The sequence below is a fragment of the Xiphophorus couchianus genome, chromosome 22, assembly GCF_001444195.1.
Source record: "Xiphophorus couchianus chromosome 22, X_couchianus-1.0, whole genome shotgun sequence".
NCBI classification, from domain to species: domain Eukaryota; kingdom Metazoa; phylum Chordata; class Actinopteri; order Cyprinodontiformes; family Poeciliidae; genus Xiphophorus; species Xiphophorus couchianus.
The window spans coordinates 9356819-9411766 of NC_040249.1; the positions used below are offsets into that span (position 1 = coordinate 9356819).

At 37.7% G+C, this 54948-nt stretch overlaps 4 protein-coding genes across 5 annotated transcripts; 1 reads left to right on the forward strand and 3 right to left on the reverse strand.

Annotated features, from left to right (window-relative positions):
• Window positions 1-499: 499 nt before the first annotated feature.
• LOC114138513 (bifunctional 3'-phosphoadenosine 5'-phosphosulfate synthase 2-like) lies at window positions 500-13908 on the reverse strand. The gene is made up of 12 exons (XM_028007825.1): window positions 13683-13908; window positions 11757-11871; window positions 11434-11669; window positions 10677-10815; window positions 10443-10561; window positions 5598-5711; window positions 5288-5399; window positions 4513-4718; window positions 3794-3929; window positions 2247-2515; window positions 1927-2156; window positions 500-1408 (listed from the first exon to the last, which is right to left on the reverse strand). The coding sequence occupies exons 1-12, from the start codon at window positions 13707-13709 to the stop codon at window positions 1267-1269; spliced, it is 1845 nt and encodes a 614-aa protein (XP_027863626.1). The 5' UTR covers window positions 13710-13908; the 3' UTR covers window positions 500-1266.
• A 2948-nt stretch (window positions 13909-16856) lies between these two features.
• Window positions 16857-23392, reverse strand: minpp1a (multiple inositol-polyphosphate phosphatase 1a). Its single transcript, XM_028007750.1, has 5 exons — window positions 22673-23392; window positions 22395-22589; window positions 20451-20548; window positions 18668-18798; window positions 16857-17765 (listed from the first exon to the last, which is right to left on the reverse strand). Exons 1-5 carry the CDS (start codon window positions 23253-23255, stop codon window positions 17384-17386), a joined length of 1389 nt encoding a protein of 462 aa, XP_027863551.1. The 5' UTR covers window positions 23256-23392; the 3' UTR covers window positions 16857-17383.
• A 57-nt stretch (window positions 23393-23449) lies between these two features.
• LOC114138465 (multiple inositol polyphosphate phosphatase 1-like) lies at window positions 23450-27318 on the reverse strand. The gene is made up of 5 exons (XM_028007751.1): window positions 26691-27318; window positions 26410-26604; window positions 25471-25568; window positions 24717-24847; window positions 23450-24582 (listed from the first exon to the last, which is right to left on the reverse strand). Exons 1-5 carry the CDS (start codon window positions 27253-27255, stop codon window positions 24198-24200), a joined length of 1374 nt encoding a protein of 457 aa, XP_027863552.1. The 5' UTR covers window positions 27256-27318; the 3' UTR covers window positions 23450-24197.
• A 2860-nt stretch (window positions 27319-30178) lies between these two features.
• On the forward strand, window positions 30179-50900 carry sgms1a (sphingomyelin synthase 1a). 2 transcript variants are annotated; one of them, XM_028007456.1, is made up of 6 exons: window positions 30179-30304; window positions 44745-45594; window positions 46661-46778; window positions 48240-48393; window positions 49335-49501; window positions 49954-50900. In XM_028007456.1, exons 2-6 carry the CDS (start codon window positions 44981-44983, stop codon window positions 50128-50130), a joined length of 1230 nt encoding a protein of 409 aa, XP_027863257.1. In that variant the 5' UTR covers window positions 30179-30304; window positions 44745-44980; the 3' UTR covers window positions 50131-50900. The 2 variants fall into 2 exon arrangements, with proteins under 2 accessions (XP_027863257.1, XP_027863256.1); XM_028007455.1 differs by having other exon boundaries at window positions 30191-30304; window positions 44748-45594; window positions 49954-50130.
• The last annotated feature ends 4048 nt before the right edge of the window (window positions 50901-54948 follow it).

Sequence of the window (54948 nt, forward strand, 5' to 3'; positions counted from 1 at the left end):
CCAACGTAAAGCCATTTAGGAGTTTGCTAAAGTGGACAGCAGCTCTCTCTTTAGAGGAAAACCCGTCTCGTAGAAATGAGCTTACCTGGCAAGTTAATTGACTGGTGAAATAATCATTCCTTCGAGCTTGCCTAGCAGCAAGTGTTTATTTTTAAGGCGTCTGTGGCTCTCCTTAATCTGCTATAAAGGATTTAGTTAAGTCGTTTACAGTCAATGCTGTGTTTCTCACCGCAATTATAAATTAGATGCAGCAAAAAAATCTATGCATTTGCATCTCGAAGCTAATGCGAGAAGAGTACGTACTGGGTGAGTTTTGAGTGTTACTGATTGTGCTCTTTCCACAGTTCTGTTCATGCACCATTCTTCATCAGCAGATGGCAGCATTGCAACGCATGCAGGTCTTGAACGTGATTCACTTAGTGAGCTTTGTGCACTTTGTGCAGATAAACGTCATTGCGAAGCATGTTGCATAACCCGCAGCACACAGACAATTCAATACTGAGGTACGTGCTTTACCTTTATTGTACAGTACAAAAAGTTCCATTATCAGAGATCTGTCGGTGATTCACAGAAACATTTTCGTTTTATTTGATGTCAAACACCCGCAGAGTTCAGTTATGAATACATAAGTCCACTTTATAATGCCTCACAAACCTGAAATAAACTAGTTAAACACCAGCAAGAATGAAAAGTTACAGTTTCTGAATGACATGACAGGAAAAAGGCACTTTTCACATTATAAAAACAGCCATACATGTTAGACAGTTAGGCTTTGTATGCAGTGACAAAACTACATTCGGATCATAACAAATAACTTGATAAGACTCTGGTATAATAGTTAATGTTGCAAATCTAAAATCTACTTTAAAGAAAAATCAAAAAAAAAAAAATCCTTTTTCCTTCAGATATGTAAATATGAAAACATAATTTCCTGTTCTTGGTACATACTTCTAAGCTTATAAAAAGAGGAATAAAAATAATCTCATGTTACCTTTAATTTATTAAAATATATAGCTTAAGTTAATATGCATTTAAATACATAATGGATTTATAAATGTGACAAATAAACTGGTTTACAATAAACTGTTGCGCTTTTATAGGGATGTAAATATCATTTAACTTTAAAACATCAAAATAAAACCAATAATACCCAACTGTCTATAGAAATTCATCCCAGATATAATACCCCCAGAAGGAAGGAGTGTACAATTTTCTATGCCCCAGATACGAATAAACTTTGTAATTTGAGCGTGGACTGAGAAGTGATCAGTTGTTCTTCTGAACAGAAGAGTAGTACTCCACCAACACCTTCCAGGCTTTGGGGGCCATGAAGCCGTCGGGCGGGTTCTCTCCGCTCCGAGCCAAGTTCCTCATCTTGGTTCCAGAGATGAACTCGAAATCTGCATGGCTGAGAAATTAAAGAACAACAGAGGGGGGAAAAAACACGTCATTAGAAGTAAGTATTATTAGATTAGAAATAAAAACAGAAGGATGGTTTGGCTCGGCTTAAGACAAGGATTTGTGGTTTCCTGCAAAGCAATTCATATCTGCTCAAGAGTTCCATTTTCTGTAGTCTGACAACGATGAGCTTTTGTACGTTTGTTGAGATTTTATGTACAGGATTTAAAATACCTGAAAATGAGCCACATGTTTGATTTAGGAGTATTAGGACAGACATGAATTAACAGTATGCAGGAAAATGACCCTTAAAAGATTGCATGTGATGTCACCTTTTCTATAAAGTATTGACTTAGGAAGCTGAATTCAACTGCAGGTTACATTTCTCAATATATTCTTAAAACAAAATCCCAATAAAATGCATTCAATTTCAGCTCTCTTCGTGACAAAATGCGGAAAAGTTCAAGGCGGTGTGAATTGTTTTGAGAGGCACTGTTCAATAAAGTTAAATAATCTGTCTTTGCTCACCATTCCGGGCTGTAGAAGTCCATGGCCTTCTTGGTCTTGTTGTAAGCAGCGACTCTGAAGGGGATGATCTCCACAGAGGTGAGGCCAGGGGCCATGGTGAGAACCTTTCCTCCGTGCGTGGGCTCATAAATATCCTGCTTCGTCACAGGGTGAGGCATGCCGGCTGGGTCGCGGCCAACGATGTAAAAGTTAGCGCCAGCAATCATCCTGGCTCTGCAGTGCCATTGCACCTGGAAGATATCCAGACTGACAAACTCAGCCCCGACATGGCTTCACCAGCGACTAGTAATATAACCTCTGGCTGAACCTTTTCTCTTCACCTCTGTGGGTCCAGCGTACATCATGGGTGAGGGGAAGATGGCCACGATGGTGCTGGATGGGTCCAGGACGCCCTCCTCCAGGACGGCGGCGTGCTGCCTCATCCTCCAGCTCAGAGGCACGTCGTCGTCTTTGGTCCAGCCCCCAAGAGGGTGGAGCAGGAGGACCGGGTTTTTGTATCCCCGATCGAGGAGACGCCGCTTGGTGTCCTGCATGAGGAGAGCGTGACCGTTGTGCACAGGGTTGCGCAGCTGGAACGCAAAAATTGCATCTAAGGAAAAAACAAACAAACAAATATATATATATATATTTTAAGCATCACTAAAGCATTGCTGCACAACCTGGGAGTCAATATATTTGAAAATTATTGAGCTTATTAATAAAAGTCACAGCAATCATGCTTATCATGCTTTTTAAATGAGTTATATAGACTGTGGTCATAATTCAGCTTCAGCTTCGCACTGCATGGCGGTTAGGGTTTTTATGACTATAAACAAATCCAGCTAAATAAAGTAAACTCCAGAAATGTTGCTGTCACTGTGGCTTATTGCTCACTCTTATAAAGCTGTAAAAGGATGCAGCTCAACACGGTGTAGAGGTCAGAAACCAAATCTTTTGTTGGATGTTTATAAAAAGCGAGAAATATAGAGAAATACAGAAATATAAGCCAAGACCAATAAAAACATACTTTCAATTGTATCATTGGATTAATTATTACATTGAACAGTTTTCAGCCAGCAGTACAGGACATGCCACAGTAAATTCAAATTCAATCCAAAAATACTTTAGTGATTCCAACGGGAAATTAAATGTTGTTGAAACTCATATTAATTCAAATTCTTCAAAGAGTTATTGTAGAGAAATGAGACGTTCGTCTCATCGTTTCTCTATGATGATGCAGAACCTCACGCATCAGAGGTGCTCATGCAGGTTTACATTTACCATTTCCCTTTTTGATCCATCCCATTGTTTGTCTGAAAGGAGAGGGAAGAAACTTGGATTTCTAGTAATGAAAGAAGTTGGATGCAAAACCTCCTACTTTTATTGGCCTGTCTGGTACCGACGTGTCCAAAAACCTGAATATAAACTGTTCACTTAATGACCCCGAGATGCCCGTTTATGATACCTTTCTTTAACAAGGAACTCTGGAGAGTTTTCTAGCCACCCTTATCATCTTGCATGCATTCTACTTATCAAGTATGGGGAATTTTGATAACTTCCTTGTGTCCATTTCCTGACTGACTCCCTTTACGTGAAAGGCATGTTCTTTGGTTTTTCCCATTCTGAGGAGTGGATTAGAAAAAGAGGACTCAGTCATATCACACTTGCACTAGAAAGAAATAAGAAAATCCTTGACAGTGTCAATATTATTCTGTGTCAAACGCAGCAAAGTATTTTGTTTAGGTGTTGAAATTTTTCAAATCTACACTAAGTACATCTTCCCGTCATCTACACTCAGTTGTGAGCCTAGACTTTGCCGGTACTGTATTGATTACATGTCATCAGCTCGCTGACTTATCCTCCAGAACAATAATTCAGACTTTCCAACCTGCTTGCATGTCTTTGAACTTCTGCTTGAGCTCCTTGGGTGTCAGACGGTACTGATCCAGTCCATCGTTCCATTTGATCCGCTCCAACACCTCCAGGTCGCCGCCCACTAGCCAGTCACCTCCTTCCATAACCATCTGCACAATGAAAACAGATTCAAAGTAAAGCACAGCAGAACATTGACTAACCACTAACCCCTCACTAGGAGAAGGTCTCCCAGTTTGACACTGGAACTTTGAATAGTTTGGATGTTTTCTCAGTGAAAACCTTCCCAATGTCCAAACATGTGTATGATCTCTGAAGAGGTCATTTTAAATGACTGCTGGAGTATGTGTTCGTGAGTTTGTTTCTCTGTAGTAATAGACAGGCTGCAAATCCGGGATATTTGCTTTTCATTACATGGCTGGGAAAAGGCCTTTGCCTCCTCTAAAATGTTTCAGATTGTCATATTTTAATAATACATCCTGCTCCCAAAAACAGATAAAAGCTTTGGAGTGATCCGATCAAACTCCAGAGTTAAATATAATTGGAATGTGTGGCATGAACTTAAACAGGTTCTTCATTTTTAAAAATGTTTTTTGTAAAAGGCCGAGACAAACACTCGATGGCAAGGCAAGATTTGCAGAACCAGTTTAGGTTTAGGAGGCAATCCTCTTTCCAATAGGGCCAGGTTGTTTTGGATAGTTTATTTCCCTTATAAGATTACTGCTTTCTGATCACCTTAATGTAAGGGTGCTGCGGACACGTGGTTCCCCACTGTCTGGCACAGCGTTCCTCCTTGCGATGTGTGTAGAACTCAGGATTCCTGAGGATGGCCACACGGGAGCCCTGGTACTCCAGAGCTACGGCTAGACAGCCGTCCAGCTCCTGCTTGGTCTCAGTGCTCACTGGCAGCACGATGGGAACCGACATGTTGATGGCGCCACCTGAAACAAAGAAGAAAAATAATCAAAATAACAGAAGAGGTCAGCTACATAATAACCTACTCTCTGCCTCTTTACTCTGAAACCCCTAAACTAAATAAAGTGTAATGGCCTTGGAGGTGTGTTAGAAACAACACACCTCCAAGTGTTAGAAACAATGGGGATAAATACAGAAACCTATCAAAATAAAATAAACCCACAGAAAACAAATACTCAAGACAAATAGTCACTTGTACCCAATTTTGGATAAATGTGGAACTATTCTGGACATTACAGAGTTAAGTTGAGAACACCTTAATGGAAATGTGGATGTATTTTAAGGAAACCATTGATAGTTATGAGGAAGAGGAAGAATTAGACTCTGTTTCTAATAGTGCTACACATTATGAGGAGACATAAAACCCCCCACATTTCTATTTATGTAATGATTCATATTGTACTTATAGTTTTGGCTACTTAGTGTTTCAGAACTGACTACCATTGTATTCGTATGCACATGTGAACATGCATGACTGAGGGCTGCGTTAGAGACAGTGAACATTAGGAAGATGGTCAGCGTGGTTATCTCTCACCATCCAGCAGGTTGCCAAAGTGCAGGACCTGGAGGAACTCTCTTTCCCTCATGAAGCCCTTTAGAGGACTTGCCCAGCCTTCAGCTAAGACCTGCACCCACTGTAGATCCAGCTGAGGATGGAGAACATCAGCATTACTCAAAGACTCAAACCCCAAACAGTCTGCTGAGAAAATTTTTTTTCACTCATTCTCCAAAATATCTTGAGGGCATCAGGAGGAAAGCAGCTGCTGATAAAATTCAGGTGACACAAGATGCAGGTGAACTTTGTCAACAACAACAAAAAATGCCTGAGCATTGTAGGTAACCACCTTGGTGATGCTGATGGTGGGCAGAGTGCTTGCGTCGGCGATGGCAAGATGCAACCTGTTCTCCGGGACAAAGAGCTCATTCACCTCCTCTATGATCTCGCTTGGTACGATGTTCTGCAGACAGTGCAGGGAGAAAGAAGAATTGTGAATCAGCAAAAGTTTGTTTCATCACTTGAAACAGTTGTAAGAACATCTGGGGATTTTTTGCTTTCAAGAGGATCTCACGAAATGCACATTCAGCGTACGTTGCGGCATTCTTATCTCTTGATCATAAAGACGAGTTCTCAAATAAGAAGAGCTGACTTGACTTTGATCCTTCTATCTACCTCCCTTCTCTCCATTAAATATTTGCTTTAAAATTATTTCAGTTCATCAGACCAACAGGAACACCAAGCTAAAGAAAATGTGTAATGAAATGCCCAGTGTCATTTTTTTTAATCTTATCTCTTTCCTACTAATAAACCATCTTGTACATGCTATCTGAATTCTTATCACACTTCCAAAGCCTGCTACATTAATAATGTAATATTAATTACAATTGTAGACTTGTGGTTTCATAGTTACTTAACATCCTGTCCAGTTTTAAAACATTAGCAAACATCACTCCTTCCTCAAGCATTCCGCTGGTATTGAGTTAATGACTGGTTCCAACATCTGATTACCTCTGACAGAGAGGTAGCAGTGAGCTACCTCTTGCTCACTGCTGGAAACACCCAGCTAATAGCTTCCATAAACACAACCTGACTTTTCGCTGACATGATTTTCAGCTTTCATAAAGGGCTACAGTTCAGTTCAAAGGGCTTGCTCCAGAAATGTTTAGCAGGCTTTGCAATTTATAGAGAATATGTTATTTTATCTGGTTAGTTCAATATGGCAGATAAGTCTTCCACTTTAAAATGTTAGAAAACATGCGTAAATGAGCCATTAATTGTTTTTTTTTTTCTTCGTATAGCTGGTTTCCATCGATTTTTTGTGTTCACTTGCAGTGATACAGATCCTCCAACACTTATTGGGACTCCAGCTAATTTGTAAAAAGGTCATAGGGTCTATTTGCCATCACTCTCCTTATTCCTGGTTGGGTCTCTCTAACCTATTATTCCCCTTCACAAAACACAGGCAGGAATACTGATATCTTCATGTCTTTTGTGAAAGGGGGTCAGGGAAGAAATAGAGAGAACATTCCAGGCGAAAGCAACAGTAGTGTCCAAGGTCATTGTAGCACTGAGAAGATACCAGGAAAAACACTGGAGATCTCAGTCCATAAGAGCTGAGATCCATTTCTCCTGGATCCTAGCAACAGCAAAGACCAAGCGAAGGACCGTCAGTCTCCCTGGCAGCCATCCAGGTGAACAGGGGTAGGTAGGTAGGTAGCTACAGTGCAGTTGTTACCTAATTAAATATCTCTCAGTATAAGTAGGGAAACGGAATAGTAACATGGCTGTTTAGAAGTGATATTATTGAGATAATTGCTCTCTACCAGGAGAACCAAAATGTAATGTTTTCTTCTGGGGACTGGCACATATCAAGTCTGACTCTTCTTGCTTGAGGTATTGCCAAATATTTGATGTAAAGTACGTATTTCCTTGATGAATTGAGCAAATATGAATAAAGATTCATATTAGTATATGAATCTCTAAGGGTCTGTTATGGCTGCAGTTACAGCCACACCAATGTGGTAACGTTCAATCACACTACTACAATACTTCATAGTAAAATTATTTGTTTCTTTAAACAGGAAGAAACAAATAAGTGTTTACAGAGTAACAATTGGTTTTTGTTTAGAATTCTACACATCATATAACACTGTATTCTAGAATAAGTGTGCACGTTTTAGCTTGCACTGTTATATATTTTACTTGATTTAATCTTGGTTTGTTTGAGTTACCTCAGTTCCGGATGCTCCAGTCCTTCAGAGGAACAAAGAGGTGGAGAACGGGTGGAGCAAGCGTATGGAGACTGCAGCTTGGTTCATAGCACAACTCAGCATCAAGGAGGGGAGAATGGGATTTTTCTTATGTTAGTTTCAGTTAGGTTTTTGTGTCTTTTGTGTGGGTTAATTAGCCAGTATTTAACTTTGTTTTATTTAAATAGGTAGGTTTGTTTTAGGTTTTTTTTGTCAGTTTCAGTAAAGTTTGGTTACTTTGACCTCTTTTATGAACCCATTCTCTATTATTTACCCAAGTTTGTAATTTGGGTTAAGTTAAAAAAAAAGTTTTTTTTTTAACTTCAACATGGGTCTGACTGTCCTTTTTACTGCTCGGTCCATCACAGGGTTCGTTCAGACCTGGCACTATCATCAGTTTGGATTGTGTGGATCAGTGCATTACCAGAAAGCTCTCTGCAGTGTAATCATCACTTTGCAACCTTGGTTGTAAAGTTTAAGATTGACAAATAATTATACATATTTGCCAACCAAATTTACTATTATTTTTTAACATCAACTGCCCATTTGGGACATGAATAAATTTGAAGGCTGGATTTTAATAGTTTGTGTGAATGCTCGTGCTCAAAGCTGTTAACTTGTCCTGGGATCAGCCACGTTAATGCCAGATCTGAGCAAGAGTTTAGTTTCACTCGTTTAACCATTTGCTATGGTAATTTGACCCTGTTCAGAGGCCATGCATGGTCCTCATATTTTATACGTATAAATATGAGGTTTCTGTCAGGTTTTAGAGTTAAGGCAGACATTTTCCCCATAAATCTACATAGCAAATTTATATGCTATGTATAATTTTCTGTGTATACTTAACACAGCAAATTGGAAAAATCACAGTGACTCAGCAGAAAATTAAATTCCTATCTCGGAGATTTGGCTCTAAGAGTCTCTCGTGTTTACATATTTCCTTTATCAGTAACCTGTCAACCAGCAAAGCTGGGGGCTGGGAAGGAGACTGAGGGTTGACAGTAATAATTCAAGCACATCTACTTGTAGTGCGTTCATGTATGCAGGTTTGCCCACTTCTAAGAAATAAAAACCAGCACTTGACAAATTAAAGGAACATCCACATTGTCTTTTACATATTTGGCTTCTCAGAGTTTCATTGTAACAAACATAAACCAATGTGCTACAACACCAACACTCTTGCAGGATCTTATTGTTATGTCCAGATCTATTTTCTTGACTTACAGAAGTATTTAAATTAGAAACAATTCCTGCAAGACCATCTGTGCAAAAATGTACTACACAGACATTCAAAGTTGTGCAAAAGATTAAAATCAAACATTTGTTTATGTTTTGTTTTAGAGGAGCAAGGGTTTCCTGTAATCTTTCAGACTGGTCTTGAATAGCAATTATTGTCCTAAAGTCTTGCAGCATTGTTTTCTTTTAACTTTGGTTGTTCTTCTACTCCTTTTTGTTCTGCCAATGAACTTGATGACATGCAGTGAGCTTAAAAATGAAGGAAGTGAAAAAAAGCAAACCATCTAAGGCCAAAATATCTACAGCAAATAGGGGGGAAAATTGTCCAAACCTGAGACATGCCTAATGCTTCAATGGACCTCACATAAAAATATTTTAAGCTAATGAATCAATAAAACAGACAAGAGCTCAAAACAACTTGCATTAAAGCTCTATGCAGTTGGTGTATGACTTATATAAAGGTAACACTTTTATATCTGGCTTGGAACAATATATCCATGTTTGAGACTCTTATTTTGAAATGCCAAAAGAAGTAGTTCTTGAGTTGACCTGTTGTGTTGAGAATTAACTAATGAAGACTTGACTTTGACCTGTCTAACAATGCTCTGTTACATAACCATATAAAAAAAACTCAGCACTTCTAAGTTTTTTTGTTAGACAGCATAAATATGCTGTGACTGGCTAACCATTAGCCGCTAACAGAGCTAAAGTAGACATCTGCTTCAGAGTTTTGTACTGATGCTAAACTAAAAATACCATTTTATATACGTCAAAATATTTTATGTTTGTAATTTTTTAGAGTGAACCAAGAAATTGTGTTTTGAAATGGCGACAAGCTGCTGTTGACCTAATATCAGATCTAAAATCCATTTGATGCGTCATCACAGCAGGGCTTCAGTGTTCGAGCACTTTGCCTGTTTTATATCTGAATGATTCTTAATTTATGTGGCTTAAAAACAAAGTAAACGACTTGACTACAAATGGCTAAGCGGTGAACTGAAAATGAGTACAAAACCAACTTCAGAAAACCTAATGAAATACTGCCTAATTAGCTCATTCTCAAATATAGGCCAGGCAAGTTGCTTGAAAGCAAACACTACATAGGCAAGACTTTCACAAGATAAACATACAATGTACTTTGCATTTGAGGAATGTCTAAGTCAACACAGCAAAACCAATAAGTAATAAAATCTGGTTTGTTTGTTGAGCTAAATAATGAGTCTTTGGCTCTCTGCCACACCTTGTATTCATTCCACATATCCACTGTTTGTAACTCAAATACCCAACCACTCGTTTTCCTGTTTCAATGTTTTGTCAAACAGGCATTATAAAAAGGCTACTGATCTAATATCAGATCTAAAGTTCTCGTCGTTGGTTTAAAACATACAAACGTCGATCTTCCAGGATCGTCATGAGTGTCTTCATGCCTTAATTTTTTTAATTCTTTATTTTTCAAACGCGCCTTACATGCAGTAGCCCCTCCTTGGTTATATTTAATTTGCTTTGTGTCATCCTCAAGCACATGTTTAAACTGGGATATACATTGTTCTTCAATGTACTTATGGTGGTTCCTTGGCCACGTCCTATCTGGGAACAATGTGTGCTTACAGTAGCTTTTTTGGAGGATGAAAATGTAAGCTGTTCCTGCAGGAGTACCGTACGCTATCCAAAGGTGAGTGCTCAAGATTCTTGCTCCTCCCGCCTACCTGATCCTGGAGCAGCTCCAGCAGCTGATGAATGCATTCGTTCACAGTCAGCTCTCCAGTTTTCAGAACAAGCTCTGGTGACTCTGGTCGTTCGTACTCTGAATCAATCCCAGTGAAACCTTGGAAAATATGTCAAACCACAGAAATGGTAGTTTAAGTAAACAGGGTTGTGGGTATTAGCTGTAACCGACAGATTGTAAGGCTAACATCAACAGAAAGTATTGCTAAACAGACCTTTAATCTCTCCAGCACGGGCCTTCTTGTAAAGCCCTTTCACATCCCGACTCTCACACACTTCAAGAGAAGCATGGACAAAGACTTCCAAAAACTTTAGCCCAGCACTCTCATGCACCTTCCTCGCCTCGTTACGGTCCTGTTGATGCACAGAGCAAGTAGCCTCTAATTACACTCAGTTATAAAAGTTTATTCAGTACCTATTAGTCAGAACATGGATGTGCAGAGCAATTGTTGAAATGGTTTTTAACGTTGTTGAGCTGTATCCTCCTTTCCAGAATGTACATTTTACTCTATTGTCATTTTCACAAAACTTAAAGAAATAATTTCTGGAATTTTCCAATAAATGTTGTCGAAATTTTATGAAACTTTCTACGTGGAATACCTCCCCAAAGCCTACAGTTTTCCACTTCTGGACCTTCCTGAGTATTTTCAGGAAGTGGGATTTATACGGTGGGACATAAAGCGAGGTACTTTGCCAGAACCTAGTGTTCCACCTTAGTACTGGAAGGGTGAGTTCTGGAATTTACCAGCACTTCGGTAAGCTCTTGTTGCTTTTAAATGTGCTTTATTAATAAATTGACTTGACTTCACTTAAAAACGTGACCTCTCAGGAAAGTATGGACTGTATTATGTATTGAGCTCAGAATGTGTTCCGGGTTCACTCTTTCTCTTTCATGAAACTTTAAGTTTAGAATAAATCTACAGGTGAGATAATGTTTCCAGCAAGTGACATTGTTGCAAAATGTTCTCTGACCTTGGTGAAAGGTGAGATGAAACTGGTAATGCAAACAAGTCCAGCGTCAGCAAAAAGTTTTGCCACTTCAGCCACACGTCGTATGTTTTCCTCCCGGTCCTCATCAGAAAAGCCTAGGTTCTTGTTCAGGCCGTGCCGAATGTTGTCACCGTCCAGTGAGTAGCATGGAATGGCGTGGGATACAAGGTACTCTTCCAAGGCAAAACTAAGAGTCGTCTTGCCAGCGCCAGACAAACCTGATAGGGATTGTTAACAGAATACATGTTAATTTAAGGAAAAAGAGAAAAATATAGAGCAAAAGGGAAGTCTACACATCAATGAACCTGTGAGCCAGATGGTACAGCCTCTGAAGCCCCCCCGAGTGCCCACAACCTGCCCTCTCTTGTTCCGACTGACGTGGTGAGCCTGGTAGACCACATTGGTTGACCTTGTGAGGTCCTAAAATTGAAAACCAGACACAAAGAGGAAGTTCAATTCGGTTTGGTGGATAGAAACTTTTCAACATTACATTAGGACATATAAGTGCTGCAAGAAACATGAAAAGGACTCAGTCGGACAGCATTTTTTCCCAAATCTAAGGCCAATCAATCCCAGTGCAGTATTTATCCACAAGGAAGTACCAGTTTAATAGCCTTTACCAGTGATCATCCATGCCCAATGACAAAGCTGAATGATTGTAGTAAGATTGGTTTTGTACGCTCAACTGACAGATAATAATTGGCCGTCTTAAAGTTTGAATACATAAAGTCGTTCCTTCTTCTCAGTGGGTGGCATAAGGAGGAACAGCTAAAAGCAGACAGGATGGAGGAAGAAAACTGAGACTGATGACACAATGTGACCAGTGTGCTGCTTTCTGCCCAGAGATGATGTGGCATGGCTTGTGCCCACACAGTCAGGCCTGAGCACCAAGTCTCCCTTCTTTCCTACATACATGGGCCAACAGCCCTTATACCCAGGGCTCAAATAACCTACCATACTCCACCCTGCTCTTCCCTAACAGGACCTCACTGCTCTTCTGAGGAGATTTCCTAACAGAGTCTCCTTTCACATACAAACACAGAACTGACTCTGAAAGTCCATTCCTCTGACACGTCACACAACCCAGAGTGTTCTCTCTATTAAAGGAAAAGGGAAGATTTTTCATAATGCTGACATCAGCATTATGAAAAATACTTTGAATTACTCTTAATCCCTGCAGTGACTAGTCATTATTTGTCTCACTTACATCGTACATAATGAAAAAAATATATTTTATTGGGTGAAACTAAAAAGATGGGTATTTAAACTCCCCCCCAATTGTCTTTCTAGGCTTCCGTAGCAAGTTTTTTTTTTTTTTAAAAAGCCATAGTCAGAGTTCAAGGTATGAGGCCCAGTCGAGGATATGAAGATAAATACAAACATGTCTGCACAATTATCCTATCAGTTTGGTCTTTCTTTATTCATTTTACAACTTTAGATTTTGTTGAGCAAACTGTGAAAATGACCCCGTTCAAGTTACTGTCCGTTAATGATTCAGAAACCAAATGTGTCACAATTTCCCACGAACAGTGACTCAGTCAGTTACAGAAGCCACAGCACAAATACAAGCTCTAATAGATTAAATAGCTGTGTCAGATAAGTTTTAGAAGAAAAGTTATCCCATCCCATCTGTGGATGCATATGGATGCATCTGCATGCCTTTCCGACTAAAATCTCAACATAAAGGCATGTTCTAGAAGCCGGCAGCATTCCTGTGCACAGTTCCACAGTGGCTTCTTTCTCTCTCTTCACAAAACACCCAATGTTAGCGGTGGGCCAGACTGACATGGATAAGTTCCTACTACAACTGGCCTATTCAGAGTCAAAGGCAATGCTGTGGCCATCACACCTGGGTATACAGTGAAGGCGTATAGAGAGCGAAATCTGCTTTACAGGAGAAAAAAAACTTTAAATGAACAACAAAGTGTTACTGTGAAGCAAAAAAACCCCCACAAAGAACATTTGCAAACAGGCTATCTTTGCGATGATCAGACAGACTGCAGACAGAGCACCGGGGAAAAGGAGGGCATTTCCGATGGTCAGTCTGCGAAGACTGACCATCAAGTAACTTCTTCTTCGCAGAAGTTACTTGACGCATATTTTTTTTATGAGTGCCGGGCGTCTTCACAAGACATATCCAACCCTGGGACGCAACATTTATCTTGATTTCCATGGAAATAAATCGCATTTACACAGATTTTTCTCTCGCCGCTGTCTGCATGTCTACTCACAGTACGGAGCTTTTTCACACTGGACATTTCGCACCACCGACGTACAGCTGGACACCGGCCTCGAACCGCTTCACGCGCAGAAAGACAGCCGCAGGGCCTGGATGGTAGGGGGACTTTGCAAAGTTCTTACCACGAAACTTTTTACGGCCGCCTTTAAACCGGAGGAGGTTTTTTAAAAACCGCTTTCAAGACACGTAGCAGTCGACTGGCCCGGCCCTTGGTACCTCCCTCATGCTGCGACGTCTAATATATTTGCATAATTGGCAGCTTTGCAAGAAAGAGCTCATGTAAAGGCGGAGAAAAGTGCCGTGATTTGACACGGCGTTGCTTGTCCAGCTGGATTGTGAAATTTATGACCTGTTTGCTGGTCAAACAGTAGGCTCACGAGCGCCTTATTAAGTTGTAGTTAACAGGTCGTTCACACGAAGTGAAGTTAATAACTGATGAGGTATTTATGAATTAAAGAATAAACTAACCCTTGTAAAAGGAAGGGAATGTTCTGGTCCATCACACTTTAACCAAAATGTTCTAAAAACTTTCACTTTTTAAAAAAAAATAATTAATTAATTTTTTTTTTTTTTACGTCTGACAGAATAACAAATCTAAAATAGACAACCATTTTCATCTTTAAAAGGTATGAAATTACAGCAGTAAAATAAAGCCCTATAGGGTTTGCTTGAAAATGGATCTATGTCAAAACGTTCAAATGCAAATTCAAATCAATATTTAGTTTTTAATTAGATTTCAAATCCATCTTCAATCTCACACTTTACTCACTCATCAGTGTTCAGCAAACAGGTCAGTAGTCTCTTTTTTTTTAACAGAAAGCTGCTCAATATGTTTCCAGTCCTAATTTGAAGCAACAGATTCTGCACATCCCAGGTTTTTGGGGAGTCTGTTAAAGAGCTGAGGGGGATAGAAATTTAATTCTGCCTCACCTGGTTCAGTTCTGGAGTAGAGAACACTAGTTCTCTGATGACCTGATGGTTCTAAATGGTTTATATTTACAAAGCAAATTAAAAATATATTTCAGCCTAAGACCAGTATAGAGCTATAGCAGAGAAGCAGAATTTCTGAAGCTGTGATATAACAACTCGGGCAATAAGATACATTTTCTTGGTGTTGTTCAGGACTCTAGCAGCAGCTTGCACTCTCTTACCCACTTTATTAGGCACACTTGTTTAATTGTTTGTTACCACAAATAGTCCATAACCTCTGCATTTAGGCATGTGGTAAAGGTGACTTGTTGGAGTTCAGCTTAAGAATGGATTCTTGTGTTTTGGGTTTTGCTTTGAGGGGATTTTTGTATCTCATGTTCTTGTTGTTTCTCTGTTCTCTGTATTTCCCTTTTTGTGTTTATTTACTCATCCTCTCCCTGTCAGCTTCTGACAGCAGCATGCCTGTGAGCTGCTCCTCCTCAATATACAGCATATGCCCCCAAGATTACACGATCCTCTTGTGATGTTTCTGCCATGCACACTGGTTGCTTCCTATTCTTCCCCCTTAAGGCTCCTGGTGGTTCCTGCTCCACGTCTGATCGCGTTTGCTTTCTTGTTTTTCTTTTTTTCCCCTGTTTGTCTTGGATTTACTCAGATTCTGTATTCTACCCCACCCATCCACCTTCCTCCTATTCATTCTGTTTGAGTCCCCATCAATAAAACATGAAAGGACTTCCACCGTGATGTAATGTTCCCTACATCTTAGAGTGATTGTCTCTTAACAAATGCAGTACATGTAAATAAATACAGCGTTCATAAATGCAGTTTGTTAGCAAAAAACTTTGAGCATGACTGACTTAGTGTTTTACAGTGATCATACAATAACGAAAAAAAAAGCCTGTGGAATCAATCCAGGAAAATTTCCAAAGCAAATGCTGGTTTTTAGACTAAAATACAAATGAAAGCATAATATACAGTTGTGTACAAAATGATCACAGTGTATTTCAAAAGGTAAATCTCAAAATCTTGCAATGTGTGTTGCTCTTATTCACAAAAGTGCATCAAGACCACACTTGTATCCCAAAGAAAAATACAATGAAAAAAAATAAACCTAATTTGTAATAAAGTTGCAAGAAGGGAAGAAAATGGAAAATGCTTTCTGCAATAAAATAGCAATGTCTGCATCTTTCTTTCCAACCTTAATATGAATATTTATAATCATATCTAACAACTGCTTCAAAAAAATAATTGTCCCAAATGTTTTTGCATGGAATCTAGCAGCTTTTGGCTCCTTCCAACCATCCTTTTTCTATACCTGCATATCTTTGCAGGGTGGTGCCCATAATTGGATCACTAGGGGAAAGGCAGGGTAGATGATTCTGGACAAGTCGCCAGTTCATCACAGACTACTGTCAACTTTAAACAACTATTCCAACACAGCATATTCAAAATTCATTCCACATTTAACCTCAGAATCACCTTATTCTGATATCAACCCACAAATTTTCGAGTGGATTAAAGTTTGGGGATTAGGCTTAATCTCGCTCCATAATGTTTATTTTCATTTTCTGTGTGCTTGGAGTCAAACTTATGTTAAAATATTTATTTTAAAGGCATTTTTGCATTAGGAAGGATGAGTTTTTGATTCATCCAAACTGACCAGTGAGCCCTGTTTTAAAATATGCTCCACTACGCACACAACAAGGCATTTCAGGAAAAGAAAATTATTATACAGACAGTCAAACCACGTGGTGGTAGAGTGGTGGTGCTTCACCTTTAGCTGAAATGAATGAATTCTGTTCTTCACAAGAAAATCTTTAAAAAGAATGTCTGGCGACTTTAAGCTCAAACACAATTGTGTCAAACAGTGAGACAATGATTCAGTCACACCAGCAACTCCACCTTTGAAGGGCTGAAAAACAATTAACCTTTTGGAGCATCCTGGTCTAAATCTGGACAAATACAGGATGCTGTGTGTGACACACAGCCTGTTTAAGGCCTTAAATGGGCCGTTGACTCCTCAAATCTCGTCACTGTGACTGGACATAAAACAGTGTTGCAAAGAATAACTAGCCAAAATACTAACATAGCAATGTGAAAGACTCATTAGAAGTTACCACTTGATAGTAGTCGTTGCTGCTCGCTACTCAGGCAATTCTTTTTTTTCCACATATGAGGTGGGTAGTTTGAAAACCAATTTTTTTTTCATTTTACTGTATGAAATCACGACTTGACAGCTGCTTTATGTACCTTTATTGCACTTTAACATTTGTTTGATGGTCTGAAACATTTAAGTGTAAGCGAAAACAGAACTGCACACATTTTATTTTACAACTCTAAATGCAATAAATGGATTACACCCTGAATCATCGAGAAACATATTTTAATGACATAAATCATCTATAGTTAATCATAAATCACATGAATCCTAAAAAATTCAACCGGTTTAAGTGACACAACATCCAAGTCACAGCAAAGCCAACTTTGGAAAAGTTTCAGTGAGATGATCAGCTGTAATACTGTATAGTAAAAGGATCTAAATGTAATCTCCTAGGCAGGGAACACTTTGTGGCACAAAGACAACAATTAAGTCATTATCCAACAAGCACAGCACATCTTTGCTCAGAGTGCAATTATCAGCTAACGGTGAGGTATAAATGGCTGTCATTTTAAAAGCAATAAAAATAATATGTTGTCATCTGAAACACTGATTTGACTCCATTATTCAAAGAAAAACATTTAAGCCAATAAAACCTTTGTTCCTTAAGGTCCAGCTGGCTTGAAAAGCTCACACACAGTCTCATAGTCACACCCGTTAAGCAGCTCTGCATACTGTCTTTTGACGTCCTCATAGAGCGGCATGGACTCCTGCCGGTCAGCCAGACCTGGGAAGACGACCGGCTGCTCGTTGACCAGAGGCTGCAGTCTGATGTCCTGTCCTCCGCAGTCGAACAGAACCAGGACCAAATTAGCAGCATACGGTAGCATACGGCTGGTGCGGAAGGACCGCTCTCTCTGTGAGGCGTAGTTGGTGGACATCAGAGTTTCGTTGTCCTTGAAGAAGCCCAGGAGAGTGAGGAGGGGCAGGAGGGTCTCTGCGTGTCCGACCTGCACCGTCACGGCTTCCGCCACCGGCTGACCAGAACTGGAACAAACAGAATCATCTGTGATTGAAGATGCCGAGGCTGCGCTTTAGAACCATGTGTTTTCAAATTGTGCTAGAAGTGCCACTGCTGGTACCTTAACTGATCCAAGAGGTACTCAGGAGAAAGTTTGGTGTTGGTTTGATCAAACCCAATTTACCCTGGTTCAGAGTGCAAGTTGTGAACCAGGAAGACTTACTTGACTGCTCAGTGACCATGACTATTATCCGGAATACAAACTAATAATTTCATAATCTTGTATCTGGGTTACACCCAGAGTTACAGTGGAAAGGGTTTTAAAAAAAAACACAGTCTCAGAAATGCATTTAATTAAAAGGGAAAACGCCCTCATGTTGGCCCCAAAGTCTTTAAGGCATCCCAGCTGGACTAGAGGGAGGTTTCTCAAGCCCTCAGCTTAGAGTTAAGGTCCTGACAGCATTTTTCCCCTTTTGCGCCCAATGAGTCTTGGGTGTAGCAAGTCATCTTGCTATATTTTATTTTCCTGTTGGAGGACTTTAACTCTTATGTTACTGTAAAAAGGGGTGACTGATTGGAACCAGAGATGCACTGTAGCTAGAGTTCAGTAAAAGTTGCAGTTTGTCCATAACCAGGCTGATGTTTAAACATAAAGCTGTTTTAAAGGCACAGAATCCAAAGTCCATTACCTCTGGACTGTGATAATAATCACACTGCAAGAGAAGGAAGACCAAATTAACTTCCTCTTAAGACCCTAGGGATTGTTTGTTCTTTGGGCAAATTCAAGCCTTTAAGGAGATTTTATCTCAAAGTGGAAACAAATGGATTGAAGGAGTCTAAGCCAGAGGAGTTAGAAATTAAATCATTTTATTTTACTCATAAATTTAAAAGCAGTTAAGCATGGCAGCCACCATTGTTTTACACTCACTTGTGGTCATTAACTGCTTTCTCCAGTCGACTGAACACGTCGTGGAACAGAATGCAGCTCGATTTGCTGTTGATGTCGTATCCATAGCCTCTTTTCCAGAACTGCTTCAGATCGAGCGCATACTCCATTACCTGTTAGACCAGATTAGAAGGAAGAGATTATAAAGAATTAATGTAACAGCTGCGAAACAGGCTCAAAGGTGAGCCTATAGTAAAAGCTTGCTAGTTTTTACAATTCTTATAACAAAAGTTTGAGGGATAATTTCTCTACTCTGTTCCTAAACAAATCTATCCTTTTCCCACAGACCCTCCTCATGATAAACATACACTTCAATTTTGAAGAAATTATTCAATGACATGTTTCTCAACCTGAGATACAAATAGTGCAGTGATACTTGTCGCAATTTGTTCATCTTACGTGAACAAGTTGGTACATTTACCAACCTGTTTTGCGGTGTTTCGTTTACCTCTATAGATCAAAATTATGATACGACAACGACTCGAATGTGTTTTTTCAATTTCAAAAACCCGCTTGCACTATAATAACAAATGACTACTCTGCTGTTTGGACCTTCAGTCGCTATGGAAACATGCTTACTAGGCGAGTTACCATTGGGTTGTTTCTGAGAAAGATTAAATGCTGTGCAAATTGTTAGAAGTACAAATAAACATGTTTTTTTGTAAGGTAACTGTATTGAATTTTGAGGTTTGCGTTGGTGGGAAATCTCTCGCTGTTACAGACTAAAGTCCAACTTCTAGAGAATTTCTGTTAATTTTTGAAATGAATGAATGAATATGTCCATTTATTAATAAACATGGAAAGGATAACTACTCCTGTCACACTAAACATACCTAATTTGACAGCATATTTCTAAGTCGTCTAACAGAAGAAAGCTGGCACTTTTCTCAAATAAGTGCTGTATCCTGTACTTGTCTACTAACCACTAGTTGAAGATCGAAGTGTAAGAGAACTACACTGATCTTATAAGAAGATGAGTTTTCAAGTGGTACAAAATGCTTGTTTTTGAAAAAAATATTTATGGAAAAAAAACAATTTAATAGAGGTATGCAACAAAAAAAATGTGGAATTTCAATAAATGATTAACAGAAAAAAAAGTTTTACTAAAAATTGTGTGCATTATAATACTTCAGTTACTCAGGCATATTGTACACATCAGTCCATAAGTTTTATTCTTACGGACAAATTTTTGCCATTTGTTTAACGTTTACAACCAACATCTATTTGGCTGGAGAGTTATAACATATCCATGACTATAAATGTTTACCTTTAATGTAAAATATAGTAATCTGGATGAAATAAAAAATAAAACATTAAGATTTTGGAAAAGTTTTTTTTTTCTATGAAAATCATAATTTTCAAACTATGATTTGTTGTCAGGTTAAACCCAGCGGTGTCAATGGATAACTATGCGTTTATTTGTTTTTATGTTTTATAAATGTTTTTATGGCATGACGTCAAAAACTGAAAAACTCCAAAAATGTAAAGTAATAATGAAAATGTTTTTTTAAGTTGGCAAATTTCAGTGATCCTTCTCTGTTGTGACAAAAAAAAAAAATACAGAGACGAGTGTGAACCAAATCAGACGATGGTGGAAACTGGAAGGCTGCGCTCCTGGGCACACCTCGCACCGGGCGATGAACTGACCTGAGTACTCTGAATACAGCAAGTCAGAGAGAGCGTGCAACCTGAATCTTATTTGACGGTATATAAATCTCTCCAACTGTATTTCCAGCAGTTTGAAGGCATGCAGGTGAGGCCATACCTGTCCATCGACTTCGTCGAAGAGGCGGCACCACGGGGAGTTCGCTGTCTTGATGGCAAACTCATAAGCACACAGGTAGAAGGCAGCCTCAACCATATCTGAGAGATAGAACATATTAATAATAATAATAATATATGTGGTTCACTGAATGCTTTATGTTGTAGCTCAATGTTAAAAATATCAAGTCAGAATCATTTTCTGTCAAATTTCATGTTCCATATTTTACTCTGCAACCATCAGGCTCGACACAATGTGCTATTTTTTTTTTAACTTAGTTTCCTTTTTCCTCCTTCTCTTCCTCCTTCTGTTATGTTTTTAAATACTGCAATCGTCTTTGGGGTTTAGTTATCAATTTGCTGTAAATACGAATTCATAGACGTTACCCTAACCGATTGCTTTTGATTTGACCAGAACAGCAAAACAGTAAAAAAAACAAGCAAAAAAAAAAAAAGAATAACTAGTGAACTCTTTTTAGTTTGGAAACAAAGATCCTGTTCTTGAGTAAAACTGCAACATACTCATGTAAAAATACTATTACAAACAATTTATATGTAATACCATATATAATATTATAATATACAATATTATACATACATTAATGCAATATAATAGGCATAACATACAGAGGAAAAAATTCTGTGAGGTTCTCAATATATATGCATAACTTTTATCTTTGGACTTTTCCATGTAACTAGACTGACAGCTCATCGTCGGGGAGACCTGGATGATTGGTTGCTCAGAGGGGTTGATGCTGCTGGTTTGGACTCTATACACGCACCTCTATTTTGTTACATTTTTATACAAAAATCTTAATTTAAAGGAACTCCTGAAGAAAATGCAATAGAGATGATAAAGGTTTAGAATATTTAGATTAGGAAACAGCACCACCTACTGTTATTAACTCTGTACATCACTATCTAACGACCTACTCAATGTAAAATGTGAAATTAAAGTGGTATATAATAGAGGATTGCTGCTATTTTATATGTAATTCAGTTCAATTTTCATAGTGCCAATTCACAAGCAATGGCCACTTTAGAAGACAAGTAGGTCCAATTTTCACTACAAACATTCAACAGTGTGGCACTTTATAATATATTAAATATAGGGATCTATAAATGTTAAAGTCATTTAGACATTCACAGTTATAGTTATAGTTCTTTTCACTAAATAACAAAAGACATTAAGTTATGAATGAATATTAAGTCATATTATATTCCTGCCTATAATATTGTGTGTCGATCTAAAAAGCTAAGGTGCAGTCCATATTACTTCTGTTGCACATTACTCAATTTAGTAACAAAACAAATATTAAATTGATAAATATAACTAATTATGCTAAATATGTGTCACAGATAATCCTTATTTGTGAAGCAGACGTAGTGCTTCAATAATTACATTTTACATTATATTTAATGTCAGAATGATATATGACTGCTTTCAAAATGAAAAGGTAAGCAAAAGCATTAAACGTTTTGAGAACAAAAGACAAGAAATCCTGTTTTCAGACTGAAAATATGTGCTCTTGCATTATGGCAGGAAAATTTCACCAAGCCAGGAGAGAGTTTTGCAAGTGAAGATTTGCTCCGAGCAGAGACTAAGTGCGAGCGCGAGGAGAAGTTTTGAGTGCAATCATTACAAGTTTTGAGAAGAAAGACGTGGAGTCCTGCTTTGGAAATAAAAATGTAAGCAAAAGTATTAAAAGTTTTGAGAACAATAGACATGAAATCTTGCTTTCAGAATGAACATGTGTGTTCTTGGATTATAGCAGAAAAATTCCCCCAGAAATGTGTACATTTTAGCTTTGTTTTTAAAATGTGTCCGTAATTAACATTTCCCAAACTCAAATGAAAGGCAGTGACAACAGACCAGCACAGCACAAGCTTTCTGCTGTTAGAATAACTTAAACATTCATTTATGTTTGCCTAAAACCTTACAACTCACCATATGTGATGAGATGATATGGGACATCCAGACGGTCAGCGATCTTCTCCTGGACCCTCACCATCTCTGGTCTCTGTGTGAACTTGTCCATCTCTGTCAAAGCTGACGGGTTGTTATCAACTTCCTGCACAAACTTGGTGCAAGTGTCAAAGAACCTCATTAGAGCATCGTTCACTGCATGCTGAAACTCCACATCTGCAAGGGAAAAATAAGCCACCTGATACACTGATCCTTCAGAAACATCATTCTGCAGTTAGTATGATTATCATTGATGATACCTGTGATGGCCCACATCTCCGTCAGCCCTGCTTTGAAGGACAGCGTGCTGTTCACACATCGGTGCTTGGAGCTGGTTATGAACTTGAAGAGTCCACCTCGAAGTTTCTCCTCAGAGATGATTGTCGGGAAGAGCTTTGACAGCCTGACGGCCAGATGCTTCAGATCCCCCACACCTTTCTGGACCAGTCGGCCGTCCATGTCCTCAGTGTACCACATCGTCCACTGGGTCAGGATTTCACGCAGCCAGCTCTCTTCCCCGCGAGCGCTGCTCTGGACCAGCTTGTAAAGTTTCTGCATCTTCTTCACGTTCTTGGCCGTCGGGTATCGCGTCCCGTGTCTTATGATGGCCGTCAGATGGATTTCGCGACATTGCGGGGACGGAGGCTGCAAACCAGACCTGTTTACAGCGAGTATGTCCCGTATCAGGTAAGGGTTCACTTCCTCGTACCTTCCTTTCGTGCCGAAATACTTGGCGATGACCGGTATGTTTGGGTTTTCCTCTGGACTCGCGTCGTTACGAAAACACCAGGAAAAGCCGGCTATGGCGGTAATGAAGAGGATTTTGCATCGAAAGCTCGTCATGATCTCGCTTTGGTTTGCTCAGACCCCAAATGCGTGACGTTATTCATGTGGTGTTCATCAGCCAATCAAATTGACGTGACATGCAGAGGCGGTTCTTGCCTTGACGAGACCCGGGGAGATCCCCTTCTTGTGCTAGAGGGGGGCTGGTTAAAAACCGCATGAGGACAAAGCACAAAAAAAACTTTCACCTTCAAGAGAGTTAAGCAATGTATTTAAAGCAGACAGATATAAGATAATCCATATCCAAAAGAAAGCAGATCACATGCTTTCTGGTTAGCATTGTCAGCTTGAAAGAAGATCTCTGTTAGGATCTGGCGTTGTTTAGTTGGATTTTGATCTTTTCTGTTACTTTGGTCGTCTTTTATTTATATCAATCTTGTTTCTGTATTACTTTAGTTCAGTCCTTCTTAGTGTTTGTGGTCATGTGTATTTCTGTTCCTACTTATTCTTAGTTGCTCTAGTTATAATGTTTCCTTAGTGTAGCTATTCTTTAGTGTTACATTTTTTTTCCTAGTCCTCTGTGTACTCTCCCTCCCTCGCCCCCTGTGACACTTTATTTAATACGAATTTGAAAAGCATTCACTGCTATATCAATATTCTAATCTTCACAAAGCAAACAAATAATATTGTTTCTTTGGTGAGCTCAAGGAGATTACAAACGTTCAAAAACAATGTCTTAAATCATTCCAAAAATCCTTAACATTTTTACATAAAAACACAGTTTCTGTGCTTCATCAGATGTTCAGATTTGTAATTATAAAGATGAGATGGGCTATTGTAGTTTTTAGCAAAGGCTCATAGTTAATTAAATATGCCAGTCTTTGTATTGAGAGGAACAAAAAAGAATGACCTTAATATTGGTTGTTCCATTCTTCCCAGTTTGGCTCAGACTAGTTAATTTCAACAGATGTTTATCTTTTTTTAAAGAAAATGAAAACAGTACTAAACTTCAGCAGGATTTGTGAGTAGTTGGCATTCGGCCTCAAAGTCACACCCACTGAGAAGATCTCTGTAGTGCTTTCGGACATCTTCATAGAGCGGCATGAAGGCCTGCTGATCAGTCAGACCAGGGAAGGTCAAAGGCTTCTCGTTCAGCAGAGGTTGCAGCCTGATGCCTTCCTCTCCACAGTCGTACAACACCAGGAGGAAATTGGCAGCGTAAGGCAACATGCGGCTGGTGCAGAAAGAGCGTTGAGTCTGCGAGGCGTAGTTGGTCGATGTCAGCGGGACTGCGTCCTTGAAAAAGCCGAGCAGGGTGAGCAATGGCAGCAGGGTGTCTGCGTGGCCGACCTGGACAGTCACCGCTTCACTGACCTGCTGATGTAACCTGAACCACACGAAATAGACATGCAGCAATGGAAGTGTTAGATTACATGAAAGGTAAAAAATGCCTGAGAATACTAGCAGCCACTAAAAAAAGAGCTTATACTCCTAGGCCATAGTGATGAATTATCTAATCACGTGTTCTCGCTGACTGCCTTCTCCAGTCGACTGAACAGGTCATGAAAGAGGAGGCAGCTTGACTTGCTGTTGATGTCATGACCGTAGCCTCTTTTCCAGAACTCCTTCAGGTCACTTGCATACTCCATAACCTGTTGAAGCAGAAAAAAAGACACATGGAGCAATAATGTGAAGAAAAAGTCCAGAGCTCTTCAAATTATGAATCCGTTTTTTAAGGTATGACCTCTGAACTTTTTCTCCATTCTGACACATTAAGGGTAGAAATGTTATTGTATTTTCCAAATAAGGGTCTGAAAAGTGTGCCGTCGGTTTGTTTTTGGTCACCAAAGCGAACACTTTGCAGAACCACCTTTCACTGCAATTACTGTGCAAGTCTTTTGGGTTTCAGCTATAGACTGAAACTTCAACCTGTTCTTCTTTGCAAAATAGTTCGTGGTCAGTCAGATTGGATGGAATTTTCAAATCACAGATTCTCAATTGAATGACAGACTTTGTCCAGGACACTTTAACACATTAATATGCTTTGATCTCAACCAGCACACCATTGCTCTATTTGTATGTATAGTATCGCCACCAAATGCTTCAGAAGGATGTTAATCACAGGTTCATTTAAGTCAGGAGTTTGAAACATCAAATATCCATCTATTTTTCTCCTAAGATTTCCCTTCATCAACTCAAGAAAGACTTTCTAGGACTACAGCTGTAGCAAAATCAGATTGTTGTAATTAATGTAACTAAACAGTAAGACTCCAACCTTTGCATCATCCTCATCAAACAGTAGACACCAGGGGGACTTTACTGCCTTGACAGCAAGTTCATAAGTGCACAAGAGAAATGCTGCCTCGGCCAAATCTGTAAGTGAAACGTCAAGGTGGTCAGTCACATGGGCTGTAGAAACAGTGATCTAAAACAATTGCCAAAAACAGGAAACAGTTCTTACACATGCACTTAGTATTGTTATACTACTGAGCAATATGTCTAATGGTCTTAAGATCTATACTTGTATAACACTGACTAGAATTTATTTATTTACATACTTATTAGGGGCAATACAGTAAAATATAATGGACAAAACAGCCACATCTGATGTTCTGTATATTATATAGTGGTTTTCTTTAAAAGAAAAATATCAAACATGCACAAACAACAAAGTTAAAACCATTGTAGCAATTACAAATCTCTATCACAATGGGAAAATACACACCAGTGCATTCGTGCACATCGGGAACAGCAGCCTTTTTAAATTGTTTAAACAGTTTAAATATTCAATTTGGGTACACTATTGTTTCATTTTTACACAGTTTTTTAAGATAAGAGGTAAGGAATGAAAGCTGCTTTATTTCACTGAGCACATTTTGCCAAATTACTCCTCCTTTGTCGGAGAACGCAGATAGTGAAGATGTGTTGAGTATTTTGCAGGCGTGTTTAACAGAGCTCCACGTAGATCTGCCACTGAGATAAACGTTTGCTGACACTTCTTTCTTCATTTTATAGTTAGTGATAGTAATTTAGGCGCTATTAGCTTTAGCTAATGTGAACAAGCTCATGAAAAGCCGACAGATGAAAACACACAGAGCACAATGAACCATGTAGACATTTGCTTCTTTGTGATAGGAATCTGCAATTTAAGGAAAACAAGTAAGGTAGCCAAAGTGGATTTATGATAAAAAGTAAGTGAAAAGGTGGATACAACCATATGTGATTAAACTGGATGAGATTCCCAGATGCTCTGCAATTTTCTTCTGGACCCTCATCATCTCCAGTCCCTGCTTGAACTTGTCCACCTCTATCACAGCTGACGAGTTTTGATCAACTTCCTGCACAAACCTGGTACAATGGTCAAAGAACCTCATGAGAGCATCATTTACTTCATGGCCAAACTCCACATCTGCATGGACAAAAAGCTCCAGGTTATACTGAGAAAGTTGGCCAGAGTGAGGAAGCGACACTGCTCACCGTTTATCATCTTTATACCTGTGATGGCCCACATCTCCGTCAGCCCTGCTTTGAAGGACAGCGTGCTGTTCACACATCGGTGCTTGGAGCTGGTTATGAACTTGAAGAGTCCACCTCGAAGTTTCTCCTCAGAGATGATTGCCGGGAAGAGCTTTGACAGCCTGACGGCCAGATGCTTCAGATCCTCCACACCTTTCTGGACCAGTCGGCCGTCCATGTCCTCAGTGTACCACATCGTCCACTGGGTCAGGATTTCACGCAGCCAGCTCTGCTCCTCTGGGAAATTATTCAGGACGATGTTGTGCAGCTGCTGCATGTCCCTGACAGTTTTGGCCGTTGGATATCTCGTCCCGTGTCTTATGATGGCCGTAAGATAGATTTCCCGACACTGCGAGGTTGGAGGCTGTAAAGAAGATCTGTTTACAGCGAGAATGTCCTGCCTGAGATATGGGTTCACTTCTTCATACCTCCCTTTGGTGTTGAAATAGATGGCAATAGGAGGTATGCTTTCTTCATCCTTAAGTGTCATGTGATGATGAACACAGCAAAATATCATAAAGCAGTAAAAAAGACAAAACATCATTATGCACCTGTTTAGACTTGAAGGCTGCTCTCGGATAACACAAGCATCTGTTTGATGGACTGAGCAAAGTCCAGTCCAGTTTGTTTACTTTTGTTTCCTAACAGTAACCTGGGCAAATATGCTTCGCTCTATGTGAACATTGACAGTGAAAATAAAAAGAAACTTGTATAAATGGGAACTGAAACAACATGCATTAGTGTGTTGTTTCATACTAACAACAAACTAACAATATGTTTTATGATGTTCTCTATCCATGAAGCTTTTTAATTTCATTGTGCATGGCTTATCTCTGGAAAGCCTGCAAATGACTTTTTACTCCTCACCGATTATGAGCTGCCAATTCCATTCTCAGTTATGGGCAAGCTGCAAACATCTTGTCTCTTTCAAGATGTTTTTTTATTTGTGGCATATATCATTCAGCACAATTTTTTTTAGTTTAGGTTCTTTTGCTTCCACATATTCAGTACACAGATTATTCTAAATCATAAACTCCAGCAATATAATTTGTGGTTACCGTGCATTTCAATGCTCAGATATTACTTTTATTTCAAATTGAACTTGGAAGTCTCATAAAGCGCTCCGCATCATCACTATCGCATAAATGATAATGTAGAATGCAGGAGAAAGACTATAGAAAAATCTTTTTGTCTCTTGTTTTATCTCTAGTCATTGCGTCATAATTTGTGACACATTAATGAGTTAATACTCGTATTTGCCGAAACAGATAAAGTTCGTTTGTCAGATTAAAAGTACCTTTAAAAAATAACAACATTCAAACAGGTTTGAAACATACTTTATATTAAGCTCGCATTTCTGTATGAAAAATTTCTAATCTTAAATGTTTTATTTTCATTAGATGTAAGTGGAAAATCATCAATAGAGAATTCTTCAAAACATCAGTCTGTGTGTAATTAATCTATAGAACCAGTTTCATTTTGTGAATTAATGAATGAATTTTTTAATAGTTATTCTCTTTAGCAAATGGTTTTGTATATTATATATTACTCATATTTAAAATATTGATTCAAATATGTAAAGTGTAGAAAAATGAAACTAGGCTACAACATTAAGTTTGTTGTTATTATTTCTATACATTATGTTGCTTCAGACTAGATAATTAATTACTTGTGTTCATTTCATAAAGTCATTTATTTATAAATACAACATTTTGTAATTTTTATATCATTATATTCCCTCCCTAATTATTTTTTGATAAAAAAAACAAACACAAAAACAACATTCCACTGGACCAATCTAAAAAATAAATAAATAGTAACACCTGAAATCACTCATTCATGTCTTTCTGCTTAACTATACTGTTATAATTGTTAAATCATTCTGTTATGTTAAGTGTCAGTTTTGGGATGTCACATATTACCTAGACAACACAATACAAAAAATAATTCAATATATGTTACTCACAGGAGTCGTGTATGTTTACTATAAGTCAAAACTGATAACATTAACATAAACAGTCCACCTATTCATAATAGTGTACCAGTCCAGTCATGTTTTGACAAACTTAATTATTAAGTGGAATTATGTATATACACACCACATCTGTTTGCTCCCTGCATCAACCAAACCAGACTTTTATCAACATTAGAATTTCTGAAGGATGAAAAAAGGAAGACCAGAGGTCAGTCGCATATTTGTTCTTGTACAATATGTTTATAAGGAGATCAAAGTTTCAGGTTTTCATTTTTTATTTCTTTATCTAAACATTGCTGAAACATAGATTTATATTTAAGACAGGTTCTTACTCATTACTTATTCTCTTCTGTCCCAACAAAATCCTGCACGGTCATGCTGTCATCTCATAGCAACAACGTCCTGGTTTATAATCTTGTCTTTCTGTCTGGAGTTTCCATGTTTTTCATGTGGATGTCTGGGTTTTGTCCTAGTACTCTGACTTTGTCTCCAAGTCCATTCATTGGAAATATGGTGACACTAAATTGCCCTGAGTGTGTGCTTGTTTATGTTAACTGTTTAGGACTGTTTCTAGTATGTCAATGTACTTGAGTAAAGTCTCTGGATACTCAGAATCACTGTGAGTAACTTCACTAAATGAAGAACAAACATATTTTAACCAAAAAGGATGTACTTTACCCTATTCCAACACTCCCTATTGTATTAGTTTGATAAGTTTTACATGCAAAAGAAATCTGGAAAAGAGTTTCTTCTACTTAAAATGTATTTTGTAATTATGTTATTTCGTTTTTTTTTATTTAAGCCTTTAAAATACTTGAACTTGTACATGACTTTATATTTTTTTCCATCTGATTACATCATTTTAAGATTTTAAACCAGATGTTATGATAAGTTACAGTATTAAGTACTTATGTAGCCTTTTTTATGAAATATCTTTACTCTTGTTTAAGAAATTTCTTAACTTTTGACTTTTACTTTTATCTGTGTTGAAGAAGTGCAACTCTTGAGTACAATTTTCAGCTACCACCACCTCTGCCATTAAGTTACTTGTAAGGATAATTCTATCAGATACATAAATGTTTAGCTATACCTATGAGAATTTGAGAAATGTGTAAAGAAAGAGAAGTTACTAAATGTTCTTGTTAATATGTCTATTAGCTAACATTCTGATCAACCTACCTAACCTAAAACTGGAAAAGCCCAGACTTTTTAAAACTGAAATAGTTTGTGTGTAAATATTTAAAACCTGCGCCAGCAGGTGGCTCCAGGTGAAGTGAGCCATCGTCATTATCTCCACGTGTAATACACCAATTGGATTAAAAATACACATTACCGTTCAAGTGAACAAAAGCAAAGACATATATTGCGGTGTGTAATTTATACTACCCTGTCACTCAGGTTAGAAGTAAATGACGTCGCTGGATTTGCGTGACATGACACTTTTTGCTCAATTCTGTTACGGAAGTAGCAAATCCCACATTTCGGCAGGCATTGAACGCAGCAGGAATGACGCCTTCTTCAAACCGCCTACCCATGAAAACAGACTTTGCAGAAGAGGCTCCTTATCACTGTACGTTGGGAGCCTGGACGTTTTGTTAAGCCCCTCAAAACCGCGAAGGTAAGATGAAATTAATCAAAAACCTGCCACTGTCCTTGCCGGAAAGACAAACATTACATTTCCTGTGAGGTTTCTTGGCGTTGTGTGAAGGGGGGGCTGGTTTAGAAAACAAGTCGCATCGAGGTAGCTGTTAATTATTGCGATAACTATTTTATAACACAAACTTATGGAACAACCATAGCCCGTATTGTGTTAAAGGCTAACCCTTTTATCGTTTACCCAAATCAGAGCAATAGGGTTAGAAGAAAGGAACCGCATTAGCTGACCACTGCTCCTTATTGGCCTTGGAATAGAAACATTTCAACAGCTGCCGAAAAAAAAACAACCCATCCCTTCATATCGTTACTAATCCCTGTGCAGCCGGATTTAAGAGAGGCCCCAGCCCGAGCTGAACCTCGACTAAACTGACGTTTTCACCATGAAATACGATTTTTGTGGCACGATGGTTAATAGTTTGGTTGCTAGCGCACATAACCCCGACCCCAAATCTCGCTGTGAATCTGGATGGATTGTATTACAGCTAACATGCTAGCCGTGGTCATGAAGACGCGAGCGTTGCTGCCTATTTTTAGAAGGATGAGACCATAAGCCCCACGTAAAACCCCACAGTCCAACCACGTCCGATGCGTGAGCTTGGAGTGAATCGCGTTTTCCACGCACTCACGCTTCTACCAACTGTGTTTCGGAATCTCACAGGTGTGAATTCGTGGAAGTGACTGACTGCTGTGAACAAGGCTTGCATTGTCGTTTCAGACAGAGAGAAACAATACGTTAGATCAGAGTTTTAAAAAGTACTAACATTATTAATATTATCATGCAGAGAGTAAATATGACCATTTGCGTCTTTAACAAGGCACTTCTGTGCATGAATATTTAACTGAAAGAGATTTACATGTTGAATGTATTTGTCGTCAAAATAATGAATGCTGTTAAGTTTTCTCTTTTCCTTTTTTGTTGGTAAGAGCATAGATCAGGCTTTCTTAGCAGATACCAGTTTCTTTAAGGTCTGATGTACTCCAGAGGATTTTTTTGTTTGTTTGTATTTCTTATTTTTATAACACATAGAAAAAATATGAGCATTCAAGCATTTGATAGAAATTCAAATTAAACAGAAGATAAAATAAGATTATCTCCATTTTTATGATTTTTGCCTCTAATCTTTTTTATTTTATTTTAAACTAAACTAACTACATCAAATGACATGTACAGAGTGGAGATCTTGGTGAGCGGTAATGAATGAAGTGTAATGATTTGCAACATGTCTGTTTTCAGTCTACTCAGTTGGTGTGTCTCATAAGTGATTTTTGTTTTATTATTTTTATATGTAATTTCTATGACATTTTCAATTGTACACACACAATGCTTGTTAATTAAAATGGAGAAAAGTTGCTGGATTTTCAAATGAGACTTTTTGGTGTTACTACCCAAAGAAGAATGGTTATCACAAATATTGGCATATGTTTTACATTGCTAATTGTTTTTTTGTAGGGACATGGCCTTGATGAGGTTTCTCCAAGTGTTCTTTAATAAATAATGAAATAAATGCATTTAATTGACTTCAAAAAGACTTTGTTCCATGCTGCAAGATATTTTTTCCTCGCAATAGAGAACAAGTAAGCGAAGACGAGCCTTGCTTGCATTTTTTTGTAAGCCGGACTTTTTGAGTATATTCTGAAAGAGGTCATTTTATGAAGTGTTATTTAATTGAGACTGGTTCAGAAACGATGCATGTGTTACTGGTCAATATATAGAATGCAGCATAACTAAGCATTATTTTTTGCACCTCTAACATGGATACTGGTTTTTGATCTTCTTAAAAAAAAATGTGCTCATGTTTTATATGAGCACATATAAAACAAATTGTCCCACATGTAAAAGAAAAACAAAACAGACATGCCTGCACAGCTATTTGCCAAGGTAATTTGTTTGTGGAACTGTAACACCTATGCAAAGTAGCCTTTCTTTTAAATGCATTTCTAGCCCAACTCTCTGTCTTTCTAATTTTACTTCAGTAAGAAGCCCCAAGACAAGTTTGTGGTCAACAGGGCAGTGTTGTCTTAAATAGACAACATGAATGTTTTCTAATGTAAAGCTATTTAAGCACAAAACAATTGCAGAATTGGTAGCTTTTATGAAAAATTGTAAAAGCCTCAATTATAAGTTCTGTTGTATATTTTCAAGGTGGAAACTAATATGTATTTTCCTGTAGGTTCCTTGATACATTTTTTTTTTAACTTTCTTGTAATTTGATGCTGTTAGATTTGCATTGTGTGTTTATGAAGCAGATGCACCAATCAAGTGACCCGAAACCAAAATCATCACCAAGTATTTTTATTGATTGGCTCTCACTGGTGATTGACAGGTCAAATATTAAATAATCAGAATAATTTTTCGCATTCATTAAATGGACAAAGCCTTTTTTCTTTTCTTTTTTTTTTTTGAGTTGAACAAAAAATGACTTGACGGTTATATATTTTAATGGGTAAACGAGAATGATTTTGTCAATTCTGGACTAAATACTACTTCCACCATAAAACAAGAACAAAAAAAAACGGTGTCACATTGCTTTCTTTGTCATGTATTAAAATTCAAAAGGAAATGGGGGTGTGCAAACATGAAACCTTTAAAGATTCAAGCATTTGCGTAAACTACTTTCTGTTATTTTTCTGATATAACTTGTTTCAAGGTAGTCGGTGTCTAGTTTGGTCTCTGTTCCTCTCTAACCAGTTATTAGCTGCATTGCTATAGGAGAGATCTACTACTATAACCCTTTAACAAAACCCTCCTTTAAGATTCTGAACTATCCTTCAGAGTAGTTAAGTAGTTGCATCTACTTAACTAGCAGTGGTTAAGTAGATGCAAGTTTTGTTTTGAAACCAGAAAATCTGATAAAGCAGTCTTTCACTCCACAACTCTGTACACACATATTCCTCTTCTGAGGCGAAAGAGGGCGAAAGTGATTACAGATGTGTTAAACAAAATAGTTGTTGCATGTTTATTAGAACAACCTGATATCAGTGGTTAATTCCAAGAAACAACCCCCACCCAAGAAAAACCTCACATACACACAGACTGACAAACACAGATCAGTTGAAGGAGGCTGTTATCTGAACCAACAGAGAGATGTCTGTGCAATGGGGAAAGTGGTGAGAAAGCAAATCTTCACATTCACAAACTGTGTGTGTGTGAGTGAGGCGGACGGTGTCAAAAGGGCAAAATGTTGAAAGGCGGGGTTATTGTTGTCACTGTATCCAGCCTGGAAAGCTGTATTGCCAGCCCAAATCATGTCAGGCTCGGAGTAAGCGAGGAAGAGAGAGGGTCGCGCTGGACGAGCTGCGCGGCACAGCAGCCGTTTTAGTGGAAACAATGAGTTGTCTGTATGCTGTGTGATTCAGCTCTGGAAAACTGTGTCAGTTGACAACGGCTGTTTTGACCAAACACTGACTTGGACAGAAAAGGGGGGGATGGGGGGAATAAATAAATAAAAACAGCTGTGTTTTTGTTTTTAATAGATCTTCTTTAGTCACGTAGTGTAGTCTTTGACCTCTATTGGCATTCAATCACCTTTATAACAGTGTAGTGTTTTTGTTTTAAAATTCCTTTTGCTCTGTGGTCCATGTCTTGCATGGTTTACATATTTTGTCTGCTTCTCCAGTCTACGTGTTGAAACGTCCTTGGGCAAGACATTGACTCTCGTAAATGCCTCGTGTGTGTGTGTGTATGTGTGTGTGTGGGTGTGGGCGTGCGGGCGTGTGTTTGTGAGTGTGTAAATCTGTTACAGAAGCAAGTTGAGAGCACAGATTAAATGGTATTATAGCTTTAACTCTTTCTAATGCAAGTTTGTATAAACAAAATGTGGCTTTGAAATACCTCCATAATACATGAGAACTGCTAAATTTTTGCCAATGTCTGGTCTTACGTTTGTGTATAATGTACATGTTTTCTATATATAATGTAGCTTAAATAATCCATAGGTGTTTGTTTTATATTAGCAGCAATAGTGGGAACAGTTGTTGCTTTTCTGCTTTGGATACCAGCTTTCATTTTGAAGGAACGGCATTTCTAATCCAGACCAGATCCTGCTGCTTTTTTTTTTCTTCTTTTCTTTAGGTTGTTTACAGATGGCAAAGTGCTCCATTCTTTTCCTCTAATTAGGTTAGAGTTCAAAACAAATTGACATTTTAAAGCTAATGGGCTCATCTGGCTCCAAATGCTTATTTTTTCCGGATTAAAAAATAATTTTATATTAGCAAGTATGATTGATCCTCTGAACTGAAGCGGCATTTCAGGCTGCTTCTGCAGCACTAATGGCTGTGATCTTTTTATGATTGATCACTGACGAGATGATTTGAGCCGGAGGTTTCCTCCGATGCTTCCTCCGCTATCATTAGAAACACATGTGGCTTTACTGTTGGTCACATGTTGTCCCAGTTTTATTTCTGTTGCGTACAACTACTAAGGCAAATAGGGCTTTGAGGCTTTTATATCAGTTTGCTGATTGAGTTCATGTCAGTATATGGGATTAAATTCAAATAAATGAGTAGGTGAGCCGGCCTGTTGGCTTTACATAGACTGCTTAGTTTGAAAAGTAGATAAGCTGCACATACTTGATGTGTTTAGTACAAAGAGAAAGTGATATCTGGATGCGAGATTGCTAAAGCTTCTTTAGTTCTCTCTTAATAAGGAACTAAAGAAAGGAGTCTCATTCTGAATTGATGACCGGCTTATTGTTCGTCCAGCTCTGTTGTCTAACCTGTTTGAACCCGAACTCGGTATTTTCCCCATCAAGATTTCAAGTTTTGAATAGTAGCTCTCTGCTACACTGCAGCTAGCAGAGCCTGTTGTTAATGCTCAGACCAGTTGGCATGGTCACTGATGACGGCAGATAAGTGGTTTTTCTGCGACGGTAAGTTGTTTCTTTTAGCAGTGAGTGCATGAGGATGATTGACAGCGCCAAAACCCTCTTCCTGGTTCTGATTGGTTGTTTTGGGTCAGGAACGTTGCATTTTTTCGGATGGTAAACTCTGATACAAGTTTGTGTACTTAAGGGACATTTTGTTAAAAAACAATAAACATTTTGAAGCAGATGAATCTTGTCCTTTATTCAGTTTGTGACTTTTAGGTTATTATTATTCTTAATATAGACACACAACTAGAGTTTTTCTTCTAACCAGTGCCGCTTTAAGGTCAGACCTATTTCAATTTTGGTTGATTTTGATTTTAACTTGGAGGACTAGTGTTGTACAATCTGTGTAGTTTGATCAGTGTGTTAAATAAAGAATAATAGGTGTGTGAGGAGAACTTGAAATATTAAAATCTGCTTATTTGTCATTGAAGAAGGGTCTCTCTGAGTGCACTCTAATTTCTGTTTGAGTTTAATCTTTAATATAATGAACTGTGGTTATGAAGCTTTATGCAATTAATCTGTGTTTGAGACTCTTCCTTTGGATTGCTGAGTTCCTGCACAGTCCAACAAGTTTTAAAGTTTGGATGAGTCTGGTGTGGTTAAAATGCCAAGTAACACTCTAAAAGTGCTTTTTCTCTAATTGTTTACCAGTGAGATACATTTTCAAAACTCTCGTGATTTGAATCTGCATTTATTGAACCTACACTCATTGAACATGGAAGGGATGTAAAAGCTCTTTTATCCCAACCAGATTTATCTAATTTTATCTTTCGAAGCATTTGTTCACAGCTTCTGGTGTTTGTTGATACCTTTTACAGAGCAACAAAAGTAAAGTTAACAAATCAAGAATCGGTGATATTTAACCTCAGAAGGGTGCTTAAACAGGCTTTACTTTCCCCCATTCACTTGAATCATGCAGGGCTGCTTATTTTTACACAGCACATGTGCAGATCTGGATTCAACTGGAGTGGATTGCAAAAGTGGACCTTTCACAATCGAAACTTATTGCTTTGTATTATTTTATTTAAGGACAGCACAATATTTGAGAGCACAGGAAATCAAACAGACAGTTGAAGGAGACCACACCCTGCTTCCGTCCTCTGTGTTGCCGGAGTCAGATCTGTACTGTGGCTACTTTTTAAGGGCTTGTCACAGGAAAGCACGCTTTGTCGTCTTCCCTGCTTGAGTCTGCTAAATGTTTGAGTTGCTCCCCGCACTCCTTTGAGAATTTGTGTACAAACAGTTTGTGTAAAACAATTGACTAACAGTCTGAGAATGATTCATGGCCCTAACGTCTGCTGCGTTCATAAAAACACATTTTTAAAAAAGAACACCTGTCCAAAATAATGTGCAGAAAAGGTTTCTCTGTGGTTTTAGGTTTTAGATAGTCGTACATGTGTTTAATAATTTCGATCTGGGTGGATGTTTCATGAAAAAATGGAGAGAGTTAATAAATTATAGTCAAGATAACAGTGAGTGGAAAATTCAAAAATGCATGTAAGTTGGTAAAAGTTTAGAGGTATTACAACGCATGTAAATGAATCAGCACTTGATGCCATTTCCTCTTTTGGGACGGAGAGTTCTTGTACAATTTAAGAATGTGAAAAAGTTATTTTCAATCTTTGCATATTAAGTGTGATTCATGGAACTCAGAACTTAAAAAAAAAACAAGATTTTATTTGCATATAAGAGTTAAAACTGAGGACTTCTTTACATAAACATTTAATAGACTAAGACATTGAAAATTTTAATTTAAATTAGATTCATTAAAGCAAAAAAAAAAAAATGTATCAAGTGTTGTAGATCTCATAACCTTTAATCAGTTGTGAAAGATTCACTGGGAGCTGAGCTTCATACAAAGTCAAGCTGTGAAGCTGTCAAGAAGAACCTCTATGTTCCATTGTTCTTGTGGGCACTAAATAATCCACTGCTGCCTAATTATTTCCTGCTGATAGGTCCCTTGTGTGCCATCCTAGTTATATTTTCCGACGTATGTAAGCAGCATGCAGCTGAATGTTGTTAGGGGGGTGGTAGTCTATTATACCTCTAAGGCTTTTAAGTGTCTGACATCCTTAAAAGTTTCTGAGAAAGCTGTGGGGGCGTTTTTCTCATCAGTCTGGTTGTTTGGCATCCTTGTTATGGTGCTTGTTGTTGTGTTGAAATGAACAAGTCCTTTATTCTATTAAGTAGCATATTGTTTTGCTATAGGAGTTTAGCTTGTATGTGATTTACTTTCTGGTTTCCTCATTGTATAATACTGGTTTTCTTACTTCATTATGACAAAAGATAAGAACAGAAGTATTGAAATGGTCAAATAAGATGATGATAAGACGTATATTTCCACATGACCTTCAACACAGAGGTGAGGAAAAACAACCAGCTTTAACTTTCTGAACAAAGTTTAGCTTTCGTCAAGCAACAGGTGTAAAAGGTGTAGGACAGCAAAAGTAGTTATCCCAGGTTTTGTCTCAGCTTGTAAAGTTGAGAAGAAAACCAAAACAATTAGTTTATCTCATGATGATAAATTCTTATGGGATTATTTGTTTTCCAAGAAACAAACTTTACTAAACTGTGGCAACCATTCTCAAAAATAGCTGGCAAGACATTTTGCATAAAAGAAACTAGATTTTTAGAAATATTTATGCTAATGTTATTGTAAATATTGTTTTTGGTTTTTGCTTTTTTTAGTGAGAACCTGCTACCTTGGAAAGTTGGGCAAATTACCAATCTATTATTACTAATCAATAAATTAATGGATAATCTTGGGTTATCCATTGCAAGAGCTTTCAGGCGTCCTCTAGGGCTTTTATTCTTAACCTTTACCTTATAGAAATGTGTTTCTCTTTGAGGACATTACTGAGAAGTGTGTAGGTTTTCCTCAGAACTGCTCATCGGATTGACCAGTTGCTTAGAGACACATGTAATAAGATAATGTGTGATCTGTTGCTCAAGTTAAACCACAAGCAGCATGCACTTAAATTAAAGATTTCCATGTGCTCAAGAACTGTTCTTTTTTTTATTTATTGTAATTTTTTTTAAGAAGCCGTTCTTGGCAAATACTGAGGACACTGTGACCATACAAAACAGGCCTTAACGATGAATGAGTACCAAGTTTCTGCTTTAAAGAGGCCCACGGCTAAATAGTTAAAGAATTGCGAGTCAAGGTGTCAGTTAGTTGCAAATGGTGAACTGTAGCTTCAAAGTCTTCTCAGAAAACACATTTTATCAGTAGATGTTAGATTTTATTGAACCGGAAATTTGAAGAGAAAAACAGAAAATGTGGACACACGCTTCACTAGTTGCTGGTGACGTGTAACTGAGGAGCAACAAGTCTTTATAGATTTATTTAGCTTAAAAATCCTAAATTTAAAGAAAAATGTGACCTGTCATGCAAACAGTCATAGTTTTTTAAATTTTTTTTATCTTCTAAGAACTGGCTTTACATGGTGACTTTACATTTTTCTGAATTTCCTTGGTGACTTCCTCAGCCTTTCTGCAGCGACATATTTTCATTCAATAGCTGTGACTGAGCCACTGTGTAAGTCACAGAAAAATACAGAGTTAATTTGTAACCATATTGTCTTTCACATAATCCTGGCTGGCCCAGTTATGTCAATATTGACCTCATATTCTCCACGTATGCAGTGTTTGTATGCCAAGTGTAAGTGGATATAGGTGAGAGCGTCTGATTTACCTTTTGTTGGTGTGACACAGTATAAAATAAAAACTGAAAGTGGATACTAGTAAAGAAAAGGCCCAGAGCTCAAAACATGAGGTACAAAGAGAGCAGCTGGCCTATTTGTTTTCAGAACAGGTTCCTGTTGGACAGATATCATATGTGTCTTTAATTTGACAGAAATTGATAGTTGATTGTCTATGATTATGTCTAAATGTCAGATTCAGATAACCACACAAGAATAAACAAAGGATGGTCTACTAGGTTTGTTTTTTTTCTTTTTTTTCTGGGTTCAGGACCACGATGCCACCAGAACTTTTCAAATGCTGTGCATCAAATTGGCCTAATCAGATGGCCGTTTCAAAGAATGGAGCAGGCATTGATCTCAGTTCAGCTCCGTTTTTAGTCACATCTCAAATGGGAAATGGTTTGCAGCAAATGTCAGAAATACAAAAAGCAGATCTCTGAGAAAACTGTTTCTTTGGTGATTACACAAAAACAGTGTTTAAAATAAGTTGCTTTTATTTAAATCAAAAAAGCAATAATTATTGCTTCTGAAATACTTGATGTAGTTTGAGTTTTTTTTGTGCAAGACTTAGTTTGACTGACAAAAAATATAGTGCATAAAAGCAAACTTTTATAATGGTATTCTTTTGGCTCAGTGCTAAATTCTCAACATATGTCTTTGTTGTTCTGCTTTTTATGGAGTCACAAGAGTGCTCACCTTTTTCCTGCATTCCATGTGTTTTGTATGAATTGTGTGTGTTTTGCAGACTTGCATTCAAACATGTTAACAAATGTGCTCAAGTTGTGAAAATAAAGGTAAAACGTGGGGAACATCAACTTTTACACCTTAAGTCACATGATTATGATATATATACCATAGTCATGGATTCCTCTCAGTATGCTTGATCTGATAAATTTCTGGAAGGAGATTTTGGAACACACTACTGTGACTGATGTGCCACTTTGAGCTCAAATTGAGGTCAGGTATTTTAGGAATAAAAGAAGTGGCACTTGTGACGGAGCAACTCTTGACTTCAGCCATTTTTATTGAACTGTAACGAGGCTGGCCAGTCCCAGTCCATCTACTAAACCTGGGGTATTTATGTTACTGTCAGATTGACGCATCGTCGCTCTTTAGTGGAATCCTTTCCTGATGATGTCACGAGTGCGGCTTCCTCTCAGCCCCACCAAACCTTAAGCAATGGAGAATTTATTGGATAAAGTAGCACACTTCTTCTGTTTTTTTTTTCCTAACTAGAAAGTATTCATAATACTTTCTAGTTATTTCCATCTTGCGATGTTTCAAACTATGTATTTACAATTATCAAAAGTACTTAATATGTTTATATTTATAGTGCCAATTGATTAACTGCTCCAATAGTGTTGATATCCTTACTGCAAGTTTTATAAATCATATTTTAAATCCTAAATAACCTATTAACTTTAAAGTATAAGACATAAGGCTCATGTGATGCTCTGTCCCAATTATGTCAATATCTGATTGATCTCTTTGGACACTTGCTTTTTTTTTCAGGATTTAGGAAAATCAAGGTTCAAAAAGTTTATTTTCATGAGGACATGAAACATCGTCTTGGACAAAGCAACAAAACTTCATTAAGTTTAGTTGTAGTTTTTTAGATCATCAAAACTGCATTCAAACTGAGAATATGAACTACCAACAAATTCTATTTTATTTTGACTTTTATTTATGGTATACATATTGAAATTTCATTGAGAAAATATGTTCTCAGACCCATTCAACATCATATCAAAATATACATTTTTTGCAAAGGAAAAAAAATAATTTATTATGTTCTGATCATAAGCTATGGACCTTTATTGTTTGACAACTGATTTAGGTTTTTAAAGCCCTTGTTCATCCAGTTTTTATTCTTTGTGTTTGCTTTGCTCTGAGGGTTGTACCTTTTTGCGATGAGGCTGGGTGGAGGGAAAAACCAGCTATTTCCTTAAGTAGTTTAAGCATCCGGGTCCACGTGAATGATGCCCACTGATGCAAAAAGAACTTAGTAGTCAGTGTAAACATATTACAATAGAGCTCTTTCTATAGACCTTCCTTTGTGTGCTTTAGTTAAACACCATATCGGAACATGCAAAAGATGAGCTCTTCAGTGACTCAGTAACATCTTATTTAAAATGCAACACGTTTTCTGGTTGGACTTCCTTCTGTCTGTTCCAGATAGTTTGTCTTTTAGTTTCTTTTTCATTGTAGTGAAGGAATTTTCATTGGCTATGGTGGTACATTGCTCGTAAATAAAAGCTGACGTGTCTTGTGTAACTGAATTCAACAGTATATTATATTAAAATGTTTGGCACCATCTCTCCACCTTTCATAAATTTTTCAATAATAATAATAATAATATATAAAATTGTATATTTAGCTACAAAGCACAACAATTGTAAATTTGTAGAACACTATGCCAAAGTATTTTATTTACCCTTTCAAGGTTGTTCATTGGTTCAGAATTGGTCAGAATTGGTTTTCCTATTCATTTGAAGGAGATTATTTCTGCGCAACAGGCTTTAAGCTGATTCACAGACCAAAGGTTGTTCTCACAGCTGACTTGGTGACAACTAATCTATGATGTGGTAACAGTCTGAAGTAATAGATAACCGTCACTTGTGTTCATTGAATGCTGTTCACACTTGCTCACATTCCACTGAGTTCAGAGACGCACCTGGACAATTTTTTTTCCCCTACACGATACTATGTGATACTGTATGCTTTATTTCTCCTCTTTTGGTGGTTATGTAACACATAAGCTGTGCGATGTGACATTACTCTGAATGCAGGTGAAGTTGTAGAAACTAAACCGGTGTGACTGAACAGGCCTCGAAGGGGAAACGAGGCGAGATCAGGTGCTTGTGTTCAGTTTGTTCTGCCAACCATCCAGCTTGCCAGTGTGTTTAGCTGCTTTGGGCCTGGCCAGACCCGGCCGTACAGATGCATGTCGGTTGGATCGCTGCCCTTTTGACAGGGGTGGGGCGGCTGATCTAATGCTCAGCTCCAACCTTGCTAGCTTATAGGACCCTTCCACTAGTCGGTTTCAGCCTCATGCTCCCATTGCTGCAGATCAAAGCTCATCTGCAGCTCATCATCACCTCCCCCACAACCACACCCCCCCGCACATGAGCAAAGCACCCCCTGTCTACCACTGACATCGCAGTCTGTAAACAAATGGCTGATATGCAACAGATGTCCTAGTTCATCTCTGTGTCCACAGCTGTTGCCTAGAGTTTGGAGTGGGCCAAACCACACTATAATTTCTTTTTTCTTTTTTCTTACTTTCTTTTCTTATATTTTGACTAGAGAACTGGGTGATTATGAATCAGAAATCATTGTGTTTACAGGCTGAAGAATTTGCAGAATATATTTTGTTGTTTAAAATCATTTAAAGTAAATAGTTAATGCTACAGTCTGTAATGGATGTGAACATAATTTATGTTTTCTGGTGATGTCTTGCTGGAGACTTTGTTTCCTGAAGTTTTATAAGAGCTATTTGGGAGGAACTGAAAAGTAAACAGGAAAAATAAATGACATTTCTTGTTTGAAATCATGAAGCGACTTATCGTGTAAAAGAGTGGACTTAAAGTACTGAGTTAAAGACCTATTTGATAAATACAGCCACCTACTGAAATAAAGCTTAAGATTGAATGTAATGGATTATTTTTGGTAAAAATTACTTATGATGGAATTGTTTTTAAGTCGATAGGTTTGACCACATTAAACAGACATGTACATGGTCTGAGTTTTGTGTTGAACCACAAAAGTACACATGCCTGGCATGGTGAGCTGCTAAAGAAAAAAACAACAACCAAAGTTTGGTTTTGAAGTCTCTCAGTGCACTCTCATTGTAGACATTTTGTCTGTTTACTATATTTTACTCCTTCAAGTACTTAAAATTTGCTTGATTTAACACGGGACCTGCGACTTGTAATCTGTACGCTTTGTGCTGACGACCAAATCAACCCACTGTTATCATTGCTTTACTTTATATTGTTTTTTTGTAATAATTTTGAAAGCTTTAATAAAAATAACAAAGTAAAATTATCTGTTTTGGGTGTGATTAAAATTAGCTAATAGATTAAATACTAAAAAAGGGAGCTGCAGCCATCATTCATCCAGAAATGTAACAATATGTACCAGATTGTAACAAAAAAGTACAGCAGAATTTGCCAACTTGGCAGCATTGAGAACACAATGTGACTTACTTTGCTGATAAATCTCAAAAGAATCTCAAAAGTTGCCCGTTGCTATGATTGAAGACAAATGCACATGATTCAACTGGTCATAGCTCCCAGCCAAAGCTAGTTTGAAAACAAAGTAGTTTTTAAATAGTTACTATCGAGATATAATGTGTATTGCGCCTTATTTTTAAGATATACCTTCCCTATGCCTTTTATATGTGGTGTATGGTTTTCCTAATACATTCCTTTGTTTATTCAGTTTCCTCAGATTTCGCAAGAAGATATTGCAGCTCCTGGCATAGCCGTAAATCTTGGCTGACCTCACATTTTGATTTATGTTTCTTCATATAAATGCTTCACAATTCACTTCCTCCTCCAATTCTTTCATTTATTTCTACATTCATTTATAAGCACATCTCAAAAAATGTGAATGTTGCATAAAAGTGTAATATTTCTTTTCAGTCACCTCAGAAAGGGAATCGTGTATTTTACACAGAATCCTAGTAAAATATACCCAGCCTTGTTTCTTGTAACTTTTGTGACTATGGGTAACGGATAATAATCAAAATTCAGTATATTGGAAAATTGGCATATTGTAAAAAGCTGCTAATGGAAACTCATGGTTTCACACCTTATTACTACTACTAATATATTATTTATAATGCCCTTTATATCTTAAGATATAATATATCTACAAAGGTCTCAAAAGCAAACACCAAGCAATTACAATCTATAAAAATTATTAAATATATTAATAAATAGGAGAGTAAAACATATTGAAGAAAGTGAAGCAAAATTTTGGCAAAAAGAAATGTCTTAAAAACAGTCTTTTATTTATTTATTTTTAAATCCAGTCAATGCAACCATTTACCAGAAAACTTTAGAAATTTTTAGAGCACTTCATGCTTCCCTCAGATCTAAACATCCAATTGACCTCGTAATACCAAAAGCAAGTTTTACTTCATTTACATTTATTGCATTACATGAAATAAAATTTGAGCAAACAATGAACTGAACAGAAAATTTATCTGGACAGAGTGAACTAAATTTGCACCTAAAGCACACAGGCAGTGTGTTCTTCAATCTGACATTTGGTGAAGACATTAATTGAAATTCAGTGGAAAATGTGGCAGACCACAAAACCATACAGTATAGAGAATCCTAACCCTTCATATTGAAGTACACCCATACTTTAGATCTTTTGGCCTTTGAAAACTCTGGGAACCTTTTACAATCAGGCTTCTTTGACACTGACGCTTTGTCTACCGTGTTTATTTTGGAAATCAGACGGAGCTGACCGATGAAGATGGCTGACGCATGCAGCTCACAAAAGCTCAAGAGCACCGCTGCAGATACAGCCGGGGAACATTGCTAACGCACAGTAGTTTTAGGAGATCGGAATTTCCCAATTTCTACACAAAAATATATTTCTCTATGACCTGTGTCTGACTTCTAATGAACTCAGGAAAATCGCACAAGGGGGCGTTGGTACTGTTAAATGTGTATGTCAAACTGATTTTGCCTTTCTTCTTTCCAGTATCTGGAATGAAAAAATAGCTGGATTATTTGTTGATATTTACTAGTGAATTAAAGCTATTACTTTCAATCACTAAAATCTAACATGCACACGTTTGTCCTTCTTTTAGCAGAGCTGCTTTGAAGAACCTGCTGAGGTGAAGAGAGCCGTCTGTTCCTGAGAGTCCCGGGTGCCTTCATTCTCTTTCAGATGTCAAGAGGAACCTGGACTCCCTCTGGATAAAGACGCACCATGTGTCAGAACTGCAGATGTCTTGCTACTGCCTCATAGACGGCCGGTCCTCCTATAAACTTTGCCCTCTAATCTGAGGACTTTCCTAATCCTCACCGTTGGCCACTGTTCAAGATGAAGAAGGTGGCGGCATGGTCGACAGAAGATGTTTTTGATTGGCTGAGCAAAGAGGGTATGCCAGAGTACACCCATGCCCTCCGTCAGACAGATGGCCCTGCTCTACTCAGGCTCACCAAGGCAGATTTCAAGGTGCCTCCCCTCTCGAGGGTGTCACCTGACGGCGGGGAGCGGCTGTTGGAGCGGATGGAGATCCTCCGGATAGAGACCCACATTGAGGATCATAAAAACGGTCACGCAAACGGGCACGTAGCGGGAATACCCAACGGAACTAGTAAGCCTCAGAGGAATGGCACGCTGGGGAGGAAAGACTTTGAGCAGGAGATGATCCACATTCCTATGCCAACAATAGAACCTACTCGCACCCCATTCCCTACAGAGTGGGGGAAGACAGGCATAGCATTCATCTATGCTGTGGTGTGCTTCGTCACCACCAGTGTTGTCATTTCAGTGGTCCATGAACGAGTTCCTCCGAAGGAGCATACTCCGCCGCTGCCCGATAAGTTCTTCGACCTGTTCGACAGGCGTGAGTGGGCTTTCTCCATCTGCGAGATTAACGGCATGCTGCTGGTGGGCCTGTGGCTGATACAGTGGATGCTTCTCAAGCACAGGTACAGATCATCATGTTGAATCTCAGCAGGTCCTTTATTCCTCTGAAATAGGCCTGCGTCTGTCAAAAGCCCACAGTTTCATGGTGCTTGCACAAAATAAAAATATGGTCTTGTTGCTGTTATTCAAAATATTGTATCTATAAGCCATTATCTGTTGTTTTTGACTTTAGTGCAGTTATATTAGAGTTACTGCAGTCTTTTTTCTTCTGAAAAGAGGAAAGAAATATATATTTTTGCCTTTAAATATAAAAAAGGGAAAACTGACTGTCGGACTTTATTCCTCATTACCTTATTTTTGCTGAAATTATAAAAAATGGCTAATTTATATTTAGATAATGTCCTTTATCTTTGTTTTACCACCAGTTACTGATTATTATTATTTTTTTGTAACTGACCCATTACTGACACAAAAATGTGCAATGTCAGTATTTTTTTGACCTGTTGATCCATTTAAATCAGATCTTGAAACTGGACTTAAACTGAGTTGGGTTTTTTTTAGATTCCAAACAATGCTTTGGCACTAAATACATAACAGATCATAGAGTTGGTGAGACATCTTAAATCCTGTAGATTTTTGGATTGGAGATCAGATTTTATGTGTCTTTGTATCAATGCAAAAGTCAAATAAAAATCTGTGAAATAATCCTTTATTGGAAGCCAGGCTTATATACGTTTTTTCATAACTGCAACATACAAATGATGGCGCCCAACTTGGTAAATGTTTCCTAAATGTTCAGAATATGTTGGAAAACCTGTGAATTTTAAAATGGAAAAGTTTGAAATGTTGGGATTTTTACCTGCTTATAGAATTCATAGTTTGAAAACACTATTACATTGAAGAGAGAAATGTGTGTGGCTTTCCATATTATGATTCTTCACATTTTTCCCTGTAGAAAATATTTTGAGTCAGCCCAGTTTGTCCTTTTTTGTAAAGATGTAGTTAAAGGACATGAACCTTTGTTGCAGTTTTGCAGTTGTAACTTCAGTACCTTTAATACTGGCATGTGTCTGTTCTCAGCTATGTTAGACTTGATTGTGATAATTTTTCTTTTCTTTTTCTTCACAGATCAATTGTAGGCAGGAGGTTCTTCTTCATTGTAGGAACACTCTATCTCTACCGATGTATTACAATGTATATCACTACTCTTCCGGTTCCCGGGATGCACTTTAAATGCTCACCAAAGGTAGAATATTTGTTTTGTGTCTCACATTAAAAGTAAATGGCTTTAGCAAATGAAAGAAAAAAATATTTTAGAAACATTTGTTCACGCTTTCCGTTAAACATTTCTAAGCTATGCCCAGCTTCGGTGGCATAGACCTTTGAGCTGTTGCTTCACGAGGTTTTGTTTTTATAACAGGTTTAATTGCTCCTACATACCCGTATGGGTACCTGTTTGCGTGACTGCACATATTTCCTGTTTTAAAGAGTATTATTTACATAACACCTTGGAGCAATGTTCAAACCTTTGAACCCTGTCACCTTTTGTCACGTTACATCTATAAACTGCTGGTTTTTTACTGAAATTTCATGGAGAAGATAAACAAAAAGCAGTGCATAACTGTGAAACTTTGGTTTTATTTATTTTTTTTATCAAGTAAAAAACTTAAAATTGAGGTGTGCATTTATTTTTAGGGTTGTGGCCTCTAGCTAGAGGTCTTTTGGTGTAGATACATCTGTAGACTAAATCTTGTTCCTATTCTTTTGTGCAAAATGGCTCAAACTCTTGTCAGATTGGATGGAGAACAATTTCAGGGTTTCCTACCTATTGTCAATTGAATTTATGTCTTCACACATGCTCTTATCTAAACGCACAGGCTGTCTTTTTAAATTTTATTGATCAGATTAAAGGGAACTGAATACAGGTCAGGTCAGGTGACGATTTTTTTTTGTTCTAAAATTAACATAGGAAGCCATGTATCAATTCGTTCGGCTTCATAGTTGTGCAGTATTTTGTGTCGGTTTATTAGCTACAATCCCATTTAAAACAGTTGTGCGTGATTGTAACATGGAGAAATATAAAAAATACTAACACGAAAATACTTTTCTAAGGAACCGTAGAATGTTGCTATGAAATGAGAAAAAAGTTTTCTTAAGACGCATTTACTTTACATGGTCATGTTAAATATGAGTTTAAAGCATCGTCTATTTGGGACGAGGAACATGAAACTAAAGTGGAAATGCTGCTAAGGTTCAATTCCTGGTTAAGGATGAAGATTTGAAGCAGATGTTTTATCTCTGAAATCAAATGCTTCCTTTATAGCTCATAGTTTTCTGCTTTTAAGAAGATTGTGCAATTTTGCTCTTTATAGATGTTAGGAGGTCAATTCCAAGAGAAAAAAAAAATTACTCATTTTTGTCTGGCAACGTTTTAAGTGCAGCATTAACTTGATTTTTTTCATCTGAGTTTTGTTTTGATTGGATTATGTTGTAAGAAATAACATCTATTGCAAGGGCTCATGTAGGAGAACCCCACAGCTCTTACTGAAAAATGTGTTTTTGAAATTGAGATGTTGTCATTTAACCCACAGAAAGTGAAATCAAACATCCTTCCTTTCAACTGTTACTGTATGTCTTCATAGTTTTTTTTCTGTTTGTTGTTTTTCTCTGGGAGTAACATTCTATTGTGTGACTTTGTGTGTTTCAGCTTCTCGGGAACTGGGAGGCACAGATGAGGAGAATAATGAAAATGATTGCCGGCGGGGGCCTCTCCATCACAGGCTCCCACACCATGTGTGGAGATTATCTATATAGTGGCCACACTGTCATGTTGACGCTCACGTTCCTCTTCATCAAGGAGTGTAAGCTGCTTTGTGTCTTATGTATTTGTCAGGACTGATGAGATGGAGGACATTTAGCTTCTCATTCATCTTTGACCTCTGTGTACTTGTATACAGCTTGTTTTAGAACTACTTTATCACAATCTAGCTGTCGGACTTCTTTGTGTTTTAAATATTTTTGCACATGAAGTTTAATAGGCTGGTGTTTGTCCTTTTTTTTTTTAAAAAAAAAAAAAAGTATTTTCACTGACACAAGTGATGCTCATGGTTTCAATTTGACTTTGCTTTAGCAACAGATTTCACGAGGAAGTGTAGATGTAGCAAAGATGGAGAGGAAATGTTGCGCCACCAACATACTCTCCTTGCAAATTGGTTTCAGTGTGTTAGGACTGCACTTTTTCTGTAACCACACAGCTCTCACACTTTATTGTTCCTCATCAGGCTTTTTTCAGTGTGCAATGCTGTGGGGGTTTGGGCCGCTCAGTTTCTTTACTTCAATCCGTCTTCGTGAAAGAAAGCTTCAGCATTTGAAGCTTCTTGATATTTTAGTTAGATTATCATGTTTCATGTGGTGTTGAACGCCATCCTTTTTTCACTTTTGCAGGTTTTATTGAAAGGAGGTCAAGTACTGGTCTAGCACTAGCACGTGTGTCCATAAATCTAGTTGATGCAGAGCTGACATCTAGTGGTTAAAAAGTAGAACAACTTTTAGGTCATGTTGCCATTGTTGTCGTGTTGTACAAGCTGAACTTTTGGCATAATTTGAGCCATAAAAGAAAAAAAAGAAGCATTTTATACTCTTTAGTAGGTAAAACAAAAGGAACAAACAAGGAAAATATATCCACTTACACATAAATGTGTACAGTAGTATACATACTGTAAGAACAATTAATAATAGTATTAGTATTCCATTGCTGAATAAACTTCCACATCTTTGTGCGTTTGATCCGTGTCCCTTTCAGATTCCCCCAGGCGCTTTTGGTTGTACCACTGGACCTGCCTGGCACTGAGTGCCATTGGGATTTTCTGCATCCTCCTGGCCCACGACCACTACACTGTGGACGTGGTCGTGGCATACTTCATCACTACCCGCCTCTTCTGGTGGTACCACACAATAGCCAACCAGCAGGTGAGTTCACAGGGTAACTCCTGATCAGTTTGAGTTGGCCGTGATGAGCCTTCGAACCTTTTTACCACAGTTCGAAATTTTACTGCTGATGTTTTTTTTTTTTTTACAAAACCGCAGTATATTTCTGATTTGTCATTCACAGACATAAATGTATGTTTTTAGTGTTATGTGACAGACCAATACGAGAGGGTGTGTAGCTGTAAATCTCTAATACTCGCAATAAAATTTAATGCAACACAACTCAACTTCCAGAAGATGGAAAGTGTGTGAAATTTCATGTTGTTCAGTGAAGGTTGAGAAGTTTGTTAGAGACCAGAGTGCTCTCTGTCAGACCTACGCTGTAATAGTTTATGTCAAACAGCTGAGGAAGAGTTAAACTGTGACATAAAGGCTAATTTGTCAAAAATCAAATCCACATAAGAGATTATGTAACTCGTGTTTGTGTGTTTCAGTCGCTGAAGGAGACGTCACCGAGCAACCTGTTGTCACGGGTGTGGTGGTACAAACTCTTCCAGTATTTCGAAGAGAACGTGAACGGCACAGTTCCTCGGAATTACCAGCTGCCCCTCGCATTGCGGACGATGCGCTGGAACCGTGGCGTGAAGTTCAGCCGACTGGACACGCAGTGACCCCAGTGGAGCTGAAGCATACGAGGACTGTGATTTAAACAAGTGCTATGTTTTTTTTTTGTTGTTGTTTTTTTTAAATTTGTGGAAGATGGCACTGTTCTATGTAGAGCTGTCCTTTTCACCCTTGCTAACAGGAGTCTCCCGGTCTAAATGGGTAGCACTGTGACCGTGTAGACATTTTGTTTTTTCTTCCGTTGTCCCTTTTTCATTTCTGCAAGTTTTTGTAAGCACACTAATTTATTTGGTTTTACTTCAGTGGGAATGGGTCACAATCATTTCTGCTAGTATTAGCGGATGTATCATTTTAATAAACTTATAAAGCTCAATTTTTTTCCCTCAGCACAAAAACATCAACAGTTTTCTGTTTCTAGACTTCTAGTCCAGTCAGCGTCAAATGGATGCTTATTTGAGAACCAAAATGCCATAAGTTTTACTTTCCTTTTTTATAGCCGCTTGCTTTTGGTAAACTCTCCTTGCTGAAATGAATCAAAGGTGCAGATGATATTTTTTCTAAATATGTCAAACTTTATTTTTCAATAGGAAAATGATCTCCAGCTAAAAAAAAAAAACTTTTTTAGATTTTTATCTTTTTCAAGTTGAATAGTGGATGGATAGAGCGTAAGAGTTTCATGCGGTATAACATAAACCCAGTGCCTTCCTCAGCCTGATTGTCAAACAGTTTAACTACAATATGTGTTGTTGTCCTAACCCCGTCGCGGTCCCCTGACCCATCTCCCCCGTAACTGCAAGTCCTGTTCTTATGAATGTATGAATGTATAAAAACCAGATGACGCTTAGCCTTGTCAGAAGACTGATCTTCCCAAATATAAGTGCAGTGATTTCAGTATTCTGATGCTTTACCACATCCGTTTAACAGAAGAAAAAAAGACTGTTAATTGTATTTTAAGTTTAGAACGGGTCTTCTGCTTTTGTTTTTACCAGTCAGTCTTGAACCAGCAGGAGCCTAGTTCAAAAGCCGGATCACAGATGCTAATTGTAACTTTCTTTCTCAGACGAGCTTATCTGAAAATCACCACTTCCTAATAGGCCATCCGATGACAGATGATCTCCCAGGTGCCAGAGATAAGAGTTGTTGTCCTGGATCCGGACATGTCTTGTGTGTCCTTGCAGCTGAGCCCCTCCTTCGCTCCCCAGTCAGAGTCTCAGTTTCAAAGCAGATCATTGATGTGCAGAAGCCGAACGCTTTTAAAGCAACACGAAACAATGAAGCTTCGAGAAAAATTTCTAAATGTATCCATGTAAATTTTGAGCTTAGTTTATTTGCATCTGTCTTTTCTTTTTTCAAGCTGCTCTCCTTCAGTTTGTGCATCAACAATCCTCTGGAGTTAATTTGTGGGGAACAATCTTAAATTGCTGCTGCATAGAACTGATCATTTATTTAATCATAAATGTCTAATGTGTTGTTTTTTTTCCTGAATGTGAAAATGTGTCCATATCCATCCAAATCATGTATTGTTGTTTATTTTTCTTTGCTTACCAGACTGAACTGTTAAAGTATTAAGTTTTTCTTAACTTTAATTTCAAATTTTATTCGGTAGCTTTCATGACAAAGATGTGCACTAATCTTTAGATGAGGCAAATATTCAAATGAGTATGAATAACGATTTGTACCAGTTCTTGTTGAAGAAAATGCCCCTTGTTTTTAAAAGTGAAACCAGCAGGAGTATTATCGTTTCAGAGTCCAAATCATTTCACATTTATTGAGAAGATTCTCTCAGCTCTTAAAGAGAACCAGCGCCTTCCCTGTTAACCCCCTCACATGATAGCCATACTTTTAACTTCAGATGCCATTTAATCCAAACAGCTCCCTGATTTAGGTTGAATGTCTTGACTAAGATGAAAGCTATATTTAATTTGCCAGTCATGTTTTTGTTCTTTCATGTTTTTGTCTCAAAGAAAAGTTAGTTGTTTGCATTTTTTTCTTCTCACCCACTTTATATAATTATTATTTTTTTGTGTAAGCCACATATTTGTAAAATATGTTAAGGTAAATGAATCTACTTGGAATGTTTTTGAATAAAACATTTTACAATAAAGTATTTGTTTTATTATCAGCATACTGTCAGTTTGTTACATGACTTTTTTGGTTGCTGTTTTGAAATGGATTTAATTGAAATTAGTTTGAAAAACAAAAGCGAATGTGGCTTTGTCACAAAAGATAGTCAATATATAACTTGACTGTCTTTACATTAAATAATTGTTTCTGGGGGATAAAGTACAAATGCTGAACAATTTCTGCTTTTCTTGTTTTTCAGGATTGACAGTTTCATCTAGTGTAGACGTACCAAAACATGAGGCGAGCCAACACATTTCTACTCTTGTATACATAATTCAGAGTGCAATGTATAATTATAATGAATTTTCCAAAGGCCAAATTATGTCCTAGACATTTACTGGTTTCCATTTTGTATTTTGTAAGTTGTAAATTTCCTGGAAAGCTCCTCAAAGAAGAACTGAGAGATTAACTCAATGCAATTCCTGAGAAAGTACGGATGGCTTTCCATGCATTTTACAATAAAGCTATATTGTAAGATCAGTGATCTCTAACATGTCAGATTTATTTTCAGACTTATTTCCAGTTGCAAATAGAGCCAACCATTTTAATTCTACCTGAGGTTGAAAGTTGTCAGATTCTGATGAGAATGAATGAGGTCCTCTGGGTTTACATCTGCAACCACAGTAAATTATTCAAGCAGAATTGGAAAAGTTTCATTTTGATGAAAGTCTGTTTTTTTGTACTTGATTTAGCAAAAAGTTGAACTACATACCACATCCCTCTATGCAATTATTGCCAAAATGATAAATGCTATGTTTGTGAAGATGACATCATAACAGATCTACAAAACGCCAGTAGATGGGGACATTGAGTCACTTCAGTTACATGAGCTAATTCGGTAGAGTCGGCCTTGTGACACTGTTTGCTCTCTAGACCTCTTGTTCACCTTCCAAACATGCATCGGTTATGCATATATTCTCATAACATCCTCAGTGAACACATTTCAAATCCAGTAATTTGTCTCAGTAAAGGTGGAATTTTTTTTACTTTTCATTTTTCATGATTGTTGTACAGTACTCTCTGAGGTTAGTAGATGTTTGTTCAGCTAAATGCATCACATAGCTTGCTGCTGTCAGAATGTGACTCCTGTTTGTTGTCAAAAATGCACAGGAATATTTGGATGCTACTCCTGACTGATGTGCTGTTGCTGCCCTTCCAGAGGGTTATTTCTTTTGTTTGCCAAGTCCCTAAGCGATGCGTAAACTAACAACGTGTTTTAAAGTCAATTCTCTGAGCTACACTGAGTCAGTGTAAGGACTTTTAAACTGAAGTGATGTGCTCCATTTTCCTAGCTTTAGTGAAAATGTGAGCAGCAGCTTTCTGGATCAGCTGTAGCTGTCTGATTGATCCATGGGAGAGTCCTGAGGCCAAAACCACTGCTGAGCAAAAAGAACAGAAAAGCCCTTCTGCTATCTTATGTGGCGAACCATAATGACACTAGTGTAATTCCGCTCGTTTCTAGAAGATCTCGAAGGAGAACAATCAGCAGTTTATGATCTTAAACCTTAAGCTCACTTGAGTAACGCAGCAGGCCAGTGATGCAAAGCACACCAGCAAATGCTCCTCTGAATAGTTAAAAAAGAAGGTTTAGGAGAGCAATGATCAAATTCAACATTAAACCGGCTTAATGTGGTATAACATTAAACAGGCTGTACATACTGGAAAACAGTCTAAAGAACAAAGTGGAGAAATTTAAGCAATTCTTCTAAAAAGAGTTGGTCACAATAAAGGAAAAAGCTAATTGCCAGTTATCACAAACTGTTTGTTTTTGCTTAGTAAGTAAAATCATCATTTGGCAACTAGTTTTTGTATTTACTTAATTTGTTTGATGTTAGAACTTGTTTGATCATCATATCTAATCAAATTTTTATCCTTCACTGCACTCCACTTTTGAATAGACTCCTTTTATCATCTGAACTATACCTATGTGCGTATTAAATTTATAATTAGAAAATATGAAAACAGAATTAAAAACTATATACTGCTCGGAAAGGTGAAAACTTTGACATATATACTGTGCAGTTATTAAAAATATTCTACTCATCTCCAATGGGATGCATAACTGAGTAGATACCAGCAGAAATGTTATTTAAAGTGAGTGAAACCGTGCAAATACCTGCATGTATGCAAACAGAGAGAAATGCCATTCTTACCATATTTCCATTCAGCAAGGAGTACAAAAATGTGTCAAAGAACTTTTTTTTTTTTTTAAAAGAAGCAGGTAATAAATATAAATAGAGCTGCTGGCAAGTAGAGTTGGATTTTGGACGGGGGGAAATTTAAAAGGAGAAAAGATGATACAGATGGACAATGTCATTTTTTTAGGAAGGGATTTTCAATAACAAATTTATATTTCCTTAAATGGAAAATATTAGGCATCAAACAAAGTTTTCCTTTCCTTTGGCCTGTTTTTACTTTTTAGTCAAAGACAGACGTGGGTACACTGATTCAACAAACTCTCCTAAATACATTGAGGATTTCTGAAGAGAGTTCTCATTTTAGTTGCTTGGAGTTGGCAAAAAAAAAAAAGTAAATCAAAAGAAAAGGAAACATTTCACCCAAAAAATTAAAGAGGAAAAGTTAAAGACTTTTTACTCTGTTGAAAGAGTGGAAGTCTTAAACCTTTTGTCCAATATACAATGGTTTGTTCTTTTCTACTTTGTTCCATTAAAATATTGTATGTTTTATTTATTGCTGCACAGGAAAAAAAAGAAAAAAGAAAACAAGTTGCAATAAAATTA

What these genes read in the sequence shown, in the direction of transcription:
- LOC114138513 (XM_028007825.1), bottom strand. Translation starts at nt 13,709, where the DNA reads ATGTCCAGTGTGAAAAAGCTCCGTACT. An exon ending in CTTTGGCAACCTGCTGGATG is followed by an intron (nt 4,719 to 5,287) that starts GTGAGAGATAAC and finishes TCTTTGTTTCAG; the next exon opens with GTGGCGCCATCAACATGTCG. An exon ending in GTTCAAAGACATGCAAGCAG is followed by an intron (nt 2,516 to 3,793) that starts GTTGGAAAGTCT and finishes TTTTTTCCTTAG; the next exon opens with ATGCAATTTTTGCGTTCCAG.
- minpp1a (XM_028007750.1), bottom strand. Translation starts at nt 23,255, where the DNA reads ATGACGAGCTTTCGATGCAAAATCCTCTTCATTACCGCCATAGCCGGC. An exon ending in ATATCATCTCATCACATATG is followed by an intron (nt 20,549 to 22,394) that starts GTGAGTTGTAAG and finishes TCTATCTCTCAG; the next exon opens with ATATGGTTGAGGCTGCCTTC. An exon ending in AAAGCAGTTAATGACCACAA is followed by an intron (nt 17,766 to 18,667) that starts GTGAGTGTAAAA and finishes TGTTTGTTCCAG; the next exon opens with TTCTGGTCAGCCGGTGGCGG.
- LOC114138465 (XM_028007751.1), bottom strand. Translation starts at nt 27,255, where the DNA reads ATGATGTTTTGTCTTTTTTACTGCTTTATGATATTTTGCTGTGTTCAT. An exon ending in GGAGATGTGGGCCATCACAG is followed by an intron (nt 26,605 to 26,690) that starts GTATAAAGATGA and finishes TTGTCCATGCAG; the next exon opens with ATGTGGAGTTTGGCCATGAA. An exon ending in TTGATGAGGATGATGCAAAG is followed by an intron (nt 24,848 to 25,470) that starts GTTGGAGTCTTA and finishes CTGCTTCAACAG; the next exon opens with GTTATGGAGTATGCAAGTGA.
- sgms1a (XM_028007456.1), top strand. Translation starts at nt 44,981, where the DNA reads ATGAAGAAGGTGGCGGCATGGTCGACAGAAGATGTTTTTGATTGGCTG. An exon ending in TGGATGCTTCTCAAGCACAG is followed by an intron (nt 45,595 to 46,660) that starts GTACAGATCATC and finishes TTTTCTTCACAG; the next exon opens with ATCAATTGTAGGCAGGAGGT. An exon ending in ACTTTAAATGCTCACCAAAG is followed by an intron (nt 46,779 to 48,239) that starts GTAGAATATTTG and finishes TGTGTGTTTCAG; the next exon opens with CTTCTCGGGAACTGGGAGGC.